The sequence below is a fragment of the Rousettus aegyptiacus genome, unplaced genomic scaffold (assembly GCF_014176215.1).
Source record: "Rousettus aegyptiacus isolate mRouAeg1 unplaced genomic scaffold, mRouAeg1.p scaffold_m13_p_12, whole genome shotgun sequence".
Classification (NCBI taxonomy): domain Eukaryota; kingdom Metazoa; phylum Chordata; class Mammalia; order Chiroptera; family Pteropodidae; genus Rousettus; species Rousettus aegyptiacus.
This window is the reverse complement of record NW_023416287.1, coordinates 9,164,560-9,235,781: the sequence shown is the minus strand read 5'-3', so window position 1 is coordinate 9,235,781 and position 71,222 is coordinate 9,164,560. Positions and strand designations below refer to the sequence as shown.

At 51.0% G+C, this 71,222-nt stretch overlaps 1 long non-coding RNA gene across 1 annotated transcript; it reads right to left on the bottom strand.

The window, feature by feature from the left end:
* Positions 1–53,709: 53,709 nt before the first annotated feature.
* On the bottom strand, positions 53,710–58,055 carry LOC118609941. Its single transcript, XR_004953504.1, has 2 exons — positions 57,805–58,055; positions 53,710–53,909 (listed from the first exon to the last, which is right to left on the bottom strand). It is a non-coding gene; the product is annotated as an uncharacterized LOC118609941 (long non-coding RNA).
* Between the last annotated feature and the right edge of the window lie 13,167 nt (positions 58,056–71,222).

Sequence of the window (71,222 nt, the reverse complement as noted above, 5' to 3'; positions counted from 1 at the left end):
GCAGTACCGTGTCACGGCACTTTACGGCGCCGTGATGAGTTTCTTAAAAACGAGAAAGCGACTGCCATAAAAAAAAAAATACACATTTATCTGCACAATGAAACTTACAAAGCGCCTACTCAGTGCAAGGCCCTGGGCTAAGGAGGAGAGAGATGAATCACGTATTGTTCTCAGCCAGCCCGCAGCCGCTGGTGGGGATGTGAACAGGACACAAAGTAACAAAGTAGCAAACAGGCTGCTGGGGGTTGATGCATGAGAAAGGCCCTGAGGTTCAGAGAAGGGAGGAATCGCTGGGGGATGGAGAGTCAGAGGAGGGCTTTTTTTTTTTTTTTGGAAGTGATGCTGCTTTTGCCGGCATGTGACCAAAACCTCTAACAAACCTGGCTTACACCCAGGGGAACTTGGTGCCACCCATGACGGAGCCCACCAGTCCGCTGGACCTCAGGGTGGGTCGATTCGGTGGCTCTGCATCATCGCCGGCCTCTCTGCTTTGCCATTCGCTGCTGTAGTTTCCTTCTCAAGTCGGTTCCCCTCTCGGTGACGATTGAGCTGCCATCGGCCGCTGGGACCACATGTCTCCTTGTCCAAGTTTGCTGGAATTGAGAGAGAAACCTCTCCTTCATGTGCGGGATATCTATTCTCTCCAGGAAGGTTGGCCCTCTGAGGCTGTGAGCCCACCCTGGACCGCTCACGGTCTCCTGGAGACTGCTGTATGCTAATAACTGCCCACCAGTCGGCATGCCCCTGGGTATCCTCCAAGCCAGGGGGCTGCTAAACTGGGCACAGGCGGAACCAGAACAAAGTTGCGCTTCTGTTTGGAAAGATGAATATGGGAAAAGATATTGGCCAGGCAGCCCTCTGAGGAGACGTTGGTGTATTGGCAGTCTTTTAGACCAGCAGAGATAACCACTGCAATCTATGAATATTACTAATATTAACAATAATGACAGTGAGCAGTAGTTTTGAGCACTTTTTACGATCTGTTTCTTGCAGTTAGGGCTGTCAATGCAGAGTGGATTCCTTCCTCTCTGAACTGCCTTCACCTACTCACTAACATGTAGATAAGTTTACAGCTTGGGGCTGTCAGCTCCCCTCTGAAAAGCAGAGTGAAATGCTTGTTTACTGAGTCAGTGGTTTTGTTCCCAAACCTGTTTACTACACGCGTACTTGACATTGAAATCACATCGCTTAAACAAGTGTAGTAAGTAGGTAACTAGGATTGTAGAGAGAGAGAGAGAGAGTGTTGCTGCGTTTATGAAAATAAAGGGGAATTGTTTAGAAAGATTTGATAAGGGCAAAAAGCTTAAAAAGAGATTGGAAAAGGATCTAGAAGTGTGCCGCCCAAGAGAATCGTCATTTGCCGCATGAGGCCACTGAACATGCGAAGTGTGGCTGGTGTGACTGAGAAATCGCACTTTCGATTATGTCCAATTTTAATGTAATAAATTGTTAAAGACGGATATGTGATTCGCTGATCAAAAGCCTTAAATACAGCTGGGGCCAGTGGTTTATAGAAATCTACTTTTTCAACTGTAAATTTCCTGAAGTCTAAATGTACACCAAGCATTTCTGATGAGCACGGAGAAGTATCATGAGTGTAAAATGCACACCAGATTTTGAATATTTAGATGAAAAAAACTAAATACCCTAATTTTTATATTTATCACATGTTGAAATGATAATATTTTGGAAATGTTTAGTTAAGTAAAATATATCATTTAAGTTGATGTCATCTGTTTCTTTTTAGCTTTTTTTTTCTAATGTGGCTACTAAAAACTTTTAAATTACATATGTGGTTCACATTATTTTTCTGCTGGACAGCCCTGGTCTAGAAGTATTCTGCATTCAGATTGCCTTGCGAGTGTCTTTAAGTTTTTCATTCCATGTAAAAAAAAAAAAATCTAAAACTGAACATTATATCATTATATGAAGGAAAGGAGACAATGGGAGAAATCAATAGCAGACTCACGTTAGAAAAAAAGTTATTGGCTCTGTCAGGAAAACTCTAACGGACACTGATGGGTTTTCTGTTAACCGGTGTAAGGATAAGACTACATTTTTTTGTTCTTCAATTCAGCCGGCTTAGTTTTATTAATGGACCCACTGCTGGTATCAGTTGTTCTGGATAAGAGGTCTCCTCCTGGGTTTTATAGCAGCCCTTGGACATCATCAGGGCAGGTGTGACAATTCCCGCTTTTGAGATGGAGAATACTGAGGCGTAGGGAGGGAGAATAGTGACCCGAGGGTCCCACAGGCAGGGAGCAGAGGAACGAGGAGGCTGGGGTCCCCCTCTACCTGACATCACCCCAGTCTTGCGCTCTTCATGCCCCCCACCCTGCCCGGGTCCTGGACACAGTGCACTGGGTACGAGTGGGTGTAACGGATATGCCTGTCACAGCTCAGTGCACGAGAGGATCCCTGCTCTCCCTTGATTGCACCCGTCTCTCTAACCTGAAGGCTTTTAGCAGGCGAGGACTGATTTTCTGGGACTCTTGAGTCATGTCTTGAAGCAGAAATAATCAGTGAACTGAGTATGCATTTTCCTCGACGGCCTTGACTCTGTGCCATGTTAAGGGGTTGGCATGTTTGCATCTCCCCAAATCCAGGTGTTGAAGCCCTAATCCCAACGTGATGGTATTTAAGGGGGAGAGCCTTTGGGAGGTGATTGGGTCATGAGAGTGGAGCCCTCATGATGGGACTTGTGCTTTTGTCCCTATAAGAAGAGACGTCACTTCTCCTCTCAGTCTCTGCCATATGAGGACTCAGCGAGAAGGTGGCTGTCTGCAAGCCAGGAAGCAGTTCTCACCAGCAACCGAAGTGGCCAGTACCTTGATCTTGGACTTCTCAGCCTGAGGAACTGTGAGATAAATGTGTGTCATCCGATCCAGCCCGTCTACGGTAATGTGGTATAGCAGCCCGAGCTGACCACATGCAACGATTCCTCCCTCTTCCCCTGCCTGACGCCTTGAGCAGATTTTAAAACCTCTCAGTCGCGCTCAGCCCTACAAACAGGTGCATCTTGCAGGACGTCGACATTTAATCTCACAACCAACCTGCGGGGCTCCTGTTGTGAATTCCCTCCTAGGAATCTTCTTCCAAATGTCCCTCATCTCTCAGGCAAGGGCAGAGGTCGCTGGCTCGCGTGGATGTTTCCAGAACTCTCTTTAGAATGAGTGGGTTTCAACACCTCTAGCTTTGGAACTTCGGCCAAAATTCCAATCCCCCAGAAAAGTTTTGTCCAGTGTCCTATTGCATTAGAGTCATTATCTCAGAAAAATAGGACTTTTTCCCAGAAAGAGGCATCTGAAACAATATTGGGGTCTGGGGCTGTCGCCGAGGCCCCTCTTCCACTGGCAAGGTCATGGTCACTGTTCAGAGGTCAGAAGTGTGGGCCTGGACTCTGGCTCTGTGGCCCTGCAGTCGTGGGCCCCAAGGAGTGTGGACCCTGACCAGCCTGACTCTGCTCTTCTGAGACGTGTGGCTTGTGACAGGGCCTTGACGTGTGACCCTGATGAGGCCATGTGACAGCATCCAGGTGAGGATTCAGTGAGGCAATGCATCGGGGCCTGCAGACTCCAGCCTAGCACACAGGAAGCCCCACGCGAGTCTCAGCCAGGTGTCAGTGCGCTGTCTGTGAGTCACCTACCAGGGTCGCACATGAATCAGGCCAAGAGGCCGCCCTGGAATCAGGGCTTTGGGTTTAGGAAGCAAGATTTCAGTAGCTTTGAGACATAGCCTGTAATTGGCAGCTTTGCTTCCAGTAGCTCTTGAGAGATGGCCGGAAAAGGTTGACTATCCTTAAACCATGAGCAGAGGGAAACGTGGGGAGGAACGGTGGCCTCAGTCCTTGAGATGCACCCGGCCTGCCAGCTGCAGATGGATATTCCAAGGCTCTGGGCTCCAGGCCTGCTGCTTTTTCTCCTTCTACTTTTAAATGAAAAAACAGAAAAAATAAATCCCTAAGCCTCCAGTACTGCAGACTCCCTGACACTCTGCTGCGAGCTAATCTTTAGGATAATGCATAGCCCTTTGTGAATGTTTTTCTCCTCTGGGTTTCCTTTTTCATCTCGTGACCAGGAAGAAACCTGCGCTCTTGCTCGATGCCAGTGAGTGCGTCCCTCGCTCATTCCTAACGCTCTCCTTCCTCCCTTCCTTCTGGCTAAGTGTTTATGTCTTTCTTTTTCAGGGGCAATGGATGCTTAATTCCCCAGAGGCTGAAAAGCAGGTTGTAAATATGTTGTTGTTATATTATTATGAATGTTCATCATGATAAAGGCATGCGCCTCCAAACCTCAATCCCGGGCCACCATGGTGCATCTCCTCTGAGATGGCCAATTCCAGCCACTGTGAACAATTACGGGAGACAGCACTTGATCAGTCTGGTTAGATGAGGATCTTTTGTGGGTGAGCAGAGAAGAAAACTCTAGAGAGAAAGAAATATCGCCATGGGCCTGGGAGCCTATATCTGCTGGTGCCTCAATTTCATTTTCCAGTTCATTCAATGAACATTTATCAAGGAATTTCTGGGCACCAGACTCCTCTGAGGCCCCGGGTGTGCAGGCAGGGCAAGGCTCCTCTACACATGGAGCCCACGTCCACAAGGCAGAGACAGGAAATGGATAATTAAGCCAATCAGTGATGTAATTTCGGATCATATTAAGTGGTATAACATAATAACACGTTGATGGGATTCTGAGAGACCGAGGACTCTAATGATGGATGGCTCTCTGAAAATAGATATTTGAGTTGACACCTGAATGAAGAGAAGGGAACATACCAAGCGAAGACTGGTAGAAGATGAATGAACAGAGAAGCAAAATGTGGTCCATCCACATGATGGAATATTATTCAGCCTTAAAAAGGAAGAAAATTCTGACGTGTACTACAACATATGAACCCTGAGCACATTATGTTCAGTGAAATAAGCCCGTCACCAAAGAACACATACTATATGATTCCACTTATGTGAGGTACCCAGAGCAGTCAAACTCATTGAGACAGAAAGTAGAAGGGTGGTGGCCAGGGCTGGGGAGAAGGAGGATGGGGAGTTGTTGTTTAATGGATATGGGGTTTTGGTTTTGTAAGATGAAAGGAATTCCAGTGATGGATGGTGGCAAAGGATGTGAACATACCAATGCCACTGAATTGTACACACAGAAATGGTTAAGATGGTCAATTAAAGTTATGTTTATTTTACTGCAATTAAAAAAAAATTATTGGAAGAGGATTCCGGGCTTAGGGAACAGCAAGTGCAAAGGCCCTGTGGTAGGGATGAGCTGGTGCATTTGAGAAATGGGAACGGGTCCAGTGCTTCAGGAGCAAAGTGAGTCAGTTGGGGGAGTAGAAAGAGATGTGACTGGAAAGACAGACAGGCCGGAGCAGGCCAGACCTTTCAAGTTTGGATTTATTTTACAGATGTGAAATCTCAGGTTCAGAAGCGAGAGCCCCAATAACTCACCCAGAGTGAAATAGTCAGTGGCCGTTGCAGGCAGTCCTAGCGGGCCTCTAACAGCTTAGCTGTTTTCTCCTCTTCCTTAGTGACAGAGCTAGTGATTATCGGCTGCGCCTATAGACACCAGAATGATGACTATATTTCCCAGCTTCTCTTGCAACTAGGCATGGCCACGTGACTTAGTCTGAAACAGTTGGAGTTTGAGCAACCATCTTGGACCCATGAGGATGGAATGACGCCTGTGGGGGTGGCAGGCGGCTGACTTTGGATTTGGGGAGGGAGGAGGCCTTTGAAGGAGGTGCCACTTGGTCTGCTTGTCTGATGAAAAGGAGGCAGCCAAGGGGGATGAGCTTGGGGGAGGTAGGACACTAGTAAGGCTGGAGGCGAGGTGGGGGGCGGGGCAGAGACTGCATCTGAGAGGAGGCAGGGCCCGACCCGTCAGTCCCCATGAGAGGGGCACTGGAGGGTTTTACACAGAGGGTTTGCGATCTGATTCAGGGGTTGAGAGGGTCCCTCTCACTTTGCCCTGTTGGGGGAGGGGTTGCTCATGAGCAGAAGGGAAGGCAGGAAGGCCAGGGTGAGGCTGGGGAAGCATCCGGGATCAGCTGATGCTGAGAAGGCGAAATAAGAAGGCACGTGCTCTTCAAACTGCTTTTCGTAGGTGACATTGTCCGGCATTCTAAAATCTGGCTTCCAGAGAGAAAGATGGAAATTTACCCCGGCGGTACCCTCTTTTCCGAACTCCATCCTTTACTCCGTGACCTTGGACTCTCTGCTCCAGACTCTGAGCCACCGCCCCTGCTAAGAATGGCCACATCTGATTTCCCAGGAACCTGTGGGGCAGGGATGGAGAACCACCAGGTGGGGGTCCGGGCCTCCAGGTCCAGGTGAGAATGAGCAGGATCTCTGTCTCTAAGACCTGAGATGGGCTGTGCTCAAGTTCATGTTACAAGCTGGGATCCACCTGTAGCGGGAGAATTAGGGTCTTTGAACCACAGTTCCCAGATGGAGAGGTTTCTCCTCTCGCATAAAACCAGAGATGACAGCAAAGATGGCCCTTCCCAGGGGGCCGGATAGTAAGTAGCTGACCACGAGCCGGACGTTCTGTGTCGTGGAGACGGATCTGCCTCCAGCTGGGCTGGAACAGCCTTCCGAGGCTTGTCCCTGACCCCTCACCGGAAACGTGCGCCGTGACCTGAGGAGCCTGGCAGCGATTCAACCCGCAGGTAGTAAAAGCGGAAACGTAATTCCCAGGGAGCAGGTGATTAGATCTCCTTTGCTGAGCAGAATCCTGTCCTTTGGACGTTGCAGGCTGTGGGTGCGGTGCCCATACACGTCTACACAGCATGGCAAACCCTGCGGACGACACGGAGCCCAGCAGCGGCCCCCAGGATTGAGCTTGCAGGAGAGCCGAGTCCTGGAGCGTCCAAGGAATTTCTAAGTGTGGGGCCCCCTCCTGTTTTTGCAAGTTCCTGTGCAGACAGACCTCGTTCCCCAGCGTCTAGGAGTCGGCTACTTCCAACTCGCACCAGTGCTAAAAACGGCCTTGTTTCCCCAAACTCAGCCGCACCTGTGGAGCCGAGAGCACAACACGGCCTATTTTTAGCGGGTGACAGACTCCATGCAGGGCCGTTATAATTAGCTTCTCATTCAAAGGGTGGAGTTTCCAACCCAGTTCTGGGAGTGACTGTCGTGGGGGTCCCCTCACCTCAGCATCTGTCTGGTGTCTGGTGCGGGAAGGAGCCAGCCATCCGAGAGAAGACCCCAGGGTTTCCGGGGAGTCCCAGGAGGGGGTGAAGGCCTTTGTGGGTGCTGTTCCCCAGCATGACTCGCTGCCTTTCCCCTCCTGGCCTGTCCATCTGCAGAAGGCTTCGTCCTGCCTCAATGTCATCCTGTGGGGACGACCTGGCTAGTGTGATAAAAATGCCCGGTCACGTTGGCGTTGGCCTTGCAGGTCATCCGTGCCCCACTCACAGCTGACTTGCAGGGGGACAGGGCAGGGGTTTATAAGCAGAGACTGTGGGGTGTTCCCTAGTTTCATGCCCCTCACAGAAGCAGGGAGCCTGGCTGCCTGGAATAAAAACTACATTTCCCAGGCTCCCTTGTGACTAAAATGTGGCCAGTGGGGTGCGAGCACCAACTCTCTTTCTCTTTCCATTGGCTGGGAGAGAACAAGGATGCGGGGTCATAAAAGAGAAGGACCCTCGGTTTCCTTATCTGTACAATTGATAAGCAATTGTACCTACCTCCTCTGGTTTCCAGAAATTAGGAATATTTTCATTTGTCAAAGGACAGAAAACCCAACCCAGGAGGCCAAGGCAAAAAAAAAAAAAAAAAAAAGATTTATTGGCTTAGGCAAATAGAAGTTTCCAGAAAGAGCTGATTGACTTAGGAAGATGTGAGAACCAAAGGGAGGAATTCTTTAACAAGATAAGCATTTACTCCATCCAGGGTTCCAAATAATTGCCTCTTGATTTGCGGCACACCCAGACGGTCACCCTGGTGATGGTGACAGTGATGGCCAGGCTGGACCTTGGCAAAGGAGCACACCAGATGGGTGGGGCGCTTGGCAGCATGGTCAGAGCAGCCACAGCTCTGAAAACTCACGGAATGCAGGTAACACACCTCTGTCTGTTTATCCTGGGCCAGGGACCAGCACGTCATACCTGAGCCTGTTGTTTTCACAGTAAATTTGTTAAGGTCACGAACAATTCTGGCTCGCGAGGGCCACAGACTTGTAACGCGGGCGAGGGCGGGTGCACGTGCTGGAACCCCGCCTGCGTGGCAAGTCCAGAGCCACGCCCACGGTTCCCGCCATTCAAGAGCGATGGTTCCCCTGCTCCTCCTGCTCCTCCTGCTCCTGCTCCCGTTTCCAGCCTCTGCTGCGCACTGTTCTCCACTCTGCGTCTGGTCGATGCTCGATGCTCGTCTCCCTTCTGCAGGAGCCTGTCATTCCCCCTGGCAAGGGCGCCTCCTCCTTGGCCTTCAGTCCCCTAAATTCCACGTCCCGGTGGCAGCTGTGATGGGCACATTTTACTCGTGACTGTGGAGTAGGAAAGGGGAGGTAATTTTGTCCATGTGCTGTTCCCGTTGCTTTTCTGCCAACACCAGCATCAGGATGTGTTGCTTAGCAACCCTGCAGTCCCTTCTAAAGCTTCCCCTAGACCCTGCTCCCCGTCCTTCCACACAGCTCAAGCCCCTTGTGCAATTTATCTCATTACTCTGCACAAGGGCCCCAGGAAGCGGGACCTGTTTTCCCATTTTACAGACAAGGAAGCCGAGGAGGTGTCAGGAGAAGGGAACTGATGGTAAGCGAAGGAGTTGGGTTTCGCCTGGTGCTGTCTCCCCCTGGGGCCCAAGCTCCTAGCCACTGCTCACTGTTTTCTCTATTTTATCTTTATTGAGATATAATTGACATATAACCTTGTATTCGTTTTATATGTATGGCACAATGACTCGATATGTGTATAGATTGTGAAATGATCACCACAATAAGTTTTAACACTTGTTACAAACTGTTTTTTTCTTGTAATGAGAACTTTTAAGATCTACTCTCTTAGCACCTTTCAAATATGTGATACAGTATTAGTAACTATTGTTACTGTGCTGTACATCACATCCCTAGGACTTACCTGATATCTAGTAGCTTGTACCTTTTGACCACTTTCACACATTTTTTCCACCACCCAAACTGTTTACCCAATTTTATTCACTTGTAGGCCACTGTCTCCATTGTCCACACGGTCATACATCACCAGGACAATGTTTTATTTATTATTTTTTCTTCAAATAAGCCTATTTCTGTTTTCATTAAGAAACATTTGAAAGGGAAAATGCATCAGCAGAGTAAATGGAAAACCAACATGTTTTGCTGCAAAAGGATGGTCACCATAGAAATAGAAACCGCAAACCCACACAGAGGTGCCGTGTTCTGCAATAAACCGGGCTAGTTCTTTCTTTGTTCCAAAGGATGATTAGCAAGGCTTTGAGAGGAGCTAAAGGCATCTTAGCACCAAATCAAGATGTTGCCTTTGACGTAATTGGAAGAAGTAAGAAGAATCACTGTAAGATGCAGAGTTATGGAGTGCCCCGTCCTTTTGCTCTGTGAGATCATCTCACTTTAGCCATTTGGGAGGCTCTGAGCTGGGAGGAGGGGTCTAGAAGGGTGAACAGCATCACATGGGCCTGAGAAGAGATCAGAGGGAGTCCCTGGCTCAGATACGGAGCTGAGAGAAGGCGGTACAGAGGGAAGGCAGAGGAGGCTGGAGAGGTGGGCGAGGAGGGGCCTGGAGGCCAAGGTCAAGAGTTCCTCCGGTGGTAATGGGAAGCCATGTGAGGGCTGCAGAGCCGGGGCATAAGGAGGCCAGATGAGTGCTCTTGAAGTCCAAGGGGCCCTGGGAGAGGAAAAGAGACAAAAGACATCCTGCCAGATGGGACGGCACCGGATCCACGTACCATGCAGTTTGTCACCTGCCTCTCCCTCCCAGGTCTCAAACACCCCTCGCCAGCATTTCTCGGAGGCTGAGCTTGAGGGGTAGGTAAGTGGAGACTTTGACTCTCTGTCTGTTGAGTCCATCGTCCAGTCTCAGCAGGGACCCCTTGGCCAGATCAGGGAAAATGGTGCAATGACAGGCAGTGGCAGCCCCTTCTGTCCCTTGCGAAATTGCCTGCATTGGATTTGCCAAGGTGTCACCAGCCCTGGGGATCCCTCTGACGCCCGGGCCAGGGACCTGTCTCTGCCCGCCCGCTGGACTGAACCCATCGACTCCCCACCTATCAACACCTTCCCTGAAACAGAAAAGCTGTGATGATTTCAATGATTTACTTATTTCGAGCCACCGGGTCCTGGCAGAGAAGTCAATAGGCTCCATGTTAGAATGATTTCCCTTAATTGTTCAGGCTCTCTAAAGAACAATGGAAATATCTTCACATGAATCGAGCCACTGTAGAGCTGAGGCCTGAAATAGAGGACTGAGGTCTCTAAGCCCCCTGCCCACGAACACGAGCTCTTCAGGGCACAGGCAGGGTGTACCTAACTCAACTCCAGGTGCTGCATACTGACGAATCACCTTGACCCCCCTGAATCCAGTTGTAGTACAGTGACATGGCAGCCATGAAAACGGAGGTGGTTCTGACTTTTGAGGGGCTCCCAGTCTAGTAAGGGGGTTGGGGTGTGCTCAGACAGACCTACCTGCAGCCTGGCCGCAGTTTAATTCACGGGTGATGAGAAGGTGTTAGGAGCAGAGAGGGTGAAGGTGAGCTGGGGAATGGACGCCAGAGAGAGAATATTTGATGTTTAAATATTTTTCACAAATCATGACTTTGTTTGTTATTGTTTCTTTGGGTTAAAAAAATAAAGACTTCTACAGGCCGTTCTCCGATTGTAATAAAATGACATTAAAACAAATAATAAAAAGATATTCATGCTAGAAATGGTCTGTGTCTTGATCTGTTTATCCAGGTGGCACATTTGTCAAAACTCATTGAACTGGACACTTAAAAGGGGTGTATTTTATTGGAAAGCATTCTCTCCCAGATAGCTTGTAGATCAAAGCAGAAATCAAAACAAAACAAAAAAAATAGCATTTCTAAAAAAAACAATGAAAAAGAGAACAATTCATACCCAAACCTGGGGACACGGCTAAGCTGGACTCAGAAGAAAAGTTACTGTCTGAACTGCCTGCCTTATTCTGGAGGAAGGAACAAAGGTAAAGGCACTTAATTCTTAAAAAAAGATAAGGAGGAAAATGAGTAACAAAGAGAACCAAGATAAACCGAGGAGAGAGAATTAGAGAAGATAAGAGCTAAAATCAAAAATGCACGTGGTTGGCGTCCAGCAGATGAGTTTTTCAAGGAGCTAGTGATGTAGGAATGCGTGCGTATTTTTTTTTCATTTCAGGGGTGGAAGGTTTTTATGCAGAGCGGTGGGGGGTGGGGGGGTGGGTTGAGATGGATGGCTCAGACTGCTGCAGGGTGGAGGGCAGCCCGAGGCAGGGCGAGCTAGCAGCTGGACTGGTCAAGAGTGTCTGCACGGCCCCTTCCTCATCCTTCTCCTGGGCTCTAAGTATTTATTTTCTTTTCTAAATTATTACAGAAGGCCTGGATGCTAGCTCTGCCCTGCTTCTGGGTTACACGGGCCAGAAAAGAAATTTCGAGAGAGTGGATTCCTCTGCCCTAAGTTTCATCGTAACCAAAGGCATCTGAGATCCGGCAGGGTCTGCGATGAACTTGCATCAGCGTCTGGGAAAGGCAGGGTGGTCAGGATGGGCTTGTCTGGATTCTCCGTGATGGAGAAGGGGTTTCGCTGAGTGAGGACAGGGAGGGCTACAGGGAACTCGGGGACCGCCCTCGATGTGACATGACATGGCAGGAAGACAGAAGATGAGCCAAGAGCGGGTGCTTAGAGCAGCCAGGGCAGAGCAAATCCCCTTGGGAAAGGGCCAAGGGTGGCTCTTGAGAGATTGACTCAAACACCCTTGGGGGCTGGAGGCTCAACCTTTAAAAATGTTTTTGTTTCCTCCAATCAAAATCTCACTGGGGGTAAAATATGTGGGCGTATAACCTACGTAAGGAAAGTGCCCAGATCACAAACCCAATGTGAATGTGTTGTCACCAGGTGATGTGTCATCACCACACCTGTACCCAGCCCCCAGGTCAGGAAACAGCATCAGAGAAAACAGAAGCCAGCCGGACACACTCTGGAGGGGCACGCGGTCACCTCCAATGTAGGGAGATTGGACCCCAAAGAGCCTTCGGTCTCTCTCAGCTATTTCACTCGAGTATTCTATATGCAGATTTTTATGTACTGAACTTCTGGAAGTGGGATGTACGTGTGTTTTTTGGGTTTTAATTTTATCTTGATTCTACCCCACGGGGAAACGGATACTTCACAGCATAGGAAGTGATGCTGAAATCCGGAAAAGATGGACACATTCTTTTAACCGCCAGAAGAAAAGCCACCCATAGGGTGGGCCAGCTGAGGTGGGAGCTCAGCCTTCATGAGCTGGACACTTGGACAACAGTGAAGAACTCGTAGGTCCCAGGGTGGCGACCGTGGCCTGAGAGCCTCTTCCAGGATGCCCTGAGCAGGCTGGGACCTGTGGAGGGGGCCGGCAAGGCCTCAAGGGTCAGGTCAGAGCTGGCTTTCGAGTTTATCTGTGTCAGAGAAACTCCCCGTATGACCGCTCCCATCAGAACGAGTAAGCTCCACGTCCCGTGTCCCCGGCATCGTCTTCTCTGCCTTCCTCTTGCTCTCTCTGTGTGTTTTCCTCAGTAAGAAACTGTACTGCTGTTTCCGAAGGCAACCACTTTCCTGTCCTCCCCGGTGAACAGCTGAGCAAAGAATTAATTTAGATTTTTGCAGTGTTGGGACCGCTCATGAAATTACTCCCACGATCTCGCGGAAGCCCTGGTAACTTAATTCGGCGACCTCTTGTTCCTTCTTTCCTTGAAAAATGCTCCATGGGTCTTCCATCACGGGCACTCTTAAATCCGCCGGGAGTTTTAGCTGTTCTTGTCATGGGACCACATGCCAAGACCTCGTCCCCACCCCGCCAGCACCCTCAGCTCCGCTGGAGGCTCCCCTTGTTCCTGCTCCCCTGCTTTCGTTCCCCTTCTGTCTGCGCTTCCTTGCTCATGGACATTCCCCCAGTTTTTCTTTTCCTAGCAAAGCCCAACTGTACTCATCCACGGTCTTTTTTAAAATTGAAATTGAAATTGAATTGAATTGAAATATGAGCATCATGCCCTTAACAAAAGCCATTGCCCAGTGGTTTACGTTCTGGGGGAGGGAACGAGCAGCCTGCGACTGTGCCGGTTGAATAATAGATCCAAAGCAACTTCATTCACCTAAACGAACGTGTAAGAAAGGGCCCTTCCTAAATGTGGGCCCCTGATGATGTGCGATGCAGGTTAGAATTACACATATCCCCTTAGCAGTCTGGAAAATTCAGATGAAGGAAAGAGTTTAGGTCTGTTCACATCGAACTGAAAAAAAAAAAATTTCTACATACGAAAACCCACATGATGGATCATATTGCGTCTCCAACCTCTACGGACTGTCAGTTAAATGTCTGTTTTGTTCCCCTGAGTCCTTGGCCCCCATGTATCCAAATCAGCGGGAAACTTAATCAGCAACAGCACTGGGGCTGGGGAAGGTGACCTTGGGATCAGGCTCTGAGTAACCGCCACATCGGTCAGGCCTGGGGCAAAGGCTGTGGGAGAAGATGGCATGTGTCTTGAAAGGCTCGGCAGGGAGGAGGGGCGGACATTGCTTGATCGTGGCGGGAAGGTGATAAATGTGTGGCTGCAGGCTCAGTGTGTTCGGCAAGGGCTGGATTCTGAGACATAGGAGTGTTCACTAAGTGAGGGCCATGTGTCGGTTACCTATTGCTGTGTAACAAATATCCTCCCCTCCAACCTAGCTGTGTAAAACAACGCGCATTTATTATCTCACAATTTTGGGGGGAGGATCAGAATTCTGGAGGAAGCTTAGCTCATGTTTCTGGCTCAGGATCTGTCATGAGGTTGCAGCGAAGCCATCCACGGGGGCTGTGGTCTTTGAAATCTTGTAAGAGCTGCTTTCCAAGCTCGCTTACATGGCTGTTGAGAGAAACTTCAGATCTCTTGTATGGCTTCCGAGAGACAGAGACAGGTAGGTAGAGATAGATAGATAGATAGATAGATAGATAGATAGATAGATAGATGATAGATAGATAGATGGATAGATAGATAGATGATAGATAGATAGATAGATAGATAGATGATAGATAGATGACAGAGAGAGATGATAGATAGATAGATGATAGATAGATAGATGGATGGTAGGTAGATGATAGGTGATAGATAGATAGATGATAGATAGATGGATGATAGGTAGATGATAGATAGATGATAGATAGATAGATAGATAGATAAATAATAGATAGGTAGATGATAGGTAGATAATAGATGATTGATAGGTTTGATAGATAGATGAAAGATAGATAGATAGATGATAGATAGATAGATAGATAGATGATAGATAGATAGATAGATAGATAGATAGATAAGCTCTAGCCTTTTATAACCTAATGTTGGACGCCACATGCCATCACTTCTGTCATGTGCTGTTGGTCGTACACACCAAATGTGGTATCACGCGGGAAGGGACAGCAAAGAGTTTGGGGTGGGGTCATTGGAGGCCACCTCCCACAGGTTAGGTGTCATTCTTTTATCCAGAAAGTGTTAATGAGCCCCAGCCAGGAAGCAAGCCTTGCTGTGGTCTCTGGGAATCCAACAGGAAATAAAACAGACTAAGCCTCTGCCTCGGGGAGTTTGCATTTTAGCGAAGAGACAGACAAGATACAAATAAATATGTCATCTATTTAATTGATTCTCAGATGCACTTTTTTTTTTTTTTCTCACATCTTTAACGTCTCTAAAATTGGCATGTACCTTATAAGTTGGTGCTACATCATGGTATGCTTGACAACGTTTTTATTTTCTTCTCTTCAGGAAAGAACACAAAGGCCTCGTTAAAAAGATGAATGGAAGAAAGTTTAATAAAGAGACCATTCGATGACCATTAACAGTGTGGCTGCGTCATGGGAGCCAAGGGAGGGCGGTGTCATTGACAAGGACTAGTCCCAGTGGTTCCCAGGCCCGACAGGGCAGCATATCGCAACCTGGTTGAATTTTAACCAGGGGAGAGGGGCCCACAGGAGCTGTGGGTTTCGAGAATTGCAGCTGCTTCCAGCAAGGGGGAGGAGGGAGAAATGCATCTCCCAACACTTTCTCATTCTGCCCTCGCTCGTCTGCTCCCTTGGGAGCTGAGGGCAGGAGGACCCGGGGAAGGGAGTTTCCAGAGGCTGGCCTTCGGGGACACAGAGCGGGTGGAGAAGGGCATAGAACAGGTATGGAGACACAAGTGGCAAGTAACCAATGGGAGGATATCCCAAAAGGGTGGTTGGGAAAGGCCACTCTTCACAGTCAGAGCAGGTCACGGGAGAGTGTCCTGGCGAGGGCAGGACCTGAGTAAGGGGCGGGGGGAGGGTCACAAAGGAGCTGGTGGACCTGGGCTGAGTGAGCGGTGAGAAGCGAGGCTGAGATACAGTCAGAAAGTCAGAAAGATCCTAGGCCAGATACAGAGCCTTGTGGGCAACAGTGAGGACTTGGGTTTGTCTCAGGTGTGGCTGGAGCCACTGGGGGTTTTGAGCAGAGGAGGGACATGATCAGGGGAAGGGATCAGGATCCTTGTGGTGGCCATGTGCACAGTGGCCTGTAGGGGGCGAGATGGAGCCTGGGGACAAGGGCAGAGGTGCCACAGTCATCCAGGGGGAGACGATGGTGCCCGGTCCAGTGGAGGTGGGACGAGTGGTCAGATTTCGGATACGTACTGAAAACAGAACGAGCAAGTTGTGCTGATCAACTGAAAATGATGTGACGGGGAGACAGGAGTCAAGAACAAATCCAAGGTCATTCTATGTCGTCCCCACGGAGACGTGCTCAAAACGTTAGAACGTGTCAACTACGATCAACTTGCATTTAAGAGTATACCGGCAGATACTCGCAGCTCTCAGACGTCCTTTAGGGTGCTCCGATGGTGAAAAACAAAGCTCGGAGTGTGACCCGCACTCATCGATGTTCACCCTTCAACCTGTGTGGGCTTTAATATCCAGTATGAGTCACTGAAGTCATCCCCCAGTTACTCATGTGCTGGGAAATGACCGCAGAGTCTGCTGCAAACGCAGAGCCTGTCCGCGTCAGCGGAGACACGGGACGTTAACACAGGAAGGTGGAGCGTGGACCACAGGGGGCCGTCTCGCCCCGGCCGATAGCGGGACGAGTCTGTGTCCCGCCACCCAGCAGCTGGGCGCAGTGACGGCACCCAGGCCACCACTGTGGTCGGCCAGTTCTGCGGGGGAGCAGGGCCATGCTGGGCAGGCTGCTCAGGCGAGCAGGTGCCATGCGGCCCAGCGAAGGGAGGTGGGGAGGCCTCGTGAGAGGAGCCAGCGGGTGAGCCGGGCTGGGCAGGGAAGGAGGGAGGGCGAGGGAGCGGATCCCAGGAGGAGAAAGGGACCGTGCAAAGGTACAGCCACCAAGGCCAGAGGAACTTGGCCCGGACAACGACCCAGGAAGACGGGAGAATCCAGAGCCATTAACGTCCTCAGCGCCCTTCGGCGGCCAGCGGTAGACGCCTAACTCAGCACAGACAGAGGTTTAGGGCGCGGCTCTGTGGGGCGTCCTCGGGCACGGGGAGGCCGCGACCAGGGTGGAGAGGACACTCCCAGGGCCGCGCCAGGAGGCGCGGCAGCAGGAACCGTGGGGCGGCCTGGTCCAGACGCCGGCTCTGGAATCCACGACCCGACCAGCCCCCGTCTTCAGACGCGAAGGAGAAGGAAACACAGGGTCACCGCAGCCTCTTCACATTACACACGAGGAGCCGGGGTCCAGCAGGCCGTTCCCCGCGCCAAAGTCACGTGGCCAGCAGGTCAGGCGGCCGGCGGAGGGACACTGTGTATGTACCAAACCCACAGGCTCCCGGACTCAGGGGTTTCCTATCGCAACAGAGTTCCCCACGCTGCAGGTGTCCCCGAGCTGCCTTCGTGACCGTTACCATTTGCATGATGCTATCTCTTCCATTATTACATTTTTTTTCTTTAAACCTATCCACTTAAACTTTTCATTCATAAGTGCTAGTTTTATTCTGTCTAATACACTCACATATTCTCACGCTATTAAAATCGGCAACATTCGTCTGAGAAGCATCCAAATAACCTCTGGGGGTACATGCAGTGTGCTTTCAGAAGCCCACACCCAGCACGCTTTTCCCTCAGGAGGATGACGCAGATCGAATATTCTGTTGAACAACAATTGTTCTTTGTTCGAAGAAAAACAAATAGCCCGAGTCCAGAGTAGCTGGAACAGGTGGGTGGGGTGGTGTCCGGGCTGAGGTCGGAGAGGTGTGGGGGCTTTTCCTCTGAGGGAGTTGGGAGCCAGGGGAGTGTGGAGAAAGGGTTGGGGGTGACTTGATCTGGCTGAGGTCCTGGCCGGATTCTTCCCACAGCAGTGGGAGAAGAGACGTAGGGTGCAAAGGCTCAGGCGGGGAGACCTCGGAGGCTGGAGAAGTCACGCGAAGTCGACAGTGACCTTGACCAGGTAGTGGTGTTGGGGAAGGAGAGAGTGGGTTGGTCTGGGCGCATTTTGAAGGCTGAGAATTTTATCTTGTTCTGTGTGGCCGTCACTAATGCAGTTCTCGGAGCGCTGGCCAATGGGAATGCTCCTGCTGGAGCTGGGATTGTCGCAGGTACACATCTTTCCAGGGTCAGAGGGACCCCAGACCCTCCTTTCTTCCCGTAAGCGAGTTAGCTGGTTTTGGGGTCAGGGACCATCTGGCCTCTGCAGATGTCAGGTCAGAATGTGGGCCTCCCTCTTCCTCCCAGGGAAGAACTCCCACTCCACCCTGGGGACGGGGACGGGGCATCCAATGGGCACAGTCCCCAGGGTGCCGGGAGGGGACAGCTGGGCTGCAGGAGCAGGGAGGTCCCAGAGCATGAGTCGCTGTGAGGAGGCAGGACTTTTCCCCACTGCCCGTTTTAAACTTGCCTCAGCTGATTCCTTTTTCTCAGTCCGTGGAAGATTGATGATTTCATTATTTGTGGCACTCGGCAGTAAATCTGGGCGTTTTGGCTAAAGCGAGCACTTTGCCTACGTTGCTATTCCGCTCACTGTCACTCATCACGTTTAATCATTCATTCGCTCAGGCTGAGCCTGGTGCCGGAGAGGAGTGGCTTGTTACCGATGGCATTTTCACTGGCAGGGCCTGTGGGGAGGGCTCGGTGAGAGGGCAGGGACAGGGCTGGGGGGAAGGGTCCCCACTCGGGGTGGGCTGGAGCGACTGAAGCTTCAGCAAAGGCAAGACAATGACCCACGGAGGGAGATTATGGGAGAAACCCCCCGGGCCTCAAAGCCTGAGCTGTTGCCAAGAAAATCTCCCATGGGAGGGAGGGGACGAAACTCCCAAAAGAATAGAAAAGAAACAGCCCAGTTCTCTGCCAAGGGAGTGTTGAGGATTTTAATTCAAGATGAAATGCGTCCTTGTTTGCGAACAACTACTTTTTCCGCCGAACGGAGGGCTTTGTCTGTCACACGAGTGTTTCAATAGCGCCGAGCGTCCCCCACTGTAATTAAGGGGACATGTGCCTGTTCAATCTGCGAGGCAGGCTGTTTGTGTTACCATGTTGGGGAAGCAAACGTGGCTTGGATTGGTTCCTGGGTCCAAGAAGGGAAACAACAACAGAGCGTGGAAGAAAACACCTCCAAATAGAGACTTGGCTCTCGCGGGGATGATGTCATCTGGGAAATGTGAGCCAGGACTGATCCTCCTGAACGGAGGGGCCGCCGGGGAGCCCTGCTCTGGTCAGGGCGGCTGTGAAAAGGGGAGTGGAGGTTGTGGCCGGAGACTGTGTGAACCGGATCGTAACTCACAGGCGCACGGGGGCCCGGCAGGAGGTGCAGGTGAGGGCGACCCGTGAGTGGGCTTTTCAACACAATTGTATTTTGTTTGCATAGTAAATACATGAGTAAATATATTCCACACCAAAAAAAAAAAAAAGAAAGAAAAAAGTGTACTCAGATTTTTCTTGAAGCATATGGGTCTCTTAATGTAAATTTTTTTTTTTTTTTGCTTTTAATAGAGATGGTATATTCCTTTTCCATCACAAATTACCGCTAATTCAATGACTTAAAACAACACCTGCGAGTTCTCTATCTCTGGTAAATTGGAAGTTTGGCATGATGTGGCTTGCTTTTCCACGTTAAGGTCTTGCCTGCTAAAATCTACTTATAATGGGGGCCGTGGCTCTCCTCTGGAACTCGAGGTCCTCTTTCAAGTGCATTGGTTGTAGGCAGAATTCATTTCCATCTCGTAATTTCCGAACGGTCTTTTGCACTTTCAAGCCAGCTGTGGGGGGTGGGTGGGGAGGGGTCAAGCCCTCCTCGAGCTTGAAGTCTCCGTGCCTCCCATTTCTAAGGCCTCACGTGATTGTGTCGGGCCCACCTGGGTGAAACGGGGCAATCTTCTTATTTTAAGATGAGCTGATTAGGAATCTTAATTTCACCGGCAAATTCCCTTTTGCCATGCCATGCGACATCATGATGCAAGTCGCACCGGACGGAGATTATGGAGGCCGACTCAATGCTGAGATGATAGACAACCTGATTGGAAAAAAAAAAAAAAAAGGGCAAAAGATCCGAACAAACATTTCAGAAGAGCGCGAATGGCAACGAAGCGCGTGAAAAGACGCCTAAGATCTTTGTCGATGCGACGCGAAGCCACCGTGCGATGCCGCGACGCGCCCTGTGGTGTTGCTGCAGATGAGAAAGGCGGACGAGGCCGAATGCCCGCAAACACCTGGAGCGAGCGAAACACCCCTGCGCTCTTTGCCGTAATTCGGCCCGTACTGCCGCGGAGTAAAAATAGTTCCACGGTTTCTCGAGAAACTAAACACGCACCGATTATTTGACCCCACGATCTCGCTCATCAGTATTCATTCAAAAGAAATGAAAACGTATGTCTGCGGGATGACTGGGACTCAGCGTTCAGAGCACCTTCCTCCACGACAGCCCCAAACTGAGATAACACAGACGCCCTTCCCCTGGGCTAAGTGAAGAAGCCAGATGCAAACAAAACAAAACAAAACAAAACAAAACAAAACAAAACAAAACAAAAAAAACAGTGCTGTGTAATTCCTTTTACGTGAAATTCTATAAAATTCAAAGCTAAAGTAACAGAGAGTAATGGTAGCCGGGGGCTGGTAGCGGGGAGAAAAGCCGTAGTTAAAGGTGGGCATCGAGCAGGTGGCCGCCGAGGGACACTGGGCTCATTCCTGCTGGGCCCTACGGCCTCAGGGGATTGCCAGGAGGAGGCAGCTGAGGTTCTGTCTGGCCTTTGCTGAGGCTGCTTCCCAGGACCTCAGCTCCAAGCCCTGTGGGCTCCTGCAGCTGGAGGTCTCAGAGCGAGAGCCCCAGGGGCAGTAAGAAGCCACCATGGGGCAAAATGGCGAGGAGCGAAGGGACAGTGGCATTGGCTGTGTGCCACACTGACTGTCCTAGACTGTATCTGGGGATTGTTTCCCTCCAAGTCATGAGCTCCTGGAGCCAGGGCTTTATTGGTTCTATTCTTTGCTGCATCCCTAGGGACCTCGGCTGTGGCTGGCACATAGTTGGCCCTCTTGAACTATTCCGCACCGTCTCCCACACAGCCCGGTGGGACTGAGCCCAGCGTCCCACGATAGTCACCTGCTCAGGGTCCTGCCGGGTTGGAGCGATCATCCTTCTCCTTCCCGTCTCCCTTCCCTGCTGCCCTGACCCTGGGATTCCCTCCAGATCATCGACCGCACTCACACGCAGTCTCAGGGTTGGCTTTGGGAAGATTCCGGCCTCAGCCCCTCTGTAAGGCATAAAGACCTCTGCTGTGGCTGGCACAGAGTTGGCCGTCCCGAACTTCGCGCAGAATGAGTGGATGAAGCCTGAGAGAGCCACCCTGGAGGCTGCTGAGCTGGGTTTGTAGAACCCTAAAGAACCCCAATTCCAGACCAAACGATCTGCTTCGGCCCCTGCAGACCTGACTCCCCGCCACCTTCTCGGCTGGTTCCGAAGCTGCCGCCGCCCTGGGTGGCCACGTCGACTCTTCAGCAGCAGCGGTGCTGCGGGGGCCTCAGGCACGCTGGTAAAGGCTCCTCGTCTGGCGGGTGCTTGGATGGCGCTTCCAGGGAGATGCCTTTGATGTTGTCACACCACGCGTCCTGATGGCAGCTGTGACGGTAACGGCCCCAGTTACCGGGCCGTCTCGCTTGATGGGACGACCAAGAGCCCACGCATTGTTCCTGAGTGCACCTGGCTAATGACAGGTTTTTTTTTGAAGCTGGCCCACTTGGTTTGACCAGGAGAAGAAAACAACAACAACAAAAATGTATTTTTCTTTTTTTTCTGTTAGGTGGAGAGTTGTAATCATCCAGAAATCATTTGGAGATTGTCCAAATGCTGAGACTCCAAGGACACAGACTCCTGAGCTTTGTCTTTATTCTTGAAAGCCAGGGTTCCATCTCCACATCCCTGATGCCAGCACAGGGCCTGGGACGAGGCAGAGCTCAAAGCAAGGAGCATCCGTGGACAGCCCAGGTGAGGTCAGACAGGAGCTGGACCAGCTGGCCTATAGGCCATCCTGTGCTCAGGATGAGCATGGCTATTGCCCTGTAGTTTCAGGCCAAACATTGCTGCTGGGATTGCTGCAGAGGAGGGCTCTGCCCAGCCTGTCTCAGGGGTGACACTTGTAATGTCCGCTCATCTGTCATCGGGAGTCAGGTTTGAGCCCTTGGTTAAAGTGGTGTTTGCTAGATTTCTCTGTTGTAAAAGATCCTCTTTCCCAAGTAACATGTGGGGTGATACTTGGGGCCATGTGAATAACCAAAGATTCCCCCAAATCTTTTCTCCAATGGTTTTAATGTTCACCAGTGTTTTGTACCTGAGTAGATCATTACGTTGATGGTTGCAAATGTTGACTTTCTACCTCTATCAAACCTCGTATATTTATTAGCTAGCCTTCTCCCATGAAGAAATGTCTCTTTTCTTAATCATTATTTTCAGTATCATGATGGACTCATGGATGCTTTTTTTTTTATTCTACATATTCACATCTATTACCATAATTGTTTTATGTGCAAATACTTCTAAATTTGGCCAGCGGGAGCCCCTTTAGTCCAGCCTCTGTTCCCCTGATTTGTCCCCATCATCTTTTGAGTGCTTCTGAGCTTTCTGGTACAAGACGAAATCTTAAAAAGAAAAATATCAAAATCACAAAAGACAAAAAGGGAGGGTACGTTCTAGGAGATGAGTTATGACAACTAGAGGCAGTGTATGACGATTTGTAGGAGTCCAGAATTAAGAAAGAAAGGTCTAAATTTGGACTGTATATCAAATTGTATTTTGTATCAACCTTAAATATTATGAGGATACAAATTGTTTGGGCATTTTGTATGAGATTATTTTTTCCATGATAGACACACTAAAGTGTTGACGCATGGAATATCATGTTGCTTGCACCATACTCTCAAACAGTTTAGGCAAAAGAAGGAAAAAAAAAAACCCAACGCACATTATAAATAGTACACAGGGAGGCCGAAGCAAGCATGGCACAGGGTCATCAGCTGGTGACTGAGATGGAGGGAAGGTGGTTTGCGGGTGTTTACTGTATTACTCTGTAAACTTTTCTGTAGATTTGACATGTTTCAAAATCATAAGTTGGGGAAATAAAAAATAAAATATATCAGACAGAGAATTGGACTTGTGGTCAAGGACAAGCCTTTGGCCCTTTGTTTGCCCTATAAAAATAGCTTCTGTCACTGCTGCCTTTGTGTGACACGAGGAAATCATATCCCATTCGCTTTTACCAATGAAAAGAGAAATCTGGACAGATTCGAAGAGTAATTGTCTCTCCGTCATTCAGGTGGAGAGGAATCAGGCAGAGAGGGAGGCGGGAAAGAAGGGAAAAAAAGAAAAATGGAATGGAAGAAGGAAGGAAGAATGGAAAATGAGGATTTCTTGATCAATAGTCTGGGCCAGGCACTGAGTTGGGTACTTTCTCGTACAGCACTCATCTATGTCTAAGAATAACTGTTAAAAGACAAGGAAATTGAGGCTTAAAGAAGTCAAAACCTGTCCGTTGGCCACAAAATAAAGACTGGTTATCTCAGATAATGGTGTCCAGTGAAGAAATATGATTCGTCATAAGGAGAGAGGGCAAAAAGCTACCGACAACTGAGATTTTAAAACTCCTGACCGTGGTTTATCTGTTTCTCAAAGTGTTGTAGCGGGAAGGGTTGCGTCTTTCGGGCTGAAACATCAGCAGAGGCACCTGGACTTCTCACCTGAGCTGCATCTCGGCCCCGCGGGCGATGCCTCCCTCTGTTCCATCCACGGTTCACAGGCTGCTGCCCTGGCCGGACCGTCTGCATCAGCGGCTCCAACCCCTCTGCTTCACAGCAGGGAAGGCGGCCCCTGGGGATGTGGCCTGTGGGGGTGAGCCGGGGGCAGGCAGTGGGTGCAGCCTCTGGGCCCCTGGCCCGTGCTCCACAAGAGTCAGAGCTCCCAGGGCAGAAACTAAGGGGCTTCCTCTGCTATCTGAACAGCTCCTGCCAACCTCGTGATGCACGCAGGTGTCCGCCTTCTGTGTGTTGCAGTGCAGTGCCCGGCGTGTGGAAACTGCGATATTTTACTCAGGGTGAAGGGGCGGGGGCGCATCCCACCTTCCCCCGCCCCTTCCTCCATGCCACCTGCAGCCGTGGAAGGAAAGGACACTTTCGATAACTTAAATGGCATTCCGTGGAGACGCTTTCTGATTGCGCTCCAGTAGAGAGATCAGCAAATGAGCCAATTAAGGCAGCTCCGCTAACTGCATTCCACATTCAGGCACTTCGCTGTTTACTTCCCACACGGACAAAGAAACTAAAAAAGGAACCAAATCAACATCTCAGAAAGAAAATATATCTTTGACGCATGAATTAAAGGGAAAGATCTCTTGATTATTTAAACATCGGAAACGATTCTCGTTCCAAGGTCGAAAGTCAACGGCCCCATCCCACGCCAAAGATTCCGCCATTTCTTTGGGAAAATATTTGTTCAGGGCCTATGCTGTGTCAGGTATGACATGAATCAGGGGAAAATAGAACAAGGAGGCTGGTAAGCCACGAGCCAAACAGGCGTAGCGGATCCGAGGCCCTGTCCACATGTCCCGGGCCCGGTGTCACTGGAGCCCCGGGGAACGACAGGCTGGGAAGCTGGCGGACACGTGTGTGCAAGGCGGACGGAACCGGCCGAGTGGCTTTGCCGGCAGGTGGAGCCTCACGGGATGGCGGGTCTGACTGTTGTCAGCCTCCTTTCTGAGGTCACGTCGTCCCGAGTGGCTCCTGTCCTCCCCTCCCCACCCATTGGCAGTCCTGGACTGGCAGGAGTGACTGACCACTCAGCCACAGTGGGGACTAGGGGAGGTAGGGCCTCTGGATTGGGGGGAACAGACCGAGGACCTTGAGGGATGGGCGGCTGGAGACGAGGGAGGGAGAGGGTGTGGCCAGCCTCCCTGCTGACTCAGGTGTGGCGCCCTAGGACTGAGGACGCATTGCCAGGGACAGCTCGGGGGAGCACGTGACCAGAGGACCTCACCTCCACCTGTTTCTCTGCCACAGTGAAGTCCGCGAAGTACTCAGCTGAGATGTGCTGCTCGAATCGGAGTGAAGTACTGACTCTGTCTTCTTTGTGTGTGTGCTTGGCCCGCAAAGGCCGGGCCTTTGTATTACAGACAGCGGCACCCTCTTCCTTGACTGGCAGGTGCATTCAGCTAGAGTCAGATGTCTGAGGTCTTTGAACCCCTCAGCGTGTGATCGCTCTGGAGACAAGTCGTTTCAGCACCCAGGACAGCTCCTGGCACACAGTGAGCCCTCAACACGCATCTGTGTCCAGAGTGACTAGACATCTTAGAACAAACCCAGGGTGCTGTGAGTGGACGACACCCAGGAGCAGACATGGTCTCGGCACGGTGGTTTCGGGGTCACAATCCCCTCCCAGTGAAGTGGGTGAGAGGAGAAAGCGGGGGTCTGGACATGGCAGCCACTGGGAAGGACCCACAAAGTTGATGACAGGGGTTATTGCCCTAAAGTCAAGGTCACACATGAGATGTGACCACAGTGGCATGTTAGTAAGCTGGTGCTCTAAGGGGGTAAAAAGGCCCCGAATTTGTAGCAATTGCTGACTTCTGTGGTGAATCCTTCTACCTGATTCCAAGCTACCAGTTAGAACAACTTCTGAACATTTCACAATCGGCTCTCAGAGATGTGTGTCCTCTGCACACCACTGGGTGTGAGTGACCAGGTGGGTCTCTAGTCGGACGTCTCAGCAGGAGTGGGGTGGGGGCACCATGGGGCTGTGTGTGAGCTTGTACATCTCGCCACACGACAGGGAACACTGATTGAATCTCGACATCTCCTTCCGCCCCACAGCCTGTTACTTGAGATAAGGACCTGGGCAGAATGACAGACCTCTGTTCTAGGGCCTTGGTCGTGCCTCGGGGGAAAATCAGAGCAGGTGCCCAGGAAATGTCCAGCTAGGAGCTCTGGCACGGGCAGCAGACATCGGAGAGTCCGTCAGCAGTGCTGTCTCATTCTGGGGACTGAGCCTGATGCAGGGCTTCCAGGAGAAGCCTCAGGATTCGTCTGGAGTCACAGGGGCCATGAAGGGACTGGTGAAGGGGTCAGTATAGAAGTACCTGCTTTGGGAGAGTTGGCTGGGCCAGGAAAGTCAGATTCTTCCAGGGCTACAGAGGAACCAGGTGATGAACAACCTCAATGCCCATGGTTTACATCTCTGCAAAGTGTTAAAATTATTAAAATTTCTCGAGGGAGGAAACCCAAGGATCTCTGCTTCACCTGTGATTACTGTGGGACGAATTCACTATTTCATTAAGTAACACAAGTAGTACTTAGAGTAGTAAAATTAGAGAATTAACTAAAAATAGGCGAAGCAGTGAAATTCAGCCACAAGGATGTGAATAACTAAGGGACTGGTGTGTGGCTGTATTTCAAGGAGACTCTCTCATCTGCACCTGTTGCTTTCCTCTTCTCGGCACAGGCAAGACTTTGTCTTCCAGCATGAAGAGTCTCTTAATTAAATTTTATTTGTCAAGCAGGCGAGATGCATTTGCGTTTCCTCCGGCTCCCATTGTTAAAAACTTTGCAATGTTTTCTCTGAGAAATGCTCCTTTTCTGCTCAACAGAGCTGGATTATTGCTTTTCCCTCTTCCACCGTGGGGAGGAAATGCTACAAGTCCTTTGTCAGGTAATCAATTACCCCCCTTAAAGGATCCCTGAAGTCATCATCCGAACATTATAACCTCTGAAAAATACTAAAATGCCCACTTTAGCATATTGATTGTCACATGTCAGTTTCCCGCCCCCTCAGAGTCATAAAACCTGTCAATTGCTCATGGTAATGACCTCTGGCTCCAAATGCGGTGGCTTCCTGTCACTTCTAGGGTTTTGATGCTGACACCAGGCCTCTGTTAGCCTCCCGGAAGCCCTGTAATGATGCCTAATTAGTAATGTAGCCTTCCCTTTCTCCCAACACACTCTAATTGCTCTAATTTATGTCCCTCGACAATGCTCCCACCAGGCATGTCATCCGTATCTCTGTGTGGAGTAGGGAGTTCTCAAGTTCAAGGTCCCTAGTGGGTAAACAATACAATTTCAAGTTCACGGACATCCTCTGCAGTCAACTTCAACTGCCCCAACAGGAACACAAGACCTCGGTACTGTTGGTGAGCAGCAGGTAATTTACAAGCTTGTCAGCATAATCCATGCCCCTGATCTGTATTGGTATGAAACAAGAAACCATTTAAGAGGTGTCAGGAAAACATGGCAGGGCCCCTCCTCCTCCCCCCACCATGTGACATTGACTCATTCATGTATGAAATTAAGTCTTCGTGATGGTGAGGTATTAAAGATCCTGTGTAGTCAAATTAATATCATGGAAGCAGAGAGTGGAAACAGGTTATTAAATGTCCCCTTGTTCACCCTCCTTTCAACAGGCGGAGAAAACAAACAGAACCTTGGATGCAAATGTGAATTCCTGCCCAAGTATTCGCGAGAACCAGCACAGACTGAGAAAGAACAGCCGGGTCGATATCCCAGTCATTTGGGTTAAAAAGACATTATTAGACGCACCATAGTCATCCAGGCACAGCTGGTGGAGTCTGCCATAGTTTATCCATCCTTTCTTCTCATGAATGAAGCTCAAGGTTCATGCTGACATTTAGTGGAAATGTCGGAGCATCATTGAAATCCCCTGAGCCAAGTGCAGGTTCAAGTTCCAGTCTCGGCACCACCTGTGAGCTGGGCGGACTGTCTTCCCTCTCAGGGAGTCCCCTGGAGTCAGTTTCTGAATCCATAAAGTGGAAAGAGCACTGGACCACACCGGTTCTCTAATACACCTTTTCCTCTAATCTGGTTGTGTCATATAATCTATAGAGTCTCATCATTTTGTCCTAATTTAATTGCCAATGTTTTCTTTCTCAGTGGCGCATAGAACGATGATCCATCCTCTAATCAATTTTGTGTTAGATGTGTGAAACGCAGTATTATCTGCCGCTGGCCAGCTGTTATGAAGGTCAAATGTGACCACGCGGTGTCGAAAGGCCTTTGCGAATTGTAAAATGCCGCGTGGTTGTCCATCCCTGCTCTGTCCGGTGAGCGTCCCGGGCAGCTGTGCCTCCTCTCCAGGCCTCAAGTTCCTCTTCCTTTGACCAAGGAAGGTGGACGGGACCTGTCAAGAAAGCCAAGGCCAGGGAGCACCACTGGGCCACTTTGAGCAAAGTCCTCCCTGATGGAATGGAGATGAAACCCCCACCCCCCCAGATGTGTCCGAGGCGCCTTCCAGATCTGACTTTCTGGGGTGAGGTAGGGGTTTCTCTGAGGGCTTGAGGAGGGTGACGCTGCACCTCCAGGGCACCGTTCACTGCAACCCTGGGGGAACCGGGCCCCCTGGGGGTACACAGTGAACCATCCAGAGGACCTCATCTGACGGCCTCAGGAATACTCTTCAGGGAATGGGGTGCAAGTCCCTGAACACGTGCTGCTTGGCGCCAAGCATGATGGGCCTGAAGGAAAGAGGCCATTGCAGAGAAAATGGAAATCTGACAAGTGACCCTGTTTCCCAAGAAATGTTGGCAGTGAGACGTGTGTGTGTGTTGGCCTTGTCCACACAGGGCAGATACAGCAAGTAATTGGTTCCTGATCTCATGTATGACGGGCAATTTAAGGGCAGTCTGCAGGGAAGTGGAGAGTCCAGCTGGGCCCTGGAGGTGGGCGTTTCCATGACACCCGCTGTTCCGACACCTGCCAGGTACCGGCCGCAGTGCCAGAGCCGCGGTGGGGATCAAAGTGTGAAGATGGCTTGACTGAAGGCATTTCTACCCATTAGCCTCCACTTCTGGTATGTTTTTCTCAGCACCTATAGTGTTTTTCATTTTTAAATGAAAATCATTTTTATTATAAAAGTGATAAATAGTCATTGTAAAACTAAATAATCCTGCGAGTGTAGCCTCGCAACAGTTCGTTTGGAATCTAGCTCTGAGAGCTTGCTGTTTTTCCATGCAAATGCCCGTCCTCCTCCCGTGTCCCCTGCCCCCATCTGTCTCTAGAGCGGAGCTGAGAGTCATTAGCCCAGCGTTCAAGGCTCACTGTGGTCCCGTCTCTAGTAGTGACACATGGGCATCAGGGTTCATTTGGGGCTGTCCACAATCCACATCCCCTCCCTGAAGCTCCCAGACTTCCTTTTGGGCATTGCACCTCTCCCACGTGGAAATGTTTTGGAAGTCATTTTTGGCGACACCTCCCACATGAGTGCCGAGGAACGAGGCCCCTCCCTCTCTTGCCTTGCTTTCCTGAGGAGTGGGCACTGGTCTAGGCCTAGCCCCTCACGCGCTCTTTCCTAGTACTTTGTTTTGAGCAAGCGAAGGAAGGGGGAATGGAGGGACGTCACCACTCTCAGGTCAGCATCCTGATCAGCCAGTTTTGGGTGTGAGATGCTGTCTCTTGGCCCCATGGATCCCTGTGGTTCCTGCCTGGTCCTCCCTGTCTCATCCACTCTGTGGGGCAGAGAAAGCCCGCTGTGCTCATGTCACTCAGGTGGGCCTCTGCTGGTCACAGCTAAGACCCTTGACTGCACCGTGGTCTATCTGGCCATGCAGGGAAGGACACTCCTTGATACCTCACCCTCCAGTGCCAACTCTTAGCAGGACCCCTTCTTTGGAACTCTGAAATCTTGTATCGGGGTTTCAGTGAGGTAAGTTGTTGTTGTGCAAGGCAGACACTCATCTAGACCAGCTGGACCAAAGAAAGCGAACGCTTTGTCAGGACATAGGACATCTGCAGGAAGTGGGAGGTGCTGCACAGGCTCAGGCAGTCAAGATCAAGACTTGGAGGCCAAAGGGATACGGGGCAGCCACTCTGCTCCTTGTCTCAGAGCCTCATGTCCTCTCTGGCCATTTATTTTATTCTCTTCTTTTGGCCTCTCTCAGGACAGGGGTAGAAATGGTGGCCCCATTGTGTGTCTTCTTAGTTCATTGTCCTTAAAGAGATTCTGATTGGTCCTGATTAGATGAGGTGCTCTGTGCTCATCCAATCAGCTCTGGACAGCAGTTCGGGTCAAACGCGGCTGCTGGAGCCTCCCTCGTCAATGTGTGGTGCCATGTGCCTCGAGGCTGTCTACCTCAGAGCCTTAGGAATTGTGTCAGTCTTGGGGACGATGTGTGGGTCATCGATACACAAACCTCCTTACCCAAACAGCTGAATGGATTAACCTGCCCCCTTATCAGGGGAATCTAGAAATAACTTTTTAATAAATAACATCTTTGGAAAGTGCTCCAGGGAGAAAGATGATCTCTGGTTCTTACAGCAAAAGTCTGTTTCCATGTGAGATAAGGACTGATTTGTAACACTCATCATAAACTGTTCATTTTACTTTTGTGGGATGAACTCCAGAGGAATTTCTCTTTCACAAGCCTCTCAAATTATAGGTGGTTTTGAGCAAGAGTTTTCATGAGCAGTGTGTCTGGATAACCCTCAATAATATGAGAAGTTCCCCAAAATAATTCGATTCCCTTCCCTATGTCTGCCCTCTCCAGCGAATTATAAAGCACGTGAAAATGTGATGAGGATGACTTCAGAGCTTATAGCTCCATATTTATACGGAAATCGCACTCATAAGCCTGGCTTTTCTGAATCAGACTGATCTTTCATTTTCTGTCTTCTTTTTAATCAGGACTTTTTTTTTGTTTCCTTTCTAATATATTGAGATATAATTTACGTCCATTTAAATTTGCCCCTTTTTTTTAGAGTGTACAATTCAATGATTCTTAGTATTCTCAAAGTTGTGTGACTATCGCTACTAATTCTAGAACATTTCCATCACTTCCAAAAGAAACCCCATACTCGTTAGCAACCGTTTTCCCCAACCGCCCTAGGTAATCACTAATCTATTTTCTGTTTCTATGAATTTGCCTGTTTTGGACATTTAATATAAGTGGAATTATGCACTAGGTAGCCTTTTGTGTCTGGCTTCTTTCACTTAACCTAATATTTTCGAGGTTATACACGTTGTAGCATGCACCGATACTTCGTTTCTTTTTGACTGAAGGGTATTCCATTTCATGGGTAACACTTTCGGTTTTAAGTGTAAAATAATTCAAATGATCTTAAACAATTAAACAAACAAATGAATGAATGTAAAGGCTCATGTCACTGAAGAGTCCAGGGATGTGGTGGGCAGAATTCTAAGTTGTCTCCTAATGACCTTTACCCGTGTATAATGTCTTGCCTTCGAGTGTAGGTAGAACTCATAAATATGATGAAATATTACTCTTGTGATTATGTGATGTTATATGAGAGAAGGGATTATGCCGATCTAATTAAGGTTATTAATTGGTTTTGAGTTAATAAGAAGGGAGATAATCCAGGTGAACCTGATCTAATCACACTAGCCCTTTAATTTGAGTCTAAGGGTCAGAGATGGAGGAAGTTATAAACGTCAAGCTTGAGAAGGATTCGGAACACTGTTGGTGGCTTGAAGATGAAGTGACCCACATGGCAAAGAGTGTGGGAGGCCTCTAGGAGCTGTCGACGGTCCCTGGAGGGCATCCAGCAAGAACATGGGCACCTTAGTCGTATAGCCACATGGAACTGATGCCAACGATGTGAACTGGCTCAGAAGCATTTTCCCCCCTCCCCCCACCGAGCCTCCATCGTTCCATGGACATGGTCCATTTCTCCATATATTTGGATTCTCTTTGATTTCTGTTACTATAATTCTGTAGTTTTCCTCATATAAATCTTATGCATAGTTCATAAAATATGTATCTCAGTATTTCATTATTTTGTGTGCTAATATAATGGAATTCAACTTTCAATTTTTAAATTCCACTTGTTCATTGCTGATATCTAGGAAAGCGATTTTGTATATTAACCTTGTACCCTGAAACCTTGCGATAATCACTTGTTAGCTCTGGGAGGTTTTTTTTTTTTTTTTTTTTTCCAGATTATCTCCATAGGTGATCATGTTATTTGCAAAGACAGTTTTATTTCCACTTTCTAATCTGTTTACTTTATTTCATTTTTCTTATCTTATTACATTGGGTAAGACTTCTGGATGGGGAGCTCTGCAAAGCAAAGCAAGTCCAAAGGCTCAGAACTGGGCTGAGCCTGTTCTGTTTCAAGAACTGTGGTAAGAGTTCTGGAGGGGAACCAGGCAGCAGAGAGGGGGGGGGGGGCGGGACACAGGAGCCATGTGGGGAATTGTCGTCCTAGGGCACTGGAAAGGTGTTAAAGGGTTTTAGGGAGGGGAGTGACATTCGGGGATATTACATACTCAGTAGAGTGCCAAGTGTTGTCCTTCAGGTATGACTTTAATAATTCATTCATTCATTCATACATTCATTCACTCATTCACTCATTTAATCCACAAATATTTATGAAGTATCTGCTACGTGTCTGACACCGTCCTGGGAACAAAACAGTGTACGGAACAGGAAGCTCCCTGCTTCGTGGCCGCATATGTCCTAATGTCAAGAGAGGAATGCTGACGTCAGAGGCGAGGTCAGTCAGGTCCTGGTCAGTGCTGGTGAGAAACAAAGCCGGGAGGTGGACGGTGAGTGTGGAGGATGTTGTCAGGGAGTTATTTAAAAAGCAAGATCAGAGAGGCCTCCCTGCGAAAGCAACAGAAAGGAACCAGCCTGAGACTCTCTGGGGGAGGAGCTTTCCCAGCAGAGGGAATGGCCGTGCAAAGGCCCTGGGGTGCGTTGACCTGGCGTTTCCAGGCACAGCCAGGGGGTCAGTGTGGCCGGAGGGGAGAGGGCGAGGGGGAGAGGGGAGGGGAATCAGAGCGGCGAGGAGGGGCCGGGTCAGGCAGGCCCCCGGCCACCGCAGGGGCTTGGCTTTTACTCTGTCAGGCGGGACTGGCAGAGGGCTTTGACCAGAGGGCTGATGGGAACTCACGTGTTCATTTCTGCCACCGTTGGCGCAGTCGAGCTCACTTCCGTAACAGGAGTTGGACTCGACCGTCCCAGCGTGCTGTGGCTGAGGCCTGGGCTCCCGGTGTGGCTGCCGACACGTCCACTCCTGGCTCCCGCGTGGCTGGGTGGCCCAGGGACTGCTCTGCCCGGGCCTCTCATCTGCGGCCTTTCTCATGTCCACCCCCCCTCCCCTAGTCTGGCCCTTTACGAGCCTCATTACACCTTGGCATAGAGAATGAGGCTCGGCGAACGGCTCATCAAGCATCTTTTTAAAGGTTAATGGTCACTGGCAAGGGAAGAAAGGGCCACTGAGCGTGGAAGCTCCCTTTGATGATGTGGATTTTTCAATTAAGTGAAATGAGAGTCACGCCTCCTTACAGGTACCTGGTCTGATTGCCAAGCAGCCAGAGAGGCCTCGGGGCGTTTTGGAGGCTGGGGCCGTCAGCCCCGTGTGAGCTACAAGTGCTGTTACATAAGCTGTTCCCAGGGGAGGGGGAGTGGGTCAGGTGGTCCCCAGCTTTGTCTGCTGCCTGCTTGGCCTGAGTGAGCTCTGTGTGTGGAGAGGCGGTTCTGGAAGTTTCCATGCTCTGGCCAGTGAGGTCCGGGAGGGCAGGGATAAAGTCTGTTCAGGGTGCCTGGCACCTGCTCCAGCCACGGCAGGTGTGCAGGTTGGAGGTGTTGGGTTGATCTGAGATCACAGAGCCCTGCTCAGTGGCCTGGGGCAAGGAGCGAAATCAGCGTGAGTGCGCTCCTGGTCACATCTCACCACACTCAGAGTTTGTAGGTCAGACTGTGGTAAACAGTACTGTGCATTAGTCAGGATGAGTATCAGCAGCTGCTATGACGTCAACCTCCAAACCTCAGAGGGTTTCTCCATCTGACTGGGTGGGGCGGTTCTCCTAGCAGTATCTTCTCCAAGTGGTGGCTCAGGCATGTAGGCTCCTTTAATCTTATGATGTCACTATCTTCGACTTGTGTGTTCAAAGTAGTTGTGCAAGGGGATAGGAGACGAGAAGTTCATGAAGAGATTTTTATGGGCTGCCTGGCATTGTCTTACATCCCTTGAACTTTTGTTCTCATGGTCAGAACTCAGGCACATGTTCCCAAATTCTCTGCAAGGAGGCTGTGAAATGTCATTGTTCTATATGCCAAAGAAGAGGAAATGGGAGTGGTGAGCAGGTGGCTGGTCTTGATCACGCTTGGTGAGATTGGTAGCTATCAGGCATCTGGCATGTGGGGTTTATTTGCCCAATGTGCACTGTGTTTACTGAGCAGACCCGTTTCCAGGCACTGGGAACACAGCCGTGAACAAGACGGACAAGGTGCTGGCCTCGTGGAACCTCCATTCTCATGGGGGAGAGACAATAAGCTAATAAACAAAACACATATTTACTACGCCACTTAGTGTTTAGTGACAAATGTAAGGACAAGGAAGGAAGACAAAGGGCTGGAGAGCGACGGAATGTGCTATTTTATACAAGTGGTCAGGATGGCTGGTCTGGCCTGGTGACATCGAGCACTGACAAGAAGTGAGGAGAATCACCAGGGAGAAGAGGTTTCCAGGCAGAGGGAAAAGAGGTGCCGAGGCACAGAGGCCAGCGTGTGCTGGGCCATCTGAGGACAGTGGGGAAGCTGGTGGGGCCAAGTGCCGGAGGAGGGCGTGGCCGGAGAAGTCGGGCAATGCAGAGAATGTCAGCCTCCTGGGGAGGGTTTTAGGTTCCTTCTGGGCTCAGTGGGAAGGTCTGGGAGGAAGGGGGCAGCAGCACTCGACTGGGTCTTGGGTGAGAGGAGCTGCTCTGGCCACTGGGAGGAGAAAGGGGAGGCTGGAGAAGGCAGCTGCTGTGAAGTTCTGAACAGTCAGGGCTCAGCCAGGCGGTGGAGGCAGTGCTTGGGGTGGGGAGTTGGGGAGCAGGCTAGGAAATGGTCTTACCACCTTCTGCCATGTGCTTTTGTGTTAAAAATATCTCGTTGGGTGTAGAAGGCATTGATTATGAAGGATTTTCCACTCCCCAAAACACATATTAACTGAGGCTCATGTGAACATCTTGCTTTACAAAAAGTAATGAAGGAAGGAAGGAAGGAAGGAAGGAAGGAAGGAAGGAAGGAAGGAAGGAAGGAGGGAGGGAATAGTTGGTCTGATTCTCAGTAGATGTGGAAAGAAATTAGGGCCACTTGATCAAGGAGAATATTCAAGGGAACTGACCTTTTCCTGAGGACATGGGGGGGGGGTCACTTCCTCTCTGGGCCTCAGTTTCCCTGTGGATAAACTGAAGGGGTGGGTCTAAATAATCTTAAAGGACTCTTCAGGAGATCAGCACCTGTGACTATGCTGAGTGTCCTGCAAAGTCCTAAAAGGGAAGTGGGAAAAATCCTGTTACTTCACACAGGGCGGGGTGGGGGTGGGGAGGAACATCCACCTCGGACTCTTCGCCTGGAGCAGGTGGGCTTTTTGAATCCTACATCAGCTGTTTCTTCCCTGACCTTGGCCTACCACTGGCTGAATGTGATTTGGCTCCTGCCTGCCTCTCCAACCCAACCTTTCCACCAAGCAGGTTATATAGCCTCAGGAAGTCCAAGCATGTAGGGAGATTCTTTTCTGTGTAGTTTTCATGGTATCAGCCTTCTCCCATCTTGCTGCTCTGTCATCCTTAGGGTGAAGCTTCTTCTGCAAGTCCCATCATATCCCTAGGCCAGTGAACAAGGAGGGGGAGAAGGGGACAGAAAGGGTACAAAGCTTACCTTTCCTTCAAAGGCAGACCCAGCAGCTGAGCATACACATCTCTTCCCAATTGGCCACAGCCCAGTCACATGACCACCTTTGACAGCAAGGGGGTCTGGGAAATGTAGTCTTCCTTCTGCCAGGATCAAAGTTTATTACTGTGATGGGGGAATGAAGGTCGGGAGACAGTAGATGACTCTGTCCACTCCTGCTCACATTGCTCCAGCCTAAGGTGACCGACTGTCCTCGTTTGCTTAGGATGGAGAAGTTTCTTGGAACACAGGATTTGGAGTGCTCAAACTGGGGAAGTTCTGGGCAAACGGGGATGAGTTTGTCTACTCTGTTTCAGCCACACTGGCCTCTTTTCTTTTCCCATAAATATACTGAGCGTTCCTGCCTCAGGGGCTTTGCCTTTGCTGTCAACTCGACCTGGAGTATACGTTCTGCTACTTTTTCCATCAGGAGAGTATTAACGAGATGCCCACGTCGTGTGCGATCTGCTATGCTAAACGCTAAATGCCAGGAGCAGACTGAAAATTCCAACCATGCTCTCGACAGAGATGAGATTAAGTTTTTCTACGCCTCCCTGCCCTCTTCAGTTTCAAAATCTCTGTGGATTAGTAATTTTTATTCTCTGCAGCTCTGAAAGGCACATTTGCCTGAGGCTCTGGCCGGGCTCTCCCAGTATCTGACCTCTTTGATATTAATAATAACCTGAAAGAAGACCATGTATTAAATCCCAAGATTATGATCTAGGAAATGAGGATTTTGAAGAGATGCCTAAGCCTAATAAAGGCAAAGGGTGAATTAAAAGGAAATGTGGGGTGGAGAAGCTTTTCATGAGATAAAGCCACACCTCTTGGGTGAATTCACTGGTGTAATCTTTCTGGAGGGTAATTTGGCAGTATGTTGCAGTTGCTACTAAAAGGTCATAACTTTAGGCCCCAAGTTTCATTTACAGGCATTTACCCCAAGGAAATAATAGGAAAAATATGCAAAGATGAATCTCTAAGACTTTTTAAATGAGGAAAGAAGTATAAAGGCCTTAACACCAGTTGGTGGGGACAGTAGAGACCACTATTCTCTTCCCTGACACCCGTATGTTCTTCAGGTGAGGAAACTGAGGCACAGAGAGCTTTAAGCTACTTGTCCAAGGTCACACAGCAGGAAGTGGCAGAGCTGGGTTTGAACCAGGGAGGTGACTCCAGAGCTTGTGCGGTTCCCCCATTGGCTCTGCCACCTCCTAAACCTCAAAAAGGAATGAGAAGGTCTGCACGGGAATTAGGGCCTCCTGATCCCCACACGCGAGACTGGGAAGAGAACCTGCCTTTGTAGGTGAAATCTGGTTGTAAGTCTACCAGAAACCAAAAGCCCATGTCACAGGCATGGCCAGAAAGACTGTCAGTCAGCGGCATGAGAACGACAGTGACAAGGATAGCATCTGCTAAGAGATGAGCAAGATGAGAGCACACCATAAATGATGAGAGGAGGACAGGTCCTTCCCAACAGCTGACATGTCATCTCGCAGAGAAGTGGCCCATGGGGAGGGAACTGTTCCTCGACATGAATAGCGTGTGGTCGGAGGCCGAACTGCTAGGCGCACAGGAGTGATCGGTGGTCCCCTGGGAGCAGTCGGGGGCTCTTGGACAGATGATCAGGGTTCCCGGATGCTTAGCTCCTCTCTGGGGGGTGACCTTCTGCCCTGTCTCTTCTGAAGGCAGTCATAACAGCAGGAAGCCAAAAGCTGGGTGTCATGTAGACTTGGATATGAGTCTCACTTCCTGCCAGGCCAATGACTCAGAGCCTCGGGTCCCAAGTTCATAAAGTGGGGCTACTACCAACAACCTCTATTGGCTGTCCGCTGGGGCCAGGCTCTTGTTACGTGCCTTTAATTTCTAGGGACAGAGACTTTATTATCCTCGTTTAGACCGAGAAAATAGAGGTGCACAGAGATTAAGTCACTTCTCTGGGGTCACACAGACGCCATCTGTGGAGTTAGAACTCCAGCTGGTGAGGATCACATGGAGCCCGTGGCACTGTGCTGGTCACGTGGTGGGTGCTCTGGAATGTCAGGTGCTGTTTGTAATCATTACTGCTGCTGCCGCCACTGGCACCGTGACTAAACCACTGTGTCTGCCCCCGAGGGCTGTCGTGAGCACGGAGCGAGGTGACGCACGTGGGACCCGGCACTGGCTGGGGGAAACAGAGCCGAGAGTAACCACTTGGTGACAGTGAGGGCAGCTCTGGCCGATGGTACTAAGCCCCATGCTGCCCATTTCTCTGTCTGTAACCTCTTGAGAGCCTGGACCCCATGAGGGTCAGAGGATGGGTCTGGGTTCTTGGGAAGGGGCAGCTGGGCCCAGCTCCTGGGCTGCTGCTCCATCCGGGGCCTGACCCCACACTCTTCCCAAGGCCGCGCTCCCTGGTGAGCCTGGGGGGTTTTAGGGCTGAGCAGCTACAGGCCAGGGTTCTGCCATCTGGTCTGTGCACCAACCCCGACACTCTGCCTTGCAGGCTGCTGGGCACACACTGAAGGTCGTGACCTGTCCTGTCAGTATCTACTGGGCACAGCCCTTTTCCTCTCCCGGTGAGCAGAGGAGAAGGTGCGTCCCAGGGTGAAGCCGGCCCCCTCACTGTAGGATAAATGGCACCTGGTCAAAGTCATCCACAGCCGGCTGCTCCCTAGTGCAGAGTGAATCAGATCACAAGTTGTGACGCATTAGTGGAGCTTGAAATCAGGGAGATCCCAGCATTTAAAGACCAGAATCAAATAGATGAGAAAACACCAGGTCGCGAGGTGTGCCTTGAATGCAAGCGCTGTTCGGGGAAAACCCTTCTTCATTTTTATATAAATAGACGTGTGTGTGTAGGAGGGTCATGGTGTGACATGTGTTTTGTTGCATTAAAAAGTGTTTGGAAACCTTCGCGTCACAGGACTGGGAAGTCACCCCGGGGGTCTGGGCCCCGTTGTGAGAGAAAGAGGGTGGGCGGGGCCACAGCGAGGTGACACATGCCGGGACAGCGGCGAGCCCCTGGGCCCCACCTCTATTTTGCTCCCTGGTTAAGCTGCTCCGGCCCCTCCTTGTCACTACTCTGTACCCCATGTCCCTGCTTTCCCCTCCTCGTAACTGGGGTGCTAGGGAAGAAACGCCCCAGGGGGCCCCGAGCCAGGTCTGGCGCAGGTGGGGCTACGCCCCACTCTCTGGGCGCTCGGATGGGTTAACCTCGCCCTGCCTGCCTGCGCCTCAGGCTCCCCGGTGGGCCCGGGCTCTGGTTCCCACGCTGGGAACTTGCTGGAGGTGGCACGGCCACCATCCCAGAGCCCCAGGCCCGTCTCCTGACCACACCCGGGGACTGGCCCCATGGCCGCAGCAGACGAGCAGGCGCGATGCTTATCAGAGCCGTCCCTGTCCTGGTCGCCCTGCCGGCCGCCCGCCCCTCCCAAATAAAGCACTGGAACTTGAAACCTTGCCTCAGGGTCCGCTTCTGGGGAAACCCAAACTAAGACGCGGAGCGGAGGCCTGCTTCTGGTCCGTGTTTACATTCCGTGCGGTGATGTGTCAGCACGTGGTTCGTATGTGCATGTTCTTCCGGAGTTGGCGCCGATTTGCAAGACAAAAGAACGGCATGAACCCGTGTCAAGGGTTTTACAGGGCGAGGAGGCAAGGATGCGGCCCTCTCATCGATGACCCACAGTGAGGGGGACGGGAGCTGCAGGGCAGAGGGCGATGAAGCCAGAGGAAATGGCAGCGCGCAGCGGGGAGGCCACAGGGCGCATGGAGCGGGGAGAGGAAGGGGAGGCGGGGAGGGGGTGCTGCGAGTGACAGGGAGAGGCGGGGCCCGCGGGCGTCTCTGGAGCTGGGGGCGCAGCCGCCCTGGGTGCGGAGCCAGTAGCCGCCCTGGCTCAGGGACTCGGATTGTCCACGCGGCGACCCCCAGAGCTTGAACGCTCCGTTGGAACAGGAAGTGTGTCCAACAGATCTTGGGGGCCGTTCAATTGTCATTCCATACGTGTGAGGCCTGGACACATGTGCGTGCAAACTTACACTCAGACACACTCACGCACACACACATGCGCTCTCCCACACCCGCACACACTCGTACGCTCAGACACAGCATGTCGGACGTCATCAGAATGCCAGGCCATGCCTTGGCCTCCTCGCAGAGACCCATGTGACCCCGCTAATCAGAAGAGGCCCCGCGTCCTGGGGGGGAGCCCTGGCATCCGTCCACCTGTTCTCCATGGCAACCCAGCCTGATACCTGTTTGTAAGTTGAAAAGCTTCAGGGCTTTTCAACCATCTCTCACGTTAATTCATGCAGATCGACTGTTCACTAGTCAGCAAGCCCACTGCTACGTGAGGCGGTGAGGCACAAAGCTGGCATCTGCTGCGTGTGCGTGCGTGTGTGTGTGTGTGCGCGCGCGTGTATGCGTGTGGCGAGTTTGGCCACAGCTAGGATGAGGTTGTGGGTGAGGTGCCGTGAAAAATACGGCCAGTGGTAATTGGATTACTGTTGTTGATTGCTTTTAAAATGGTAGGTTCGCCCCAAAGACAGATTGATTACACCTGGTGAGTTCCAAGGCGTCTCACTGATCACAAGGGGGGAGGCGGCAAGGCGCTCTCGCAGGTCTGACTGAAGCTCCCTGCAGCCCTGAGATGCTGGTGCAGGAGGCGTCAGCATCCGGGGCCGGGATGTGCGAGAGAGCCTGAGCGCGTCACCGAACGGTCTGCGGTGAGTGGCAGTGACCAGGACTCTGAGGAGCCGGGACTCCGTGTGGCAGAACTCCAGGCTCTGCCGTCCTCTCCCTCCGGGCGAGGGACATGGTGGGCGGTGGGGCTGGGAGGAGGAGGGGGAGACGGGCGGAGGAGACATGGCTGGATTCGGTTCCTCCATCCGTAGCAGGGTCTCGAACCCCAATGCCAGAAACAAAAGCAGCGAGGGGGCCAGACCCGAGCAGCCGGCAGCCAGCCCTTCCCGAGGGACGGTCGCCTGCCAGGCGGGCTCCCAGCAGGTGCCGGGCGTTGACTCCGCCAACCCCCCAGCCCTGTGGGGAGGTTTATTACAGTTTCTGTTGTCGAAGGGGAAACTCCAGGGAGGGAAAGGGGCTCGCCCGGGTCACACGGCTGGCGAGCGGCACGTGGACAACACAGAACAGGGCTTGGGAGGCAGATCCCGGGCAATGGGGAGGGGTGGAGACTGCGGCTAACTGCAGAGCACAGTTACAAGGGGTAGCCTGGACGTCGCGCCACCAGTGGCTTCTGTGAGGGGACATGGCCCGGGGTGGCCCCGTCGCCTGACGCTGTGGGAGAGTCAAGGAGTCAGAGTCTCCAGTGGAATCCCGAGCTCCTACACGTTGGTATCGGTTCACACTTTTCAAAAACACCAAGAGGGACAAACACGACATAGAGGCTGGTGTCGGGCCACACGTCCGCAGGGCGACCGCTGGCCCACTGAGGGAGCGTCGAGGCTGTGACCGGCGCTGGGCTGGGCGGCGTGGGGGTTACAGACACGGGTGAGACGAGGGCTTTTCCCTGCAAGGACTTCGACCCCCCTGGCCCCCTGCAGGTCAGTCATGTTCAGGGGTGACGGCCACTGAGCTAATTCTGGTAGTCTGCAGAGTTCAGAGGGTGGCCAAGGGAAGCGCTCTGGGCGAAGGGGGGTGGGCCTCAGGGCTACAGGGATGTGACAGGACATGGCCCCGGCCGGACACGGCTCATTTCTGGAGCGGAGAGTGAGGTCCGTTTTCCTGGAGTTGCCCTGGCTACCGAAAGGCCAGGCGCTGCTGGGCCCGTATTTCCGCGTGGCCTCCCCTGGCTGGCGACGGGGCTCGTCCTGCGGGCCAGACCGCCCTCCGCCCCTGCATGAGTCCCCTGCGCCCCAGGCCCCTAGCTTTGCATTGTCGTCTCCCCACCTCTCGCAAAGCTCCCCGCCCCAGCAGGCCAGGGCAGTGGCAGCTTTGGGACATTGCCCGCCTGCCCCCGTGTGGGCAGAGCTGACCCTCGAAGAGGCCAGGATAGAAGCCCCACAATAAGCGTCTCCCTCACAACGGCCAACTCTCCTCAGACGGTCACTTCTGGAGAAGGCCAGGCGGCAGGAGCCAGATGTTGGCATCTGACCTGCTCCCGTACGCTCCCTGGGGCCAAAGCGATCGTCTTTTGTAAGCGCTGGTGCGGGACAAGTGGCCGCTGTCCTCTACTTCGGGGGTGCATGCTCACCCCTGGCGGCCTGCAGGGCTCCAGAAACGTCCATAACATCGGCTCGTGCACTCTGTCGCTCCCTGCAGACGGTGAGGGTCCCCCGAGGCCAAGGAGGAGCCCCGAGCCCCAATCTGCTGCCCACGTCTGAGAACAGCCGCCAAGAGAAGACGCCAAACAGCCGGGGCTCCTGGCAGCCGCTCAATCCGGCAGAGCGTTTCTTGCAAATCACTCCTTACAGCCGAGATCGGGGCAGGACTCCGCACGTCCCGGCGTCTACGGTCTGCGGGTTTTCAGCCGCCTGGGCGCATCTGGGGCAGGCTGCTCGCCCGTGGGTGGGAGACGCTTTGGAAGACGTGGCCGCCCTGATCGGCCGGGGTCTTCCCTTCTGCGGAAGGACGTGGCGCCCAGTGCCCTCTCGTGCATCCCCGGGAGCCCCGGTGTCGGGGTGACAGGAGTGACTGAAGCGCCGTTTCCATCCCTGTCCTGACAGAGTGTCGTCTGAGGCCGTGCAGGGGCACGAGGCAGGGCCGGTGTGGGGGACGGGACTGAAGGATGTCGGACAGCAGGGTGCAGGTCACGTGTGGGGGGGGGCCGGGGGGCCGGGGGCACAGGAGGAAACGTCAGTGCTGGAGAGGAGGAGGGCAGGGGGCGCTCGTGCCAGGGCCTGAGGCTGTGGTCCCTGACAGTCTCAAGTGGCTGCACAGAGCCCGCCCTGTTGCGTTCGGCTGCCCCCAGACCCGCCGCCATGGAGGCCTCTGGGGAGGGGATCTGCCTCCCAGGACCCTGCTGGTCTCTGTCACTTCGTCTCCCTTCGGTCATTGTACAGATGGATGCTCACAGCCCTACCGGTGGCCCATTGGCGTCTCCTGCTCACCGTCCTCTCTGTTCCTGGTTCTTGGTGTCTGTGCAGCAGCGACAGCCCAGGCTGCCTCCCAGGGCTGAGGTCCGCCTCCTGCAGAAAGCTCACCACAGCCGGCACCCCCAGGGTCCTGGGCAGAGCAGGGACGGGGGTGACGGGCAATGAGCTCTCATCTCTGCTTCTTCCCTGCGTTCCCACCTACTCGTCTCCTGGACTCTCTGCCCCGGATCCTGACGACTCTGAAAGCCCCCGGTGACATCCCAGCCCCGTACGCATGTTGCTGCAGCTCAGCCGCCAAGGCCAGGGCACCTCGCTCAGCTCTGCGGTCTCTGCCGATGCCCCTACCTCCAGCCCTCCTCGCTCCCTCCCCACGCCCTATGGGAATGTGGGCCCGTCCCAGAGCAAGCCACCGATGCCACCACGCAGTGCACCGACCCCTCACTCCAACTCTGCAAAGACCCCGCTGGTCTGTTTCTGGTCCCTGTCCCTTCTGCAGTAAACACCGCCCAGCGCTTTGGGTGACCCATTGGCCTCTCTTCCCAGGGCTGATCTGTGTGAAAGGGGCCAGAAAACCACTCCCTCGGGGTCGGGGATGGGCAGTGCTGTGGAGCCTGTACAGCTGGGCTGCTGTGATCGCTGCCTCTCCGCTTGTGTAATGGCTCCTCGGGGACCCCTCTAGGGGGTGGGTGTGGGAAGGGAGAGGACAGGTTAAACAGAGAGCACAGGGAGGGGCCGGCAGCAGGGGTAATTAAAATTTCTTGTAGCGTTGCCAGGCTGCTGTTCAATCCCTCGTCTATGTGAAAATGTAGGCACAGGCCCCAGGAAAGCCGATGTGGCACTGCCCGCTGCGCTGATCTTTCCGTTACACCCTTTACCTGTCGATCTGGACATCCTGGTCAACTCGCGTCACTTTTTCAAATCTTGTGCGATAGGCTGGACTTTTCCGCCCAAACAGTGATGGTGAACTGAACAGCATGCTAGGTCCAGGCCCCGTGCTGAGGGCACTAACTCGTTTGATCCTCTCTGTGGCCCTGTGAGGTGGGAGCTATTATCATCCCCATTCTATAATGAGGGAACAGTCGCAGAGAGGTTAACTAACTCGGCCAAGGTGACCCGGCTAGTAAGGCGGAGAGCTGGGATTTGAACCCAGGGAGCCTGGCTTCAGAGTCTAGCGTCCTAGCCACTCTTCCGTGTAGCCCCTGAAATAAATTCCAGCTGCAATTACAAGGGGCTTTCATCTGGGGCAGGTACGAGGATGTTTCTCCGTGGGTCCTACAGGGCCCTCTCTGAAGGGTGGGTGGGCTGTGACTCAGATTCCACGCCTCTGTTGTCTCTGCCTAGAGCCCCCTCCACGACCCCTCCCGCAATCTGCTCCTTCTCCTTCTTCAGGACTCGGGTCAAATGTCCCCTCCTCATTCCCCGAGTCCCACGTCCATCGCTCCACGGCTTCGGCCTGGTTAAATGTCTTCCCAGTACGTTTCACCTCTGACAGCGTCTCACGCGTGGCTTTGATTTCCTGCTCCCTGTCTGTCTCCTGCCACAAGTGCAAGGTCTGGGGGGCAGGACTGGGATCCCGGCTGCACCCCCAGCCCTGGAGCTGTGCCTGGTGGCATATGCGCACAAGACCTATCGGATGAACTCTGCGCACTGGTCGCTGGAGGGCGCTGGAGGGAATCGCCAAGGCGGCCCAATCCCTGCTCACCTGACAGGAAGAGGAGGGGGTGCTCTGGAAGCTGTGCCCCCGACCACCTGGCTGCAGTGCCACACGGGCACCCGTCACGGACACACAGGACACGCGCCGTCATGGAGCCCGTTGACCTTCCAGCAAGAGCGAGCCGTCTGTGCCCAAGGCTGAGCTCAGTTTCCAGAATCTAGTCCACGTGGACGCCCCAATCAGCAAACCGCAGCCCCGCGCCCCTGGGACGGACAGAGAGCGGAGGTGGCAGCGGGGAAGGACCCTCCACACAGCCCTGCGCGTCGGGGAACAGAACACACACGGGGGGCGCTTCTCGCCCGCCCCAGCCAGCGTGGCGCTCCGGCCCCCCCCCCCAGTTCCTCTGCCTTCTGTCTCCTGGAAGGAATCCTGACATTTCCACACTTTTTTCTTTTCTTTCTGAGTGATGGGCACAGGCTGTGGTGTAATACACACTTGGACGATTCGCTTCCCTTGTCACATCCTGAGCTCAAACCAGGCGGCCTCCTTAGGAGTTGACAGTCGGTTTTGTTAAAAGTGTCACAGTCACCAAGGAAGTTGTTCCCCTAGGAGAAGAATGTGGGGTTTGTACCCATGAAATGTTGGCGGGGGCGTTTCTTTTCTAAAACCTAATCGAGCCTCTCAGCCTACCTGTCATTGCAGAGGCGGCTGGAGACGGTGCGGGGTGAGGAGCGCGCGTCGTGTCCCGGGCGGTGGAGACGGGCAGCGACGTGGGTGAAGCTCCACCCCCAGGAGCAGCTGGTGCTGCAGGACCCTCCTGGACTGGAGTCTGGGGCTGCGGGACCTGGTGCTCTGGCTGTTCGGCTGGGTGACCTCGGGGAGCTGGGCTGGGTCTCCATTTCCTTACCTGTGCAGCGAGAATGACCCTGTCCTGTACCTCTCAGGATTGTTGGGGACCCACCTGAAGTGATGCAGCACTTAAAGCTGCTCCACGCCTGCAAATCAGTCCAAAATCTGACCTCGAGTTTCAAGTTCATGATACATTTTCACATCTTTTTCTTTTCCGTGATGCAAATGAAGATTCTTCTGCAGCCGACACTGGTACATTACTATTTACAATATTTAGATTTCGCAAATTTTCTCTAATAGCCTTTTCCTGTTCACCAATTCCATTCAAGATACCAAATTAGATACACTGTGTTTTTCACACTTTCTTGGACATGGATCAAACTTATAGAAATACATTTCATATCACAGGATAATAAACATGCTTAAAGAACCTGAAACAAAGTATTCAGAACACAATACTTATTTTTACCAACTGGAATACACCCTCGCGCTTCTCTTCTGTTATATTCTATCTCATCCCATCCCATCCCAACATAAAAATACTCTTCAAGATGTGATAAACTTAACGACCCACAAATGGGTCAGTACCTGCAGTTTAAAAGCTCATTTTGCTGTAAGGATGCTCTATCCCGTTGCTATTCCGTTTATTTATCTCCTGGGCTCACTGTGAACTCCCTGCCCTGCAGGAAGGTGTCTGTGTTCTTCCTCCGACCTCCATTCTGGGCGCTGTGCCTGCCATCTGTGCCCTGATGGCTTGATGAGCATGTCCTTTCTATTTTCTTACATTTGTCCTATCTGTCTATTTCTGCAGCGTTGCATGCCTGGTAAGCGGCATCCCCTTTCTTTGGAGACATGGCTGGTCAGTAATGGAATATTTGCAGGCACCAGTGCTCAGAACTAACTGGTTTAGCATGCCTGTCATGAGCCTTGCCCTGGCAATGGTGCCAGGAGCTGGGGTGGGTCCCCCACTGGAGTTCCAGGCATTTCAAGTTAGATTTGCACGCAAACTCAGTGATTGGAAATGCTCTGGTGTTTTCAATTGTCACAGGGTTTGGGTAAAGATAAATGTCCTTCGGGGCCTGAGACAGTCCCTTACAATGAATTGCCTTGTATGAAATGCCAACAGTGACCCTTGTTGAGACACTCTGACCAAGACCAATCTGAGATTAGAAATAGAGAGGATGACAAGAGTGTGTGTTTCTTACTGTGTAAGCTTCTTTTTTTTTCCCCAAATACTAGTCAGTGATGTTTACAGCCAAGGGAGGCTGGCCCTGGGACAACTGGTGGGCATATTTCAAAGAACTGCCTGGCCCTGGCCAGCCAGGTTAAGCTGCAGGAGCTTAACAGATTTGTTCCAACAGCTCCAAGCTCCCCAGGCACTTGGAGGAAGGAATGTGCTGGGGGTTTTAATTACCATGGGGAGAGGGAGCCACGCTCCTTTTGGGTAAATCTGCTGTGGTCACACCCTAGCATGCCTTTCTAATCACTGCCCAACCACAAGGAATGCATGTGCGCCTCCCCCGCCCCCCCACCCCCTCCCCTCCCTTTTGAGTCCAGCCCTTTGCTTCAGAAGTGGGAGAACCTTCTCTTTCTCCCACCTCATGTAGAGCCTTAACTTTCTACTGGCCATGACTCATTCTCTGTTTATCAGAGGTTATCGCAGGCACATTAAAATACATCCACCAGGCCCCTAAGTGGATTGAAGAGTTACGAGAGCTTTGAATCGAATGGAACTGCTGCTCACTGCCCTAAGATACACATTCTTTCTCTTTGTTAAGGAATTAAGGCGTCGTACTTTAATCTTTAACAACAGGTAAATGAGACTGATCTCTCTATGGAAACAGAACCCAGAGGGAAATAACAAGTTTTACAGTTCCAGCATCTGGGACAATATTTCCACAGTTCCTTTTGTTTGTATAATATGTTATACTTTGCAAAGGTATTTTATCATGCACAAGTTTATTGAATGTGTGCAAGGTATTTATATGTCACACATATTTATAATTCTTTTCCCAATCAAATGAAAAAAAAAATGCCTGCAAATCTTCAGGCGTACGTACTTTCTGTTACGTGCAATGGACTCACATTCACATCCTTTGCTTGTCTCGTATTTCATTCTTTTCTTTCTCAATAGCGTGTGTTTAGCACTGTGAACCAGTTCTTCTGCTACCCCTTTCATGCGTAAACATGTGGCTGTGGGTGACCATTGCTTTTGTCCACCCAATATTTGTTTCTCCTCCTAATAGCACTGCCCTAATTTTATTTCTGGCAAAGGATCTCACCCCTCTTCAATCCAGGCGGGAGAACTGACTGTCAGCCTCCAGCTCTAGATTTGGCCTTGACAACCGGTACCTTCTCCCTCTCTATCCTTATCCCTACTTCCTTACGTTAAAGAGATTCCTGGATGGCCAGTGAAACGCAATGCCAGACTTGCTTTGATTTACTGAGAAGAACACCTCTCTTGTTTTTGTGAGGATGTGAGCAGGGGCACAGAGCAGAGACATCTGTTCTGTTTGTGTGTGAAGTCAGTGTGGAGGAAAACAGCCTCAAATTAGAGAGAAATGGAGCCTTGTAGATGTGATTTGAGCTCCTGGATTCAGCCATGCCTGAAACTGTTGCCCTATGGTAGGTTTTTGTTTGTTTGTTTGTTATCAAGTAACTATTGCCGGTTCGGAGATTAGATAATTGTTATGAGGGGCTGCCCTGTGCATTGTACGATGTTTAATAACCCACCATGCTCCCCACACTCATTCCTCCCACCCCCCACGACAGCACAAAATATCTCCAGACTTTGCCAAAAGTCCTCAGTGGGACAAAATTACCATCATTAAGAAACACTCCCTTAGACTGCTCTTAAGTTTTGTGGGTCAATAAATGTCCTTTTTTGCTTATTCTTGTTTGAGTTGGGTTTCTGTTCTTGTTTGAGTTGGAGCTTTCTGCCCCAGAGAGCTGTATTTTTAAGATTCAGGGTGACACCTAATAAAAGGGGCTGGATGGCCGCCATGAATGATGTGACACCCTGTTGCCAAGAAACCAATTCTAGACTGAGCTAAGTGGTTTTATAGTTTGCAGCTGTATTCTGACGGAGTGAGAGGGCGCCTTCTACTTCACCTGGTTGGTGATGAGAAACTGTCTAATGGCAGCCTCCCAGGGAGAGAGGGAGGTGGGTGGGAGATGGCCTGAGGCAGCTCCTCACAACCTTCCATCCTCTTGTGTTCTGGGAGGGTCATAGGACGTTCTGCCAAGGCTCAGATGAGCTGTGGCTCCAGCCCCGCCCGGCCTACGTAGGAGGGTTGTGCCTGAGCATGCAGGACCCCCAGGGTGTCGGTTATTATGCAATAAAGGGTAATGTTTTTTTGGGTGATTAAAAGAACATTTTGCCGCTATATGAACCAGTTCCAAACACGTATAGACTTCAATCGTCTGTAAAAAACGGAGGTGGGTCACAGATCCAAGTGGATATTTCCAGGCATTCTCAAATATCTAAAGGTTGGCACTTTAGAGGCCAAATATCCGAGATTTTTGGTTATTAATTTGTGTAGATAGAGCAGACACTTAAGAATGCCAAGAGTTACAAAGTTGATTTTTCCATCAGTCTCAGAGCAGGGCCGGAGAGGGCTGCCTGGGGTCACAGCTGAATCTGAAATTCTTGCTGGGAAATCTCCTCCCTTTCTCTTCAGGCCCCATGGGGAGCCCCAGCATGTGCACAGTGATGAGACTTGGGTCTTAGCGTTTCTAGGTTTTACCTGAGAGACCAGGTTTCACCCAAAGAACTTTCTGGCGCTCAGTTGTTCTAACTCGGAATATTGCTGGAGGAGTGATGCCGGCCCCATCTCAGGTCCAGAGAATCCAGAGAGAGAGATGGAAAGAGAGAGCAAGGCAGGCAGGAAGTGGGGAGCCAACAACCCCGGGTCAGCATCTCGTTTGCGATTTAATTCTCGATGTTTCAGAAAGCTCAGGAAAGCCAGGAGTCTGGGGCCTGCTTGAGACTCCTAAACATTCCTTTTCACTGGTTGAGACCCAAATCCACCATCTTTGATGAGAGAGAGATTGAGGACCCCAAACATCCTGTCCTCAGCTGGGACGCCCATGCTCACCACTTCCTTGGGCTTGAAATGCATTTAGGGCTGGGACCAAGATGAGGCAGGTGGACACTTGCCTTGGGCACAAACATTTTGGAGTACTCCAAAATCTCAGTTATCAAGGCAAATATGATTTTAATGCAATATTTTAAAAATCTACATCAATGCAAAAAAAAAAAATCTGCAATGAACAAAATATCAAACTTTCATATAAAGACAGGATCTGCTGTTTTACTAGGAATTAAAATTCGAGATGTATGTGTCTACTTTCCTGATCACTTGACTAATTCTGCTTTTAAAAGGACCATGATGAGAACCACGGCTTATTAAAATGAAACCCCCAAAACCCTAACATACTGATTTATATCAGAGGCAAGTCTGTGATTATTTTTCTAAAACGACTGAGTCAGATTTTCACAATACTTTATGATCTGAATAGATATTGTATCTGATGGAAATGCCCAGTTGAGTTACTTGATAACGGGAACAATCAGAACAATCAACCCCTAATCCCAAATGCAAATACTTTGGGGAGTTTATAAATCTGGCCACCAAAATTCTTGCAATCAATGGAGGCTCCTCACTTCCTCTGTCCCAAAGGACCCTCTCCTTTGTCTTGTAATACAGACTAGAAGAGAAGAGAATTTCCCAGGTCTGAAGGAATCCAGAGAAGAAAACTCACTTTATGATCATAAGGGAGATGAAAAGCATATTTTAATAGCTCATCACAGAAGCATCCAAAGTACCTACATTATTTAGAAAGCTGCAGGAGAGAGAATAATGAATGCAGAATATGTGAATGATTTGCTTTACTTTTTTTTTTTTTAAATGCAACCAAGCCAGAGAAAGCTTCACCAAAGATCTAAAGACAAAATAAAATCTCTGCTGTTTGCAAAGTCAAGGTAGTAAAGAGATGATTAAGCAAAAACAAACCTGAGATTCAACCTTAAAGGAATTGAGCATCTAAATTTTTTCAAAGGTGGAGAAAATGCCATAAAAGGGTGTCTGAAGGTTAAGGAAACTGTTATGAAAATGAGAATTACGTGCTCTGAGCTGTTCACAGCTCTGTCCCTGGAGTGTGAAATTAGCAACTAAAGGCAGATTTCACAGGCACTTCGGGGAGAGCGTGTTGGTGCCGCTGCGGATTTGAGAAGGGGCCTCTCCGCCAAGTCCTGCCCACTTGCAAGCTGCTGTCGTTATTCATGCAGAGCACAGATAATCCTGAGTGTCTGGAGCGGTTCACATTTATACTGAACACAGCCTCTCTCCTTCCATCGGAGTGAGTCCAGTCTGAGTGCAAGTGGAGTGTTTGGGGAGGTGTTGGACAGACCAACATTCTCACCAAAGCCCTGCTTTCTCTTTTAAGAAAAAAAAACCCATCTCTAAGGATTATATTCAGTGGAGAGGTTGGAAAAATGTTTAGAAAATGGGGGTATGGTTAAAACTATTAAAACTTAAGATATCTTCAAGGACACTAAAGAATTCTCCGAGTCTGGGTTTCAGGTCCCAAACAATTGATGGTAATGTCCACCTTCCCTGTCACACCTTGATTCTGGAGGGGTGGTTTAGAGCACTTGGGACCATGGTGAGTTGGGCGAAGTTATTATATTCCCCATCCTCTCCCTGTCTGCCTTGGTCTCATTTGCGTAGTTACCCCTGACGACCAAATAAAAGTGTAATTTTTACTTTTCCTACCACAACCTTGTCATAGTTCTGTGGGCAGAATTGAGCCCGGCCCCAGGTCAAGGGATCCTGTTAACTCAGCGAACAGCCGGAGGAAACGATCTTCTCAAGACAAAATCTTTAGCTGCTGTAGCATCTTTGGAAGCACGTTGGACTGTTTTATTGATAAATGTTGGGGAGCATTATGTTTTCTAAACACAACCGGATATCGGTCATTAACAAATCATTCTCCTTTCAAACGGAATGATCTTGAACACTCTTGTGGGAAAATTTGAGACAAAATAAGAATCAGCTCACCGCTCTTCAACACGCACTGTGAATAAACTATGGATCAGGATGCTTTTTGGTACCAGTAGCAGAAACTCATACTCGAACGGACTCGAGCAGTTATAAAACATGTGAGTCCCCTTCAGCCGCAAGGTGCGTCTGTGGTCTGGAGGTGTCTTCAAGGGTCTGATCCTTCCCGTCTCTGCCCTGTTCTTGTGGGTGGACTGAGGCCCCTGGGCTGGGACCCTCCTGGTATGAGAGGTCTCTTGTAGCAAGAAGATGAAATCAAGTCAAAGAAACCTTTAGAAGATTTTTGGAAGGGTGAGCAGGAAGTTTCCTAGAAAGCACCGGCAGACCCTGTCTTGAATCTCTTCGGCCTCCATTGCATCACCTGTGAGGCTCTTGATGAAACCCACTGTGGGGTGGGTCCTGCTTCTCTGAGTCCTGTGGGATGTGGGACTCCTGAGAATTCAAGGCGTGTGTGTGTGTGTGTGTGTGTCGATGGGTTATGGATGCTGGCAGGCAGTCAACAATGTCCACCACTGTCTAGGAAAAACTCACCATTTCCTCTCTCCTACCCTTACTGAAGAAAAACTCTGCTCTTCCTACTGAATGCTAAATCCTCCTCCATATGCTAAGGCAGCAGGCCAGCCACCAGTGTCTAAAGCTGATAAAATCAGGACGTGGAGCACAAGGGACTCCCATACACTGATGGCGAGAGTGTGAAATGATACGACTGCTTTGAAAAACTCTTTGGCAGCTAAAAAAAAAAAAGAAAAAGAAAAAGAAAACGTACTTCTGTCCTCTGACCCAGGAATTCCACCCCTAGGTAGGTACACAAGAAAAATTAAAACACATTCAACAAAAATGCTCATAGCAACTTTATTCATAACAGCCTCAAACTAGAAACAACCCAAGGGTCTGTCAATAGGAAGATAAATCAACAAAGTGTAGGCTATTTATACGATGGAATACTATTGAGCAATGAAAAGAGATTGATGCATGTCATAACATGGATAAGATTTTTTTTTTTTTTTTTTTTTACTTAGGTGTCCTGCTTTCAGAAGCACCCAGGTTCAGAAGCGGTTGACCTGGATGTAGACTGAAGGTCAGGAGCACAGGGCCCAAGGACAGATTTTGGACACACTCAGCCTTTCTGTACTTTTGGTTATTTGAAAAATCATGTATTATTTAATTTAATAAAACCTTAAGGGTCCCTTTCCTCTCTCTGACCACTGACCTTTAGTCAAAGTTGAGTTAAATAACCAGAAAACCTACTCACTCAAGTTCAGCTTGGACGTTGAGAGTCCAGTTTGGAGGAGAAGAACATTAAATATGTAGAATTGCACAACTCAGCCCGAAGCCAAAGAAATGAATTACCTAGGTGACCAGGACTTGGTGGCTCTGGCCCAAGGGTGGCTCAGTAGAGGTAGCTGGTTCCAAAGGAGAAACACGTTGGGGGCATTTCACATGAAAACGAAGCCCCCTGACACATGCCACCATCAGCCTTGACAGAGCCTCAGGCAGGAGCCTGTAAATGAACTAAAAAAAAATAAAAATGAGTAGAGCAGGGCGCTTTTTTACATAAATTAAAAATTCTCTCAGAAAATAATTTCTTATGCTGATTGACGCTGCCTTCTTTGGAAGGTTTCCAAGTGCAAATGAAAACAACCTTTGCTGAACCAGCCCTCTCTGCTTCTGGAAACCTCCAGGCGGTGAAATTCAGAATTTACAAAATAAGAGGCAAAAAAAATGTAGGAGTTTGCCACTTACATTTCATAAGTATTCATCATTTTACAAAGAGGCAGACCTTGGAATGCGATGCATTTCGCAGAAATTTGGTTTAGACTCCTCCTTCCATAAATGCTCTGAGGCCTGGTAGTTAGCCCACCTGTCGCCTGTCCCCTCCTCCCCCTCCACTGTGCACAGAGGGCGGGGGCTTCGGCCAGTCGCCATTTTATCTCATTCTCCTCAGTGCAGGACCTGCCACATTTCAGAAGCCCAGGAGATGATTCTTGTGTGAAAGGATGAATGAAAGGTCTCTGCCCTAAGTTAGATTTTTTTTTGTTTTAAAGTGCTATTTATGAATATCTTAGGCAAACATTCCAGTAAGACCTGGGTCATCTTTTGTTGGTTTTCTGTTTGTTGTTTGTTTTCTTTGTTTTGTTTTGTTTTGTTTTGGGGTGAGAACTTTTTATAAGCAACAGGAGCCAACTGTGAAACCAGCTTCAAGTACATTTGATGCTTTGGTCACCATGCTTAAGATGAGACTTCTGAGAAGAGAGCACAGCTTGGCCGGGGGTGACGGTGTTTTGGGGGATGGGGCGCCTTCATTGGCAGGTCCACAGCTCAATCCAGTGGAGAAAGCTTTGTTGTCTCAAAGAGAATGGGGACATTCTTATTGGAGAAAGAAAAAAACCTGATGGTACTATTCATTCCCTAGAAACAATGATTCTTAACCCTACCAACTAACTCAACACTCACCTTTAGGAGAAATATTGTATATTGCTGCCTTACACTCCTGAAATGAACCTCATGAATAATATGACTTATCTATACACATAATTAAAAACAAAACAAAAACCAGAATATTGTCCTAGCTACCATATCATGGAAAAGTAAAAGAAAACTAACTTGTAGACTATCACTTATAATAAAAATAACAGAACAATAGAATTAGACAAAATTAAAGTAGAATACACATGTGCTTGGGAGCAGCTACGCTACAAGACTTAAAGAATCAGTGAGATGTTTGCTCCTGCTGTTGATGAATAAGACCGGATTTGAACAGCAAGACAATCAGAAGCCACCCTGTATAAGAAATACAGGAAATGAAAGAACAAATGTGAGGTGCTCACACTAGAGTAAATCCTATTTAATGCACATTAACAGTGCAACAAATACTTTGTGTTTCTATAGAGTTAGGTTTGCATCCCAGTTAATTACAAACAGAGCTTTAACTTGCAGGAATGTGGAAAGACACCATGGGACTCTCTTGCTTGTGGCAGGAGCTGTAACACCCCCAGGCTTCTGTTCACCGGATGTCAGTAGCCTCTGTAAGAAAGAATTGGGGAAGATTTTGGGGTTTAGTGGGTGTTGTAACCAGCTCATCAGTCCGGGTGATCTTCGCTTTTCATTGTCTTTGTCTAGGCTCTTTCCCAATTCCGTACAGATAAAAGTTAACTAATAGCAAAACCGATAGAAAGGCAAACTATTCCTGTCCTTAGAAATGCACATTACGTCCAGTGGGGGTTTAATCGACTCCCTTCACCCATTATGGAAGAAGCCAGTTTTGCATTTATTAATCCAATTCATTCAGCACTCTTAATAGCCCATAAATTGTCCACACCTTGGAGTTCTTTTTGAATTGGTTTTAAACCTTTGTGGTTTCCTCATTCATTACTAAGTTAAATGAAACGGCTGACACATTCATTTCATGTGTGCATGACAGTCATGATTTCACTTCTAAAAAAATTAATCTTTGACAATCCCAGTTATTGTGTAACCCAAAATTAAATCCTCAAAATTTCCAACTCCCCATAATACGACTTTATATGCATCGTGAGTCACTGCATTCACACACACGCACACAGAGAGAGGGTGGGGGGGGGTGGGGGGAGAGAGAGAGAGAGAGAGAGAGAGAGAGAGAGAGAGAGATGACAAACCCAAAGAGATTAATTCACTCTCTCTTATCTCTGCCCTGTGACCTTGTGGTGCAATAGTTGACCCAACGCTCTATTGCTTCTGCTTTACAAATGTTCCGCTTTGGGCTTTTAGGGGTTGAAGCCTCAAGGTGAGCTCTTTGAGATCACACTTAATTCATAGCTATTTTTATGTAACCAAAATTCTCAGCTTTGGGGTTCGCGTATGAGGAAAGCCACGTCTCCAGAGACGACCTGCCACCACTCCGATGCTTCTATGAAAGGGAATCCCATCCTGTGTAATTCTAATCTTCTTGGCCACGGTGGCTTCTTTGGTGTCGTGGGGGTATTTTTAAGCGTCAAAAGGAAAAAGAAGGTGAAAATCCAAAGAGACCACCCCCAAGTCTGAAATCCTGTTAAACCTTAAACAAAACCAACCCCCCAAGGGCTTGATGGAATGAGCTTGTGAAGGGAAAAGACCATGGCTTAGCGGTGAGATGCTGTGGGTTCCTTTGTACACCTGAGTCCTTCCATCTAGGTGCAGGGGACAGGGAGGGTGTGTTTTCCAGGTATTCTGGTTGGGCTACTGGGAATGGAAGGGACCATTTTTTTTTTTTTTAATAATAATTTTTTATTTTTCAGTTACAGTTGGTATACAATACTCTATTAGTTTCAGGTGTACAACATAGTGAGTAGACATCAGTATAACTCATGACATGATCACCTCAATAAATCTAGTGCTCCTCTGACACCACATACAGTTATTAAAATATTACTGGCTACATGCCTTATGCTATACTTTCTATCTCCATGGCTATTTTGTAACTACAGACTTGTACTTCTTAATCCCTTCCCCCTTTTCACCTGCCCCACAAGCCCCCGCCCTTCTGGTAACCCTCAAAATGTTCTGTGTATCTGAGTTTGTTTTTGTTGGTTTGTTTGTTTTGTTCTTTAGATTCCACATATACGTGCCATTGTATGGCGTTTGTCTACCTCTCTCCACTCAGCACAATACCCTCTAGGTCCATTATGAAATATCTTTTTTTTCCATCCCCTTATTTTAGTCTGTGTGTGTCTTTTAATCTGAAGAGAGTCTTTCGCAGGCAGCATGTATAAGGGTCTTATTTTCTTGTCCATTCAGCCACCCTATCTTTTGATTGGAGCATTTAATTCTTGTTCATTTGAAGTACTCGTGCATAGATATGTAGTTATTGCCATTCTTTATTTAGACTTTTGATACATATTTTTTTCTTCTTAAAAAAGAAAAGGACCATTCTTTGATTTTTGTGTTTTGTACTCATTTTCATAGCACCGATCCTTTCGAGAGGAAGGGGCAGAAATCATCACCAAAAGCATACAGCAGACATACAAAGGGATTTGGACATGTTAGTGCTCTGATGTTTAAAATTAGCATCCTGAAATATTCGGGTCATGCCAATGGCTCAGGAAGCTTTGCACCCTACTCTATATAGAACACATTTCCAATATAGGGAAGAATGTCTGCCTAAAGCACTCTTCTGAAGGGTTTTACGATAACTAAAATAGTGATAATTGCCGTCAAATACTCAAATGCTAAAAAATAACCCAAAGTGTAATTCGAATGCACAACAGCGTATAACTCATGCGTGTGTGAGGATGCCTCTCTCCGGCCCCCACACTCCTCTCAGACTTCACCTGCTTCCCCTCCCCACCTCCCTCACGCCATTCGACCACGTGACTCCCCTCCTCCTCCCAATCATTCTCCCATATCTCCTCCATCGTGAGGCTGACCCCGCCGCCCGCCCATCTGAACAAAACCTTCACCCCTCTTCGTCTTCTGTCTCCATCTTACCTTTCACCACAGAAAGTTTCACTTCTTAACGTCATATGGCATTGCTATTTTTATTTCTTCCCATCAAAAAAAAGGTCATGTCTGAGAGAGCAGAAATTTTGTTTTGTTCACTGTTGTAGCTCCAGTGTCTAACACAGACCCTGGCACATAGTAGGTCCTCAGCCAGTATTGGTTAAATAAACACGAGTCCGACGTTCTTTAAAGCACTAGTCCGGACTCGCCTCCTTCCTGAGCCTTTTGGGGGGCCCATCCAAGATAGTCCCTTTTTCCTCGATGGCTAACTGAACTCTTGATCTGACTCATGGTATTTGAGCCTCTGGGTGTGAGGTTTTACACTCAGCCAGTGGGTTTGATCAGGAAGACAACAGAATCTCTGCCTTACGGAGATGCTATTCTTGAGGAAAATGGGAGTTAAACATGTTCCTTGTATCTCTGTCTTGTTCTCAGATGTCCTTCTACCTCAGCTTATAGTTACTGTGATCTTTTGTTCAAAAACATTTTTTTTTTGGTAGGAGAAGGGCATGCCGTAGACTGAGCCAGACACTTAGGGAATCTAAATAATGAATAGATAATCAGAATTAATTTTAAAGAACTTACAGTGTACTGCGTAGTGAAATGGTAGAGGCAGACACGAGAATAAAAATAGTAATTAAGTGGGATACGTGCTCTAGTGAAGACGAAGGGATCAGCTTTTACGCCAAGGACGGGAGTGGAGCAGCGAGGGGAAGGCATCGCCGAAGGAGCGGCAGACGGAGGGATGAGTGGGAGCTGACCGGGAGAAGGGGGACTGAGGGGGAAAGCCACCGGGGCAGAGGGGTCCGTTTTTATAAAGAAATAGAGGCCTGAGAGCTGCTATTGATGAAAGACTATGACATTTGGCATACCCGAAAAGTGACCAAACTTTCTATATAATGACTCCGCTTCTCATGTCCCTCTCCATCTAGTCCAGTCTAATCCAATCCAATCCAACCCAACCCAGTCCAGTCCAGTCCAATCCAATCCAGTCCAGTCTAATCCAATCCAATCCAATCCAATCCAATCCAACCCAGTCCCATTCAGTCCAATCCAGTCCAGTCCAATCCAATCCAACTCGACCCAATCCAACCCAACCTAGCCCAACTCAATCTAGTCCAGTCCAGTCTAGTCCAGCCCTGTCTAGTCCAGTCCAACCCAATTCAACCCAACCTAACCCAATCCAATCCAATCCAATCCAATCCAATCCAATCCAATCCAATCCAATCCAATCCAATCCAATTCTGAAGTGTTGTACAGGGAACTTAGGGTCCAGAAACATATCTCAAACCATGCAGCCACCCAGGAAACCATGCAGGCACCAGCTGGGGCCCATTTGGCCTTCAGCTTTCGGGTTATCTTGACATAATCTCTCCATCAGCTAGCTGCTCAGTGCTTTCTGCCCTGTGGGAGGACAGGAGGGCTCACCCACCACCTCACCCAATACCTGCCACCCGGTACTCACCCTGTCTTCTCATTGCAGCCAGAGGAGTCAATGCACCAAACCCACAGGGCACCCTGCCAGCTAAATGCTCCTAGGGCTTCACCTCGCCCTAAAAATAGAGACGACAGCTCCCGAATGTGCTGTGTCAGTGGAGGTGGGTTTGACTGTGAGTCGCAGAGACTTGGAATAACAGTGGCCTAAATAAAGTAGAAGGAACAGAGAAAAGGCCCCTGTGGCTGGACCCAGAGAGTCTGGGCAGAATTCCAGGAGGCCGGCCAGAGAGGCGGCCAGGGCCACATCCCATGGGGCCAGCAGGGTGGAAGTGGGGAGGTCTGAGGATTTGGAGCAGGAGAGTAACATGATTTCATTGACTTTAAAAGGGCCTGCTTGTCTTACCTTACCGATCGCATTTGTTTGAAGGATTACATGGCTAATACCTGCCCTCCTTAACCTGGTCCCCAAACGAACTGTCCATGATGGCAGGAATCATGCCTTTTTTTTTTTTTTTTTTTCTCAGCAGTGTATGTTCAGTTTCTAGCACGTTGCTTGGCATCTGGCAAATAATCCATAAACCCTTGCTAAGGAAAGAAGGAAGGAAGGGATAGAAAGTTTAGTTTAGACGTGAGGGCAGCCCATTCTCTGCCTGCTTCCCCTCTCCCTAGCGTGAATCTGGGGTTCTGTATCTTCCGGGCTGTGTCCTGATGTTTAGCATACGAAACCCTCAGGCACAACCACATTGAGCCTGAGGTTGACGTCGTGCTGAGGAAGGAGCAACGACTGCAGCTAGTTGACAATCCAACCGTCTCCTCATTGCTTTAAAGAAAAGAGGCTGAAAGGACAGAGGCATTCAGGGAAGTGGTTACAGCCTGTCTGTCACCGCCGGGGAGAGCTATAACTAGAGAAGGATTTATTATAACCTTCTGGCCCAGTAAGAGTCAGTGGCTTAAAGGGGAAAACAGCTCTTCCGTGGTCACCTGCCGACCGTTTAGTGAGTGTTCGTGCTTCGTCGAGCCACACGGGAACCTTACACCTATAAACGGCTGCCTCTTACAGTCACTCCATTTACTCAGTTACGCAGTCCCCTGTGCAGGTAGGGCCTGGGGCAAAAGGCTCCGCTTGCCTTCGTCATCGGCACCCATGTACATAAATTTTGAATTGGAATCCTGTCACTTTAAGAAACAGGAGCCGCTTGAAATCTATCCTGGGGATAGCGCATCACTGGGAGGAGCTACGTATCAGAGCTTTGAGTGGTGGGAGCTATCCTGTCTGTGCTCACATGCACCCGAGGTATCTTTATGCAAATAGGTATGTGGGATGAATTTTGGACCAAGTTCTTAGCTACGTTAGTCGCTAAGTCCGATTACCGAGCCCTTCTAGGAAATCTCCCACCTACTCACTCTGTTTTAGCAAATTCCTTTTCTGCTTAAATTTACTGGTATGAGTTCTGTTGATTTCAACTAGCCACAGAACAGGACAGGGAAAGAAAACTAAGCAAGGAAGGAGAGTGACTTGACCCTGACCTCACGGAGAGCCCTGGGGCATAAATCGTATCCCAGAGTTGATCCCAGCTTGAGGCAAGGGGGGCTGGCATCTCCACCTCACTCTGTGGTGGGCTATGGGCTGCCCTAGGCCAGGCATGGGGTTATAACCTCCTGGGAAAGGAAACTCCCACTTGGCCTAGGGCAGTACTCTGGGGAGGGGGCACCTGGGAGCCCTGATCAGCCACTGCTTAAAGCAGCTGGTGCCCGAGGTCAGCGAAGGGGGTCCAGGCAGGCCACCACAGCATCACCACCCTCCCGATGGTCCAGTAATGGATGCGAGGTCAAGGTGCCCTCCTCTTCCGTTCAGGGAAAAGTCAGAGACAGTTTCGGTCCATCCTGTGCTGAGGACTGCAAGGTTTTCAGGGCTGCTGCAGCGTCTGCCAAGGGGTGTAACAAAAAAGGCAGGAGATCACACTGGAACTAATTTAGACATCCATTCCAACCAGCAGCTTTCCACCTAAGCACCAACCTCACCCCTTTCTGGCTGTGGGATCTCGGGTGAGTTTTTCCCTCTCTCTGGGTTCATTTCAGATCTGAGAATGGGGTCCTGACATCTGCAATAGGGACTAATTCTGGGGACCCACAGGGCACCCCACTCCTACTTGTTCCTCATGCACTCATTTTGAATGCCCCGCTGGGTGTGTGTGTCGATGAAACGCTGCTTAAAATGACCCGACGACCCTGGAACCCAATTCATTCCATTTTACAGAGACACGAAATTATTTTTTCACTGTTTCAAAATGCACTGAGTCTTCTTAGGAATGAGACCACGGCGTAAACTAAGAGAAGGCTGTATTTTGTTTCTTTCAGGACCTCACGGAGGGTTGTGCGCCAGGTTAAAGACCGGTGGCAGTTGAGTTGCCCCAAACAGCACAGCTGTCACCAGTCCGCGTTTGTAGCTTCATTCACTGGGATTCGATGGCTAAGTTCGAGCATCTGATGACTTTATTATATCTTCTAGATGAGCCGTACCAGAGCATTTATGTGTTGAAATACGTTCTTTTACGAATCCCTTTCCTCTTCTCTTTATATTATAGTTGGGATATTACGTTGGTTAGAAACTGTGCATGTGGGTAAAGCGGAAATTATAAAATGTTTGTTTTAAAAAGGAGGCGCTGGCTCTGAAAAAGTCGAGAACCACAACTGTGAACGGAGTCAGCGATGCCTTCTCTTTCCCCGAAGAACTCATAGTCAGTCACACCGAGAAACAGATTTGAGCTGTTTGTTTGTTAGTTAGAGCTGAATTTTACAATGACGGAGCATTTTTTTCTGTCCTTCTTTCCTATCTAGCCCCCTCCTTTGCTAGGACAAACACCCCCTCTTAAGAAGTCTGCGTGGGGACCAAGATAATTTTTATCCCACATCCGTGGGCTGGGTAAACTCTTCCAGAAATGTCCTCAGCAGCACTAGTATGGCTGGCTGGCTCCCTTTGCCTGGGGGCAGACCTGGGTTTCTGCCAGATTTAGGTCCTTGCCTGGTGAGCAAGTAATTTGTTTCCTCCACAGGAGACCCAGCAACAAGCAAGAAACAAACAAACACATTTTTCAAAAATGCAAAAAAGCTTAGTCATGCAAATCAGAGTGGAGGAGCGAGGGTAAAAAAAGGTCCTCATTCATTTTCTGGAACTTCAATGGGGCCCTGGCCCACAGGCCGTTTCTATTAAAACCCTCCGCCCAGAGCAGCAAACAGTCTGGCCCATTAATGCACATTAATAAAGGGTCGACCCGACTGGAGTAAACACCACCTGTTCCCGGGACACAAAGGAGCAGAAAATTAACCAGAGGTTAACTGTGTCCTTAGCGGTGGCACAATATGGGTTCTTCTAGGTGTGATTTAGTCCCTTCAGCTGGAGGCTCCGACACAGCCACCGGTTCTCACAGCGGGGGGCAGTGCCTGAGCAGCACGTCTAGGTCTCTTGGATACCGGGATGGAGCTGTCATTATGATTCATGGCGCCTCTGACATCACTGGGCGTTTCTGTGATGCAAAGTTCCATGTGGTCTAGACACGCACAAGGGGACCAGTGATTCTGTGTCGGTCGTTATGGCCACGCCCACCACACGGGAACGCACGGAGACCCACTGTTTTCATCGGAGGGCGGGTCTTGTTTTAATCAGGTACGGCAGGACATGTAGAAAGGAGAAGTGACTGTCGCGAAGGACGTTTATTATGCTCACGGATCCCTAGACCAGGATGCAGAGTGGGCAGGGTCACGAGGAGAAGAGCGGGGCGGGGGGGGGGGGGGAGGGGGGAGGCGGAGGGAGCACGGTGGCGAGACCCTTCGCCATGAGAAGAAACGGGTGACGCAGGGCAAACGGGCTTAGGAGCGGTCAATGTGAACGAGTTCAGTGGCTCTGGGGCCTAGGGGTCGTCCCTGCTTGTCTAGTGTTGGCCCCGGCGTGATTAAGGCATGTGCGTAGTGGCCCAGAGGGAGATCGCCCGACAGAGGAGGTGGTTGGGGGTGTGGGCTGCATTGGGTAGTCCCTATCCGAAAAGCACAGTCTGGGGAGAGTTGTTTACTGTCTCTTGAAATTGGCTTAACTCCAGGAGGGGCAGTCCCTCCAGGGTCAGCAAGGTCCCAAGATGTCAAAGCATCAGAATGCAGAAAATAAAAGATGTGGTTAATGTATAGGCAGAAATATGACATCGCACACGCACACACACACACACGTGCGTGAATAGCTGAGTTAAAAATGCCTTCCGTTCCTGTAGAAAGTAGTTAGATCACTTTACCTGAAGCATGTCTTATTATACAATGGCATTCTTTAATTGCAAGAACACTTGAGAAATGGCAGGGATAAAGTTAAACAAATCCAAGTGTCATAATTATGCATTATGCACGCATTCTGCCTTTACGTCTTATCTGGAAAGTATAAAATCCAAACAGACTGGGACAAGGAGACTCGAACGGCCTGAATCCATGTGGACAGAACAAGAAGGGAATTAATAGGGAGGAGGTCCCCTTGGCACAGGGAAGCCTGTCACGGGATATTACCCGGGTCAGGAAATTTAGAAGCAGGTGTTCAGTGTGACAGTCACACATCCTGTTCCTCATTCTGAGGTGCCCCAAGCAGGCGGCGGAGGCCTGGTGAGGAAAGAACCAGCCCCGGCTGAGGCCACCTGGCTTCGTCAGCCCTGGACTTCCCACAGGGACATAGGGACACCTCCCACGACCCCACCGCCCTCCCCACCCACGAGTCAAGCCCTTCCTGCCCAGAGTGGGAGGGTTCCCTGCCCTGACAAGATGCTTGAAGACTCAGAGATGTGTCCAGATCTCAGGGTCGAGTGGGAGCTTCCCTACCCTGCCCTGTCCTTCTCCTCGACTCGCTGACCTTCTGTCTGGGCCACAAGTGTGCCAGCTTCGTCCCGGTCCAGGGCCTTTGCTCAAGCCGTGTGTCCTCCTGGGATGCTGTCCTGCAACTCTTGGCATGGCTGCCCCGTCTCACCTCCTAGGGCTCTAGGAATGTCACCTCGTCAGGGTCCCCTCCTGATAGCACTGTCTACAGAAGCCACCTCCACGAAGGCTCTTCCTAGCAATGCCACCCTGTTTTCTCTTCTGGGTACCACCCATCACCAGCCGAAACGACCTTGAGAACATGTTTCCTTGGTGTTGTCCCCCCGCCCCCCACCTGCGTGTGAGCGCCAGCGGGGCACGTTCCTGCCGCTCCTGCTAAGTCCTGTGTGCCCAGCATCTCGGGCAGCACCTGGCACCGAGGCACTGCCCCTGGCATGACTGGGGATGACGCGGTGGGCGAGCCTGACGTCCGGAGTCCTGGGCTCACAGCCTGGCCCTTCCAGGGGACGCTTCATCTCTGAGCCGACGTCTCCTCCTCCGTGAAACGAGGCTGATGGAAAACACACCTCCCATGGCTGCTGCCGTCACCCCGTCGTGTGCTTTCCGACCGCTCCTTACGTCTACGTAGACAATGCATCACTTTCAGCTTTTTTTTTTTTCCAATTATAAAGTGAACATGCAAATAAACGACTATAAAAGACCACATAGCAAAGCATGGTAATACGTGCAAAGTGAAATTCTTCCTCCCCTTCGGGCTGTTTATTCCCTTGTACTTCTGCTATTTTGGAGCTTTCTGGGGGTTATAACCAATATTCCAGATGATACGTACAACCTACTTCCAGGTTTGTCGTCTCCTGAATATGCATTGACTCTCCTGCCATGAAAAATGACAGGTTTAGTTCCTTATGGCAGCTCACCTTTCTTTCACCATCCTGAGTTGTAGTAAGTGCGTTTTTTAATTTCAAACCCTCCTGCCAGTCAACTTTACGACTTAATAAACCGAACCCCCCTCTTTCCCCTTCCACTCAGCGTGGACGTGAGTACCGCATGCCCTCAGCACTCGATGGGGAGACTGGAGTGGCCACGCTGCTCCCCATCTTTCCTCGTAATCCTCCTCTGTGTTCCTCCCGCCCCCCAGCAAATCCATCTGTTCCATGGTACTTTTAAGTCATCAAGATTTATAAAACGTGAGCCACAGTCTACGGCTGCCTGGTGTCTGCCGTGCTCTGGCCGTGGGCGGTTCCACAAAGGGGCGACCGGGGCATGCGTTGATAGCACTGGAATCATCTGGGCGCCAGTCCTGTTTGTCTCCCTCCCTGGACTACGAGCCTTGTGAGGTCAGGGGTCATGTCCATCCGGGTCACTCCCCCATCCCAGGGGCCAGCACAAGCCTGGCAAGAAGAGGAGTGAGAGGAGACGGAGGTGGTTCGCAGATGATGATGGAGGGGCCATGTAAAGTGTTCACATCTGACCATCCTCACCTACGATACTGTTTTAATGTAAGTGAAGCCTGGAGCGCAGAACGTGGCCCTCGGGAGGCTCTGAGGAGTGTTGATGCCTCTGCTTCTCACTGTTCCCTGTGAACGGACCTTCTGATTTGGCCTCGACATAAACACGCTGGCCTCCCAAGGGCTGTTAGGACCTGACCGTCTTTCTCCCGACGAAGCGGGGAGAACGGCACGTGAACTGTTTGCGGAAGTGGCTTTGGGGCGGAAACACCCCGCATGGCATCGCACCCCCTGCACGCTCTGTGATCAGGAGGCTGATGACAGCTGTGTGGGGGGAGGGGAGGGGAGCAGGAGGGATATTTGTGGAGCATCTGCTCTTCCCAGGGCATTCTCGTAGCTTCCACGGACCATCTAATTTAATTGCCGAAGCAGCTAGGGGCCCAGGCCATGGTTCTGCTCACTCCCACCTGGGAGGGGCCAGCATAGGGGCCGGGGATCCATGCCGGAGAGTGTCCCGTCCCAGTCTCCCTGTGCTGGGATGAGATGTCATGAGGGTCGGAGCCGCCGTAACTTCCCCTCGACCCTGTGAAGGGCGATTTTCCCAGAGATGCACGCTCAGAGGAAAGTGTGGAGAGAGGGAAGTCAGACACGTTTTTCTCGTCTGTGGTGAAAAGGGAAGAGGAGAGGGCAGGACTGGGGACCAGGGGCCCCTCTGCAGGGCCTGAAGCTGGCTGTCCCCGCAGGCAGTGAGGAGGTAGCTCTGACAGCCTCTCAGGACTTCTGCGAGAAGCCAGTAGAACCCGACCTGGGAAGCTGTTTTTCCTGCTGATGCCCACACCAGCAGAACTGGTCCCTCCTGTAGACGCTGAAAGAGAATGTTCCCCCGGAGGAGCTTCGGCCACTCCACCCCTGCTGGCTCCATCCTGGCGTGGCCTTCACCTGCTCCTGCCACGCCACCTGCACCAGCCATCCTCCACGCCCAGGCACCCCCCACTCTCACCCTGTCTGCCTGTGCCCAGGAGAAACCCTGCAGGTCCCTCTGGGCTCCCCTTGCCTCTGGCTCCTGGCTGGAGCTGGTCAGCGGGAGGTAAGGCGAGGGGGTGAGGGCAGAAGGAGCTGCACATTTGGGTCTTTCCTTTCCGGGCCTCTCTGGTCCTCCTGTGATCACTGCTCACGGAGGGCAGCCTTTTCCCTCATCTCATCCTCCCTGGGACAGTGACAGCTTCCTGCCGTTGCTGATCTCTGTGCCTCGACGTCCTCGTCTGCTCCATAACCCTGACCACCCTCTGTACAGTTCCCGCGTTAATATCTTGTGAAGCTGTGCGCGTGAATTCTGCTTCCTGGAGGGAGGGAGGGTCCTGTACCCGACACCTGTGGCAGGTGTTTGTGAGACCTCAGATAGGAACCCGTCCACGTGCCTAAAACGCGGTTATTCCGTGGGCAAAAGCAGAGGAGCTGTTGGGAACGACCTCCTGGCCCAGCCCTGCCTGGACCTGACGCTTGTCGATAATGGGGTTGTTGTTCCTCAAGCTCTGTTTCGGGGGTGTCGGCATCTGTCCCGTTAGAGCCTCCACGAGCAGACTTCCTCTGGGCATTTTGTCTCTTCAAGGAGGAAGCTGGCTTCCGTTTGGCCAAGAGACGCCTGAGATCTCTGCTCCTTGGAGCTCTGCGTTCAGAGCTAGACTGCCATTGCTGCCTTTTTGATCCCAGAAACGAAGCTCATAGGAGGCCAGAGGCGGTGTGTGTGCGTGTGTGTGTGCATGAGCGGTGGCCTCAGCTGGGTAAGCTGAGAGGCAGGGGAAGGGACAGAGCCCGGCCTGGGCGTCCCGGATGCTGGGATGCAGGAAAGGGCCACGGAGCAGCTGCAACGACAGGACGAGCCCTTCCGGTGAGGAGCGCCAAGGCAGGCTCGTTTCCTTAGCGCGAAACCTCAGAACGAAGGCGCCTGCACCCCCCGCGGCAGCAGGGATGTCCCACTGCCGTACACACAGGTGCGAGCACATCATTCTGGTTTGCACAGAGACCGAAGTGTGCGCCCCTGGCAGGAAGTGGGCACAGGTGCCCTGGTGACGGTTCCCTGACAGGTCACTGAATTCGGCCAAAGAAAATGGCCCACGGGGCTGTGGGTGCGGGACGCGCAGGGCGCTCACTCACGGGTGTCAATATTCTTTTGGTTTCTGGGCAGTGTGGGGGTTTCCCAAGGGGCCAGGGAAATTTCTGCCCCCAAATGGGATTCTCCGTGACACGTGACAAAACAGCTGTCTCAGGTGGGTCGGGCCGATGGCATTATTCGTCTCCTGCGCTGGTGCCCGGTCTTCAGGCAGAGCTGGGTCTGAGGGCTCAGACCCGACCCTTGGACTCAGCCTTGTCCACACCCTCCGCGGCACTGGCTCCCCTGCCGGTTCCGCCGGGCCTGGCAGTTACAGGTGGGCCTGGCTCGTGTGCTCCCCAGGGCCTGGGGCTCGGGGTCGGCTCAGCCTAACACACAGACCGAGGCGGGAAGGAGAATTTTCAAACGACGCCAGGTTCTGCTCATACAGGAGAACGCCCCGCGCCTCCCGAGCTCCCGAGGGAATGCGGTGGTTGGTGCAGAAGAAGTTCTGCCATTTGGAAATTTATTTTTGGACGTTCATTCATACCCGCGAAGGTGGTCGCGAGGTGGAGGGTGGCAGCCGCATTCTGTCTACACCCTAGAACACGTGACTTGGCGACTCTGGTTCACAGGTGAGTGGATTTCGGGGCTTCGGTTGTCAGGGGCCAGCGTGGACACTTTCCCAGCCCGGACTGCGCTCGGCTCCAGTCCACGGAAACGGGTCCCAGGAGCCTAACCCGATGGCGGCTGCTGTGCTGCAGACGAACGGGTCCAGGGTCAGCGTGATGTCCCCCGGGGTCGGCTCCTGCCGCGGCTCTGCCCTCCGTCCTCACTGGGCCTCCTCGCTGGGCCTCCTCGCTCACGGTCTCCGGTGGCTGCAGGTGCTGCTGCTCAGCCCCTCGCCTGTCACCAGCCGGGAGGCAAGGACGAGGAGGCGGGAAGCAGGAGGCGGCGTAACGGGCAGCGGGCGCTTTCCCAGAGTCCCCGGCAGCTGCCCGCTTCCGCCTCGTGGCTACGACGGTGTCACGCGGGCTCAGTGGCAGGGGCTGGACAACGTTTGGGGAGCAAGTGACCGTCGGGTCCTGTTAATGAGAAAGAAGGGTGTGCCCTGGGTGGAGAGCTGGCGGTGTCCCTCACAGTCCAATTACCTGGCTAAAAATGTGCGTTTCTGTGCAGAGACCACATGGAGCTGTTTTCAATCAAAGACACATAATTCACATCTTGGCAAACTCAGATTCCTGCTTTTGAGTAATGAAGGCAACTGAACCACATGATCCAGCCTGCGAATGTTCCTCCTGGACTCTGAGTTACCCGTTAACCACCACGTGGTTCAAATCCAACAGAAAATGTTCCAACCTCCTCTCTCCTCCGGGCTCACAGACACACTCCTGCAGCGACCTGGATTAGTTGCTTCTCTGTGCCCAGCACAAATCACCCCAACTCCGCAGGTGATGCCTCAGCTGCCCTCCAAATGCAGACAAGCTGTGAGCTGTTAGAACCTCCTCGCTGGCCAGGACACCTGGGATGGTCCCCAACAGCTCCAGCCTGGACGCGGTCCCAGAGATAAATCGTAGCTCTTTAAGAAGCCACAGTAGCCCATTAATTCTGCTTGAAAATATCCTTGGATCTTCACTTGAGAGCTGGGGTGACAGTCCCTGGCTGGTGTGCTCAGCTCTACATAAGATGGCCGTCAGCGGGTCCACTTCTGTAATGAGCAAGCTGGTAGCTTCAGATGGAGTGAAATAAAAATGTTCCCCATCACGCCCGACCTGGGTGAAGGTTTTGGAGAGTCCCGTCTGCAGAAGAAGGGGGAGCGTCTGCAATCGCGGGCTCCGGGCCGCGGGAAGTGCCCTGCTCAGGCCAGGTTAACATGAACTTGAGCCCAATGGCAGATGCGCGATTTGCTGCATTCCGCAACACTTCCTCAAGTCAACAGGAATCTTCAATAAAGGCTGAGCACAACTAAGCAACTACTATGGATATTTCCAACAGAAGAACATAACGAACCGCCATGTACCCAGATTCGGTAACTCTCAGGATTCGCCCCACCCCCGCCAGCCGTCTCCCCGCTTTCTGGCGACGTGTTTTAAAGCACGTCCCAGCCCTCGCGTGGCTGTTGTCCAGCAGAGCTGCAATGTCCTCATCACCTCTCGTGTTCAGATTTCCCCGCTCGACCACGATGTCTTCTCGCTGCTCGTCCAGAAGCGGATGCAAACGAGGGCCACCCGGCCTTCGGCGGTCGTCTCCGAAGTCTCCTGGTGCAGTGAGGTCCCCTCCCTGCGTCCTCCTCCTCATGGCATTGCCCGCGGAATCCCGGGTCAGTGGCCCTGCGGGGCGCCCCGCGTCCTGGATGTGTGTCCGCTGCCTCCCGGTGTCACGTTCCCATTCCCTCCCCTGGCAGGAGGACCAACGGCCCCTGAGCGACCTTGGGAAGGGGTCGCGGTTTCACACAGACCCAGCCTGGGGTTGGAACTCCGGCGAGCCGGCTGCGAGCAATGGCCGTAGAAAGTGGCTCTGGGTGTTTTAGAAACACGTCCCGGGTTGGTGTGGAACTAGCAAAGCCAGTGTTTGCCCCCAAGCACCACTGCCTCACGCCGCTCCAGCTGTGTAGGGGAGGCGGGGAGCCCCTTTAATTAGCTGCCCTGCCTTTCCCAGGTGAGATGTAAATTAGAACTCAATCTGGATACCACGGCCATGAGCTCATGCATGGAAGAGCTGCTAACAGTTGCGACAGAATAAAGCGCTGGTGAAAGGGCCGTGTTACACAAGTATAGGTACTTGGCCAACCCAACGGCGTTTATCCTGGCCTGAGTTACCTCCTGGATCATGGGTGTGAGTCTGGGAAGTTCAAGGTACGCTCATTATCGTTATAGAAAGACCCTGATGCTGCATGCTGGGCTCTTCTGTGGCACCATCTTATTAAATCCTTGATCGTGATTCCTTCATTCCACAGGTGAGGACGCCAAGGTGCAGGGAAGATCGATTTGCTCAAGGTTGTGCATCTCGTAGACCAGAGTTCAGCCTGGATCCCCAGCTTCCCCTCTCGCTTCACCATCATTTCCATCCAGGAGCCAATCAATGACTGTTCGGAAATGCAAATCAGCCATGACGCACCAACTCAGGATAAACACCTCCAATCCTTTCCCACCTTTCTTCACGTGAACCCCAGGGTCTTGCCCTGGCGATGGAGGCTCATCCCTCCCCTTTCTGCCTCCCTGCAACCCACTCTCCATCATCCCCACCTTTCAAGAGGCGTCTGGACCCTTGACTGATTTTCGTCTCCTTTCATGTTAAGTTCCAGAGGGCCTTGGAGAAATGCTTAATTTTTTCCCTCTATCTCAGGACCTCCTTCCCTCCTCCCACACCAGGGTGTGTCCTCAGGACTAATTAAGTCACAGGGAAAATGATCAGGGCTCTAGTCCAGGCCCCGAGACACATTTTCTCCTCTTCCTCCCTTGCTTTTCAAGTCTGATAAAGGGCACCTTTTCTTCCTGCTTCGCCTCAGGTGTCCCTGCTCTGAAGCTGGATGCACCTGCTGCTTTGTCTCAGTGACCTCACATCACTTTCATGATGCTTTTATCTCAGAACCACCTGGGAGAAAGGGGAACTGGTCATAAAAAGGAAACACCTCTCTTAATTACTCTTAAACTACAGAGTGAGTCACCCAAGGGCAGGGGGCCGAGGCAGTGGGGGGTTTCTGAAAGCAGGGGCCATAAATCATGGTGGGCTCTGAGCCGGCTTCTGCAGGCCACGTCATCATCGCTGCTGCCCTAGGTGGCATTTAATCGATGGCGGTAGCAGGCGTTCTGAGTGATGTTGTCTCATGGAAGATGAGAATCCACCTGCAGCTGCCTCTGGAGGGAATGTTCCAGAAAGGGGTGGACTGATGCTCTCACTCTGCTGGGTGGGGGGAGAGGTCGCAAGAGGTGCTGTAGCATTTCCGCTGGGCAGCGCTTAGGGCTCTTCAGCCTCCATGGATGCAGCGACCCCACAGAGTATTCTGTAGACTAGGCCTCCTCTAGGTGGGCAGAAGGGAAGGGACGTCTAAAAAGACCCCAACTCCCTCCTGATGCCTCACGGCCGCTGCTCGGCCATCACCTCCCTGGAAATGAGCAGGCTCTTTACATTTCCACGTTATTCCTGTTCAGGTTAATCTGAAAAGGAAATCAAACCCAAGCCCTCTCCCATCCCAAGTCTAATCCTCCGCAGCCCTCACTACTGGCAGCTCTGGGAAAGGGAGCAGCCCCCTGTCCCCACATTTATAAGCAGGGTTCAGAGCAGCGGGTGCCCATGGGGAGGGACAGGCATAGGGTGTGATTCCATAGTGATCTGGCTCTGGATCTGTGCCAGGCCCAGTTCTGCACGTCCTTGTCCTTGCTGACCAGGGACAGCAAGGGTAAGGGGACACTCAGGTCAGAGCCCAGAGCACTGCCAGTCCCTTGTTCTCTGGACAGGCCGTGGGACAGGCCAAGTGGGGCCAGGTGCATGAGGAAGCCACCAGCACCAGGTTTGCCTGCAGCCTGGTTGTCCATTGATGCAAAGCTGTATCCACTCCGGGCGATCCGTGTGGGGAAAGCTCTGAACTCCCGCCGTGAAAGGCGGTGGTACCCGCAGCCGCCCGGGGTCTCCGAGCAGAGGAGGTTTTCTCATCGGGTGGTCTACAGCTGGGGACGTTCGCCGTTTTAGTTTGGGCGTGCAGATGCAACCTTTGCGTTGGCAGATGAGGCCTCGGGGTCTCGCCGCGGGCGGTCTCTCGTACTGTGTTAAACTAGAGACACGAGCAGCTGGCGATAGAAGGGGCGTACCCCGCCGTGCCACCCCCTCTCCTGGGACCTGGGTACGTCACTTCTTCCCGGCCTCACTTTGCTTTTAGGGCCTTTGCTCTCACTCCGAAGTTTAGGTTTCCGAAACCAGGCTGGTTTGGAGACGGTGCGCATTACACACAGAGTCAGCAAGGGGAGGGAGGCCTTGGTTTAATCATCTACTGCTGCTCACTATTGTGCGGCCCTGTGCAAACAGGCAGATAACTGGTTGCAAGGAACAGAGCGCTCAGTGTAAACAGGC